Here is a 72,089-nt window from a genome sequence, read left to right as displayed (position 1 = left end):
AAGCTCTTCCTATAAAAAGTTACTTCCCACATTTCATGAGAAGTGAAAATCCATGGGGGAGGTGGGTTTTGGCACTTCCTATAGGAAGAAAAGTGACGGTAATTTTTGTTTCCCAAAATATCCTTTTAAGATCAACAGTTAAGATTTTGCAAAATATCAATGGATGATTAGGTTGAAATACTAAATAGTAATATAATATTATATTAGTATTATCTCAATATTTATATGAATATAACATTAATATTATAATATTTTTATATTTTAATATTATTTTAATATTAATATTAATATTATATTATATTTAAATATATATTAATAAATTTATTATACTAAATATTAATATTATATTAATATAATATTAATATATAAGTATTATATTAACATATTAAATTATTATGATCTAACGTTATATTATAATATATTAATATTATATTTATATTAATATAAATATAAATTAATATTTATATAAAGTTTAGAAGCAACAAGGTATGATTTTATATCTTCTAAGGGTATAATAGATATATTATATAGTTTTCTCAAGAAAATGGATGCACAACCAAACATAAGCTCCTCTGCAATAAGTCACTTTTCGATGGTCAATCAAACATGCCAAAATCCTATTCTCAGGAGGTTACTTTCTAAGAAAAAAATTCTTCCTGCGAATCAAACGAGTCCATAGGGTTCATGCATAAAGTCATGCAAGTGGAGATCACTTGACGTTCACGCAATTGCTATGTGACAGTGAATGATTTTAAGAAAAAATCAAACAATATTTACATCAATTAAAAGTATGCAAGAAAAACTCTAGGGAAGTTGCATCACACTTGCATGCCATTATTGACAGCAGACATCTACTTCCTGATGCACATAGTAAAGATGAACTGAGCATTTCATTGCCATCAAAAAGATAAGAAACAGAACATGGAACCAATGCCTTCACCTGAGCATGGCATTCAAACCAACATGCCCTCACGGAGCCATTCTATGGTATATATAACACATACCATCCCTGTACTTTTGTTATTTTTCAGTCCACTCAATCCAAAATTAGACCTTTTCATGCAAAGGTAAGATAAAAGGAGAAGACTGTCACATGTGCAAAGCGATTCATCTGAAGCAGTCATTCTAGTACATAAATATGCACACTAAACCACAAAGAAGAGGAAGTAGAACCTGGAGAGAAAGCAGCCACATTCCACTAGCTCCAGAGCTCTAAAACCCCGCACTCTTTTTTCTTCTCCTCCTTCTATCTTCTATCTCCAATCATACGTGTACTACAGCGAATCCAATCCCCTGTCCTCAATGTTGCGCCCACTGGATGCTCTTGAGATCAATCCCTTCCTTTACCATCTCATATAGCGGGCTCATCTCTCTCAGCTTCTCTACTTGCTTCACAGTGAGCTCTATCGCCCGGTCGATCTCGGCCTCGGTGGTGAACCTCCCAATACCGAACCGGATCGAGGTGTGAGCCATGTCCTCGTCCACCCCGAGCGCCCTTAGCACATAGGACGGCTCGAGGCTGGCGCTGGTGCACGCGCTCCCGCTCGACACCGCCACCTCCTTCAGCCCCATCAGCAAACTCTCCCCCTCCACGTACGCGAACGAGAGGTTCAAATTCCCCGGATACCGATGCTCGACGCTCCCGTTGATCACCACGCCATCGAGCCGCGACCGGATTCCGTTGAGGAGCCGCTCCTGGAGGGCGGCAATGCGGCGGCCATCGTAGTCCATTTCCTTCGTGGCGATCTCGCAGGCAGCACCCATCCCGACGACAAGCGGCGTGGGGACGGTGCCGCTGCGAATGCCGCGCTCCTGGCCGCCACCGCTCATCTGGGGCTCCACCCGGATCCGGGGGCGGCGGCGGAGGTAGAGGGCGCCAACGCCCTTGGGCCCGTAGATCTTGTGCCCGCTGAGGGACATGAGACCGATCCCCATCTTCTCGACATCAATAGGAATTTTGCCGAGCGCCTGGGCGGCATCGGTGTGAAAGGGGACGCCTTTTTCCTTACATATGCGGCCGATCTCCTCGAGGGGCTGGACGACGCCAATCTCGTTGTTGACGGCCATGACGGAGACGAGGCCTGTGCCCGGGCGGATGGCGGCGGCGAGGCGGTCGAGGTCGACAAGGCCGTCGGGGCCGACGGGGAGGTAGGTAACCTCGAAGCCCTCTTGCTGAAGGTGGCGGCAGGAGTCGAGGACGCACTTATGCTCGGTCTGGGTGGTGACGACATGGCGCTTCTTGTCGCGATAGAAGTGCATGACGCCCTTGACGGAGATGTTGTTGGACTCCGTGGCGCCAGAAGTGAAGAAAATCTCCTTGGGGTTGGCGCCGACGAGGGCGGCGACCTGGGAGCGGGCGGCCTCGACAGCGGCGTCGGACTCCCAGCCGTACAAGTGGGTGCGGGAATGGGGATTGCCGAAGCGGGAGAGGTAGAAGGGGAGCATGGCGTCGAGGACGCGGGGGTCGACGGGGGTGGTGGCCTGCATGTCGAGGTAGAGGGGGCGGCCGGAGATGCGGACTCCCTTCATGGAGATGACGTCCTCCGCCGCGTCCTCCACCGGAAGAGGAGCTGCGGAGGCCGCGGCGGTGGAGAGGAGGCGACCGGCGGGGAGGGCGCGGCGGAGGACGGAGAGGTGCTTCGCGCTGGCCATGGCGGCGGTCGCTGGAGCCGACGTCCCGTTCAAGTGGAAGTGAGAATAATTTTAAAATACACTGGAGTTCCGTTTTAGGAAAAGGGGAGAACTGAGAGAAAGGAACCGAGTGGAACGAGAAACCAGTAGAGGGGCAAGCGGCGAAGCGGTACGAACGCGGCCACAAGGCCTTTATCATGCGGGGTATTGGTAACCTGATCTTTCTAGACCGTTGGATTAATGGATAGGATAAGGCGAGGCTCCCGAGGACAGCATTTGGGTCCACGGGGTGAGACCCGAACCCGTTAACAAAACCTTGTTTGGAAGCAGATGGAACGTGGGCTTTAGGACTGATATGTTTACATTATAGATATTTGAAAAAAATAATAATAATAATGACCTTGGAACTGCATTTGTTTCCATTGAATTGTATGGATGCTGCCTGTCCAGTCCAGCTGAAATCTTGACCTAAATTTTGAGAAAAAAATTGCAATCAACAACAACCAACAAGCATCATAGAATATAAATTATAGACCAATGCTAAATTAAGTAGGAAATAGTTTTCTTCAGGTAAATTTAGTAGGAAATTGTTACTTAGACAAGACACAACTTGCATAGCTTGCAAAGCAGTGAAAAATCATAATGGAATGCAATAGTGGAATGCTGTGAGATCAGCTCTCATATGGTCATATTAGAAAATTTGGGATGCAATTGACATGTCAAAATACATAAGAGTGTTGGCTCAAAATGTAGGAAAGCTTAATTAACTTCTTGCCTACATTTTAAGGCTTGATATTACAAAGAGGTTTGTTACCTTTGTTGTTACAGTCCTACTATTAGTAGGTACTTCCAAATAGGGCCCCACAAGGTCCTGGAAAACCAGCTAGGCAAGAAAGAACCCTCAATGGAGGGTTTTTTTCTCTCTATCAGATTGGGAAGGAAACACAATTTCAAATTATTTAAGGGAAGCATAAAGATCGTTGCAGAAAATCTTTCCCAAGCACTCCATTGCTGCTTGCTTTCTTCATCTCCATCTTCTGATTTCTTAGTATCTTTGATCTCTTCAGTAATTTCTTCTTCTCCGATATCAAAAAGGAACAAAAATTTGATATTCATTGTGGGTAACCACTAAAAACCTAATCCACTTTAATCTTATATAAGAAGACATGAAAAAAATCCTACATATGAGCCCTTGTCTTAATCAAGAAGATCAAAAAAAATCCAGCAATTGCATCACTTGAGGCTAATCTCCAATTAAAAATCAAAGCTAAAAGATTAAAACATGGATTAAGAGTGAATATATATATATATATATATATATATATATATATATATTCTCTCCTCCTTCTATCTATAGCAGCTACCTCACCTTCTATTTCTTGTACTCTATTAAAAATAAGTAAACTTACTTTCCAACAATTTGTGCTATGATAATTTACATTATTTTATTTAAGTTACATATAATATTGATGTTAACTTGTGATTTATAATACAATAGGCATGTATCCTATGACTTCACTTATCACTCATAGGGTGCTAAGTCTACCCTTACTGTTTACTTGTATGAAACTAATAACATATATACATATATGAAGTATACATGCTTTTATCTTTATATATATGTATATAGGTGCATGTGCTCGTGTCACGTTACATTGGGATGTTACGTTCTTTCCTAAGTTCACCAATAAATATATTGGGGAATTAAATATTTATTATGACATATATAGTTTGTTTTTCCCTAGTTCCCTAAGTATCATTAAATTATATACATAGCTTACATCCCTATATTAGATAACTGTACACACTAAGTATATATATATGATGTATATAAAGCTATGTGTTTGCAAACTAAATATTTACTATAACTCATTTAGCCTTATACTAAGTGATGCAACTATCATCAAACTATATATAGCATCCACCCACATGTTTGATATCTATCCATGTTGTTAAGTTATTCATATATTGGTCTATGAGTTTGCTTTATCAAATAAAATACTTTTCTTACCCATTTATCATTGATTTTATTCATTTAAGTGTATATTAGCAACATGTACAATCTAGAAAATGAGACAGTTGAACCGAAACAAATAACAATCATAGAATGGATTCCAAAAGTTGGCCTAAAATTTGAAGCAGAGGTTTTTTTTTTTTTTTGAGATTAAATTCTACATTGAATGTGCATATGAAGTCTACGATAAATATGCCTATGAGATGGGATTTGGTGTACGAAGGAATCTAACACATAATTTGAAAATAATTATCGAAATAAAAGATAGAATTTCTATTATACTCATCAATCTATCTTGGGAAGAAAAAACAAGATGAAAATATATGGAATCCTCATTCTGATATAAGGTCTAATTATTTTTTCCGCACAATTGGAGCGATTATGCAAGTCTTATATGAAAACATCCAATAAAATCAAAAAATAAAATATCATGAAAAGTAATAAGAGTAGTTGATGTATCAGTTCGTAAAACATCTCTTAAATGCAAAGCCACAAAAGAGGCATCCCATTCCACAGTATTGTTTGCCTCATAATAAATATGCCTAATAACTAAGGTGGCATGTCCCCTTACAATCCTTCAGATATCATATAAAAGGGGATGGGAGTGTGTTGCCTCCACTTAGCCCTGAATCCCCATAACCATTGTAGTAGAGTCACCTTCAATGATCAACTAGTCTGCCCTAAGGACTCGCTTCGCATAAGTGATGCCAATTTAGATTGTAGCACCCCACTCCTGATACCGAGCACAGATACCACAAAACAATAGCTAAGAAAAACTTTGTTAACATTCTAGGCTGATCAATTTAATCAATCTTTCAATCTGTTAACACAAACATCTCAATTTAACTCAACATTATTCAAAGATCAAACATAAGATATCATTCATCATATCTTACTTTGTACATATAATTCTTAAACAAAAATATGTTCAATATTTTTTGATTTGCAACACAACATATAATACATTACAAAAAGTATTTTTCTCACATTCAGACCTAACCAGCTCAAACTTATAAAATATCTCTAAATATATATACATATTCCCATCATTAGTTAACATAGCTAACCCTTTTCCAATATAAGTACTGAAGAAAATGCTGCTACTTTATCTTTATTTCTGACTATCATGCTCCAAAACTACAATGAAATAAAGTGAGGGAGAGTGAGACCTAAATCTCAATGAGTGAATAGACCATCTAACAATGAAAAAATAGAAATGCTTAACTTATATATTTAATATAACACATAGAGCTAAGTATAACATATAAAGCTGGATATAGCATATAGAGCTGAAACTACTGATACACTTTCAAATTTTAATATACTGAATAAGAGTAAATCAGATAATAAATTATGCTATTGCTGAAACTTTGAAACTTCTAATACACTTTCAAACTTTAATGTACCAAATAAGAATAAACCAAATAATGAGTTATACTGTTGTTGGGCTACCGTCAACTATCTCACAGTACACCCCTATCATGGACAGTTGATATGGAGTATCTGATACTACTGAACCTCCATGAGCATACTGTTTCACAAAGAGGTGCCAGTTGTTTATATGCTGTATAAAATGCTAATGCTGATGCTGATGCTAAAGTATATCCGATAGATTGATTACTCCCATGGATAACCTTTTTACTTAATGCTGAATAAAGTTTCAAATACTGAAAAGTTGAATTTCAAATAATGAAAAACTATTTCAAATCATTATCAAATCAAAATATTATGTTGTTTAAACTGGTTACACATAAACATGTATATATATTCGAAATAATTTTGTTATATAAGATCATTTTTTGTTTCCATACTTGTATATACATATATAAGCTAAAGAACAATAAAAATTAAATTTACTCTTTTTAAAATTAGCTGCTTTCATAGCAAATACCAAAAGAAAAACATCAAGTTTAGATAGGATCACCCACTCACCTCTTAATAGCTATTGAACTCCTTTGATGCTTGACTTTTCCTAAGCTCTCCTTAAGCTCTCTTTCTTATCCTATAAGGTCGATACATACTGATTAACACAACACCTACATAGTACACGAATATAGAATTGATTGTTTTACTCCTTAGGTTTATTCTTTAGCTCTCCTAATTCTTACTTTCATTCCATCTTGTTTTGCCCTGCTTAGGATTAGCTAAACTTCACTATAAATTCAAATATTTCTAGTAATTTGTCTGCATTTCAATTTCCTAACTTATCTTAAATTCAGCAGACACAATCATATCATCTAATTGCTAAAATTGCTTATACAGTTTCAATAAAACCAGCAACCACATAAATTTTTCAATTTAAGTTCACAAACTATATATTTCAATTCACTTAGAACATCAGGTCTCCTAATTATCATTCAGTATTTCATTTAAGTTCAGTCTAGAGTTTGAAACTCTTATCTTAATTAGCTGGAATTCTACAACTACTAATACAACTTCAACTAATTACTAAGATCGTTTAAGCAATTTCTAGCAAATTAACCATAATTCACCCTCAAACTCAAGTTTAAATGTATACTTTAATTTTTCAAGATATCAAGCATGATAGTAATGACTCAAGATTCAGTTTGTATCCACTTTAGAGATTAAAATTCTTACCTCAAATGATTAAAATCTTGCTGCCATCAAAATAGATTTAGCAACCTTTCCGTCATCAAACTGGTCTTCCACTAATTCATCTTTTTTCAGCTAAATTCTTCTTGATTTCTAGTTGAGCATATCACCTTTTCCAACCCTCCTCTCCTCTATCCTTTTCATTTAACTAAAGAACCCAAATAATATAAAAAATAAATAAATAAATGATGGATAGCCCTTTGAAATTGAATAAACTAAGAAAGTTGTTTGCCAGGTATCAATCCATAAAAGTCCCATAACATTTAGATATGCTGAGGTGTTGCCCAACTGAATTTTTAGTTCTTTCTTTATTTAATCAAGCTGCTAGGTCACCTCATTGAAATTACTTTTTAGATCTCAACTTAAAACATCTAGGTTCAAATTTGTCTCTTTGCTGTTCTCGCAGCTTAGCTGACTTACCTAAGACTGAGCCGGTTCAGTCCAAAACTTAGCCGACCCACTATGAAACTGGATCGACTAACCTGCATGTCGTCATAGTTTTTTCTGATATGCATATGATTTTCTATGACTAAGTCGATCTTTCTTAAAACTAAATTGATTCAGTCCTCTAGATTTTAGAACTTACCACTGATCATTGATTTATACTTCAAAATTACCACTCACATATATATTACCTCAATTATCCTTCAAAATATCACTCATTTTATGCTCAATAACCATCAAAATTAAACTCTAGTACCACTATCATTGATCTCATTCTTCAATCATTTTTTTTCTTGATTAACAACTAAATTTATACTTCATTACCATTGCCTAATTAGCATTTAAATGCTCAAATATATAGTGAAGTGCTATACTACATATACATGAATACTAAATGCAATTGTAAATCTCTTACATTACCACTTTGCTGATTTGGGGTGTTACATAGATAGACCTCAAATCAACTCCAGGAATCAAGATGTCAAATACATGACTCCTACTAGCCACCAGCAGGTTTGAATCTAGACCTCAAATCACAAACCTGGCATCACCACTATTACTGATTACACTACCATCAAAATTAATCTTAACTCAGGGGTAGGCTCTCTCAGGTAATGAAAACCAATAGGTTCGCTCCATAAGCAGAAGAGGAGTTCCAGGTATCTCGAGCTATTGAGGTTGCCCCATTGAAAGAAAGATTAGTGACCTCGGTTGCCTAAATTAAAACTCTCTATAGAATAAACTTCATTGGTTGCCTGCTACCTTGAATACATGGCTACACTTAGCGAGCTAGATCTTATAGGCAATGTAAGTAAGCTGCTCTAATGCCTCATGATCTAAAGGACTCATTCTCCATATTCCTATGCAAGGCCTTAATGAAGAACTAGGCTGGAGTCAACCCTTGAGTAATCACCAAAAAAAAATTAGTGAGATGCCACACCTGCACCACCCTCAAATACTAGAACAAAACATGCCCAACAGTCTCAATGTCACTATTACAGTATGGGCAAGTTGAGGGATGTCTATTGCCCGGTCCTTCAACAATTCTTTAGTTGGCAAGTAGCCCTATGCCACCTTCCAAAGAAAGAGACTCACTTTGGGATGAACCCTAATTTTCCAAATCTGAGTATCATCTAATATCCCCATAGGCTCCCCTTTATACAAGTCATATGGATCCCTGGCAATCACCCTAGTACAACAAGAGGATTGGATTTGATTAAAAATATTGAGAAGTTGGAACCAAAATACTTGCTTAGGTTTAGCAAAGAATCGAGAAAGATTGGACTTCATAGAGCTGATGTTGGTTTTAGAGAAAAATTATAAACTTGAACTTAATCTCCTTATTAATAGGTCAAAAATTTGAACATGATGCATTTGATAAGTTATTCGACTTGATTGTATAATTTGTTTAAGAAAACATGTCAAGTCAGGACAAGTGTACTGTGACTTATGAGCCCATTTTAATGAAGTTAGATAGATTCCAAAGGAGCCACAAATAGGTCATAAATTAGTCAAACTAATCAAGTTCAATTATTAAACAAATCTAATTAGGTTAAACAAATAATTTTAAGTTTGAACTGGATTTGTTAAATTATAGATCTAGTTGGAATGATTTGGTTTCAATCAAAGATAATTATGTCAGACCTATCTTGGCTTTATTTGGATTGCTAGCAAGGATTAAAAATCCTTAGTTATCCATTGGTATCCTATTTAGTATTCTATATCTAAGAACTAAGATCACTGACCTTATAATATCAAAACTATCTATAATATATTTCATATATTTTATAATTACTAAATAGAATTCTCAAATAAATCATTAAAAAAAATACACAAATGGCTAACGGCAAGTCCATGTAATGTATATGTAGAACTATTTGAGCAGACTAGTTATGATAGCCAAATTATTAATTCTATAGAAATATAGTAATGATTATATAATTAATATTTTTCATTTGCAATTATATTATATTATTATTTTAGTACAAATATTTATTTTGATTAGAAAAATAAGGCAAATATAAGTGATATATCAAATAATTTTATAAATAAATATAAAGTATAATAACATATTTCTATTTATTAGTGCTCTTTTTGTCACATCTGGATGTATTGTGGGATCTGTTAGTAGAGTTCCATTTGAGTATTCCTGAAAAGAATAGTGACTAGTCAAATGGCATGGATAGATGTATGTGAGCATGTGCCACCAATGTTAGATCAGTCGACAAGGTGATGATGATCGAAGGGAGGATAGAGAATAATGTGGGTCTAGATACTTTGACTTCAAGAACATTCACCATAATCACACCACTATTCAAAGAAGATATAGACAGGGGATAAAAGATATAGCATTCGATCATGGTAAAGAGATGTAGTGTTGGTCTATGACCGTGAAAACTAAGTTATAGTTACTCTTTGGATAAAAATTACTAACCGTTAAAAATAAGATAAGATAAAATTCATTGATTAATCGTCAAAAGGTTCCAACAAAGTATAATTTTACTTATGCATGCTAAAATGTAATAACTGCCCTAAAACATGATAGCTGCTCACTCTAATGGTGGTTATCTACGTCTAGCTTCCACTCTTCGCTCATGTTGGCTATCACTTTTGCCTTAGCCTAAAATACACTCTTATACACTTGAGATTGATTCACATGCTTTGTTGTTAATCACAGTCAAGAGCTGATCTTCTGGCCTATTTATCCATGTTATGTTTTGATTGAACTATGCTTGTTTTGTTTGCATCTCCATCATTTATAATTTATAACACCCAAACTCTATCCAGTCTAGCAAGGGTCAAACGATTCTTGCCTGCTCTAGTTTCATCAAACCTGATACATAAAATGCTTACCCTCAATCGGAAGCTAGATTATTGAGATGGGAGATAAAAACTATGATAATTATAAAAATATAATTGATTAATAATATATATAATATAATATATATCATGATATTATATATATAATATCAATATAATATAATATATTATAATATTGATATAATATATTAATTATATACTGATATATCAATTTTTTAAAATATTTTTTTCTCCAAATTTTAGTCTAAAATCACTTCTTTGGGGTCAGCTTGGAAACTTGTTGGGAAACCAATCGCCATCACGGGTTTAAGATCATAAGATTCGAAGGTGATTTTAGGAGTGGGAGGATGTGAGGTCATTGTCCTGCAAGATCATCTGGTACAACCAAATACACTAATTTTGTCACCTTCATTCGCATCACCGTTAATCTTAAACCATCACCCCGTACCGCACTCCCCCTAGCTGTACGGTGGCAAAACCCGACAGCAGTGGCAGTGTTCTCATGCTACCGTGTTAGCGGTAGCCACTAAATAAAGCAGGCCATTTCAGCGTGGACCGTCGACGCGCAGATCTCTCCATCCGATAAACGTACCGCCTCCTTTTCTCCGCTCGCAACTTGTTTGCGAAATTGCCTTTGAGAGAAAGCGAGAGATGAGGGCGCTGGGTTTGTGGCTGATGCTGGTGGGATCGCTCCGTGTCGCCTCCGTCTGGTTCGGCTTCTTCGACATCTGGGCTCTCCGCCTCGCCGTCTTCTCCCAAACCCAAAGTGTGTATTATCTCCATCTTCTTGCCCCTTCTCTCTAATGCAGCTCTTGTTGTGTATCTGTTACATCCATGGCTTGCTCAAATGACTTCTTAGATCTCCCAGATCTCACTTCGATTCGCTACATTTGTCCCGTATGCTGTATATTTTGTGTGCTCAGCTTCGTGCTACACTCGCACTTCTTTACTTCGAGCTTTTAGAGATCAATCTTTGCACAGTCTGGTGACATTGCCGAATTTCTTGCAATTATGTGCAGCACTTACTATTTTGTAGTTATCTACCGTTCACCAAATTTTTATACTATTGAGTTATAATCACGGACGTCATTTTGTTACTATGTGTTCTTATTTTGTGACACAATGTGTCGGTAAATACCGGAAGGCACAATGGGGCAAGCTACTCTAGATGAAGGATTTTAAGGTCTGAGCAAGGAGATTGTCAAGTGAAATAAGATATATTTGAGGCAGGAGCAGCATGGGTTGGATGCTTTGGTATAGCTCAACCAACAAGTTTGTATGAATTTTGGAATGGGAATGATCAAATGGGATGAATAAATTGAAATCCTTGTGAAGGTTCATAAATCATAATAAATAGTACTTTGCTTCAATTGCCTCAAACAACATGTTCCTTCTGTGAAGTGCACTTTTGGATATGAACTATATGATGCTTTTCCTTTGCAGTTTAACACAAATTTCAAGGGAGGTCTCTTTGCAAGCAAGGTCATATCAGAACTTTGCAGGTGAAGTCTGTCTGGAGGAGTTGGTTGAGACCGTGGATACAACCATGTTCTCTTTGTTTAGGCTTTGGAAAGCCACAGAGGAAGATCTTAATTAATAAAAAAAATGTTATAGAGGTTTCGTTCAAAGGGTTAATAAGATTCTTATTACATTTATGATCCTGGGACAAGACTGACAGAATTATATCAGTTGTCAAAGTTGCTTAAAGTATGCAATATTGTTTTGTGTGGAGCTACAAGTGTCTGTGGTCCTTGGGAGTAGTCCTTTTTAATTAAGCTTCAAAAGTATTTGTTTAATTATTTGGCTACAGATGATAAGAGCAAGGAATCCTTTATTGTGGTAGATTAGAAAAAGGAGAATTAATAGTAGAATGAAGGTTTAGGTAGTTAGCCTAAAAGAACAAGAAATGGATGAAACTTGTTGCTCTTTCTAAGATGACCCCATAAAATGCAGGATGTGTCCTTGGTTACTTGAAGGTAGTTTGGAATGACAAATCACTGGATTCAGTGATCAGATCACTACTGCATATGCTTTACCTGTGACATATGGACTAACTTCCAAATGTTCGAGTTCCTTGGGTTTAAATTATTGCTTCCATCTGGCATATCCTTTTACCTCACCTGGTTGCCTTATTTATTTAATAAATGAGTGCAAAATGAGATATACAACATAATGGATGAAATAAGTTGCCCTTGGAATTTATTCACTAGTACTGTAAAACAAATTTGCACCCAGATGCCTGAACTGTTGTTGTTGTTTTTTTTTTTTTTTTTCCTTTTTTTTAAAATTATTTTAAAATCATGGATCAAGCAATGATTAGAATGTGAAGCTCTAGGTGGAAGCTGTTATGCTAATAAAATTTATCCCACTTTAAAGAAAGCTAATCATCTTCTGTTTTGTGAGGTTAATATTGATAATGTTGCTAGTCTTTAACTATAACCACATGAACTTGCCTTGTTGTCTGCTAGCAGTTCAAGATAAATGTAATGCTGAAAATCTTATAGCTATTTCTGTATTTCATGAAAAAATTTCTCAGGGTGTGAAGAATATCTGGACAAATGGTTGTGCATTAGTGTTTTTATGTAAACATAATTAAAACCTCCCTTCTACTTGGATTGGGATTTTGAGTCTTATTTTACTTCAAATACATTAAAAGCCACACCTTCAGCATATCAAATTCCACTTTTATTTGTACTATTACGGTATATGAGATATGGACCAAGAAAAGTCAAATTCCACCTTTATTTGCATTACTGTAGTATATGAGATATGGACCAGGAAAAGGCTAAAATGCTATCAAACGGGAATCCTTATGAACACAAGGATAAGGAGTTGTTCAAGGCATCCTGGTGCTTACATTTTCCTCTGATAAAAAAAAAAAAGAAAAAGAAAGAAAAACTGCCATATGATTAATGTGGTTTCAATCCTCTTGAAAATACAGTTTTAGGGCCAGCAATAGATATAACTTCACTAGGATGACAACAATCTCCACGGTTTTCTTGCATTTCTCATCCAGTAAGTCATTCAAGCAACAATAGAGCTTTTTGACCATTTTCAAGGATGAGGAATGGTCATCTTCCTTGCTTCTTCTTTTGAAGCTTTCCCACAGGGATGATTTAATAACAACAAGAAGGCTTCATTTATTTGTTTCTCTAATAGGTGTTAATAGGTCTTCTGGGATCTTCTAGGGCTAGACTTGAAATATTACGGTATTCCATGATACCTTTTGACACTTTATATGGTCAAACCATTATGATGTAATCTTTTCATTTGATTTCTTTATGATTTTACATCTATTGGAAGTCCACTATTATTTTGTCTAGGAGAATTCTTGACTTTATTGTATTGTGGGACAGTTGGTGAAACTGAATATGCATAAGTTTGATGCATTGATTTGTGAGGTTTTTGAATGCATTGGTCTAAGTTGAGAAGGCTCACCAAGGAATTGGGCAAATTTTTATGACCAGACATCATGTTGAACAATTTCATAACTTTTTTATACATGGCACCATGACATTTAGGTATCAATTAATTGTAAAGAATAGCATGCTTCATGATACCATCTTCTTGATAATATTAAATGATAAAGCACCTTTAAATCTTTCGTATGCCATGTTCCTTGTTCTTTGGACTTCCTATAATAGCTTTTTTGCTAATATAATTACGCTAACAAACTGATCAAAAGGGCTGGTAAGCAGTACAACTGTCACTGGTTGGTGCTACATTGGGAAATCAGTCATTAAGCTTGCTTTTTTCTGAGTGCATGACTAAATTTTCATGAAATATTTTCTCCTTGGTTCAGCAAATAGTGTGCATCTGCCATATAACTCTGTACCTGTTTTATTTCTTTTGTTTGATGAATGATAATTATAGTCTTTTCTAACGGGCATTTTGTTTTAATTTGTAGTGACTGATGTCCATGGGCGGACATTTGGAATTTGGACCCTTCTGACCTGCACTCTCTGTTTTCTTTGTGCATTCAACCTTGAGAATAAGCCTCTTTATTTGGCTACTTTTCTATCATTCATTTATGCCTTTGGTCATTTTCTCACTGAATATTTGATATACCATACAATGGCTGCATCAAACCTTATAACTGTTGGAATATTTGCAGGTACCTCACTATCATCTTTCCATCACATTAGCTATCAATTCTGTGTTGAAATCTATAAATCCATTTCAAACACGTTTTACCTTTTTTTCTCTTTCCATGAAATGATAAAATTTTGTGTTTCGTGATGCTTAAAAGCAAACCAACTTATAGACTTTTATGTTTTAAGCAAACTATGGAACTTCATGTTGAATTCATGATATAAACATATACTCACGGAGATATGTTTTAATCTATGTTTTAATCCATTTTATGTTTTAAGCAAACCAACTTTATGTTTTTTATCCTATGAAATTCTTATTAAGATATGCTAAAAACACCTAATATCATCTTAAAATTTTACACCTTTAAGTTGCCCAACTATGTCTGTCGAGAACCATGACAGATTCTATTTTCCTTTCTTTAAAATTTTAATTATTGTTTCTTAAGCCTAAAAAGATATTAAATCAGAAATATGCACAATTCCTTGCATATACTTCAATTCTCTAAGCTAAACATTCTCAATTGACCTGCAGTATTTAATCATCTGTTGGAAACATCTAACCTAGAAATGTAAGATGAATAAGTGTTTTCTCTTTTAAAAAAAAAAAATAGTCTTTGGTTAATCTAGTTGCAGCAAGTTCAGCTTTTGTAGATCTTAAAATCCATCTATATTTTTCTTATTGATTCTTTAGTTCTTCCTGAAATGTTTCCAGATGGGCTAATCTGTCATAAATGATATACTAACTTGGCATGAACTTAACATCACCAAATGGTGCCGACAGGCATCAGCTGCTCATACTGGCCTAGCATGAATTGCCAGCTGGTATTTGGATACTCAGTTTTGTTTGAATCAATGTATATGATAGAAGCTAAATGATATGAGGCAAAAGGAATTATGAGGGTATGTTTGCAATTTTTCATAAGCATGGAGATTTTTGAAACCAGGAATTCTTTGATCTTATTTGTGACCTATTTGAGAAAGGATTTCTGCTTCATCTTAATGCTTGTCCAGCATCTTGGACATTTAACTCACCCTGTAACTCTTATAAAATTTTAGTGGATAAAGAGGATGTCTTTCTTAATTGAATACTTCTTAGGAGACATTCTTAATCACATCAATATCAAATTTTGACATTGATTTGCAGAAAGTGCACACTTCATGTTAGTTTTTTATGGTTACATAATCATGTTAGATATATCTGTACATCCACATGCATGTGAATGAGTTTGCCAATTACTAGCAATCTCAGTACATGTTCTGCATGCACAAATGCATTAGTTACAGGCGTAGATAGGTCCTCTACTTGTGTTAGTTACAAGACTAGGTAGATACTTTATGGTTGATTTTGTGCAAAGGATGGAGTCATTTTCCTCATGGTTGCAATTAACAAGCTGGCTATGCTGTTGTTAATGTTGCTATACCCATTTGAGCTTCTTTTCCTAGATTACTAATAGATAAAATGTGAAACATATCTCTTAACTTTTGGGTCATCAAATCCTCTCTGACAGCTAAAAAAAAAGAAAAGAAGAAGGATATTTAATGTCAGGTGTATTTTCAGTATAGGTTCTACATATGGATATGGTTCTAGAAACTTTCTGAGGGCACCTGAAAAGCACATATATCAATTCACTGCAGAATGAGTTTAGGGTATGCTTAGCCATTTGCCACAATAATATGCCATGATATGTTCCAAATATCACTGTTGAATGCTAGTTGTTTCATTTCTCCTTTCACAAGGATGTAATTAAAATTGATTTGCTAGTTTGTCTTTCTTTCATTCTTATGAGTTTTTATTAGCCATGAGGTCCATGACATCACTACATCTTGATTTAGCCTTGATTAATATTGACCTTCAGTAAAGTCTTTTTTTTTCCCCCTTCAAAACCATGATCCGTTGGTGACTAGTCAAAGTGCTGAACCATCCAAAGGCTAGCTTCTCAATAAGTACCAAATGTGAAGCAAATCCCCAACTCAGTTTGATATCACCATTATGCTTAGGGGTGAGGAAAGATAGTGTCCAAAAGAATGCTATGAAATGTAGGCCCCATTTGGCATTTGTTTTAGAGGGTCAAAAAGTAAAGGGCTATAATCTCTTTTGGTGATTTTAGGTGTTTAGTAGAAATTTTGAAACAGCTTTCTAGCTCTTCTAGAAGCTGAAAAACATCTTCTAGATAAAAGCTCTAATTTGTAGCTTTTGGGCAAAAGCTTTACTTAAGATGCATTGAGAAGTTGTTTTCTCTTGAGAGACCCAGGTTCGGTTACCAAAGGCACTTTCTGAGTTTGATTACCAAATGGATGTTAAAGTCTTAAAGCACTTCAAAAATGTAGTTACTAAACTTAAAAACTTTTTATTAAAAGCTCTACTAGCGAAGCTTTACAGAAAAAAGCTCTACTCTCTACAGTAATACCAATAGGTCATGGTGTCTTACATGCCCCTTTCCCTCATAAAGAATCGAAACAATCTTATCATGGCCTCTTTTCATCCTTTAGTATTATTGTACTGACTCAACTCTCCACACTTCATCCCATATCAAGCACTTGTCAGCTAAGACATTGTACAAATATATTTTGAAACTGCATTATGGAGCACATTAGAGTCTTCACTGTTTGGGCATAAACTAAAAAATGCATATGTATGTATGCATAAAATGCCTAACAAGCCATTTACTGACTTGTTATTTATTCAGTTTCCCGTTGTTTTATATTTACTGCTATGGTATGGACGAGGCAGAAAATATTAAGAAGCCATAACCAAATTGTACTAGAGGTGAATCTCCAGTGGTGAGTTTTGCAGCAGAAGGCATTGTGGCCTAGACCCAGGAAAGAAGATTAGACTCCATTCCTCTGAATGTCTGAAATTTTGTCCACAATAATCCAAGAACAATCAACTAAGCTTAACTCATGAGAAAAGAATACAAGCTTGTGTAATGTGAAGTGCCAATATCCTCTCCTCGATCCCACTATTGATGGGTGCTTCCTCTTAACCATCTTGCTTAGGCTTTCTGTTAGTGTAAGAGGTAAAATGCCTGCACACTAAATGTTAATTTAATTAGTATCTTGTCTTTACTAAACATGCCATTAATGGTGTGGCTATGTGACATAAATTTAATCAGAACTAATATGTTGTATTGAATGCTAAACCAACTCAGTTTGGCATGTAATATGAATTAAAAATTGAAAAACTATTTTCCTATAAAAGTACCATATTTAATGATATCAGAATTGGATCTTTAATAATTGACTCAACTCAGATTATCTTCTTTTTTTTTTTTCCTTTCCCACTTTCTTCTCTCCACTTGAGTAGAGGTTTCTTGTCCTGAACTAGCTGCCGTTAAGATCCCCTATTTGTATGGGTGTCGTCTGAAAAGTTGCAACGATTTGTGGCCTATGGTTTCCTCCATAGGTTTGCTGTGATCATTTCCAGTGAAGATCTCTTGCAAGAAATCATTAGACCTGAATCATTTGTGAGATGCATCTTTTTCAAGAACATACAAAATCAGAGGAAACCTTTACAGACAATCATGTATTATGTAAACTCAGATGAAGATGTATAATTATGATTCATGTTGGAGCCAGAACGCCTAGAAAAAAACTACAATTTGAGGATTCATTCAATGAAGTTTTTTCATACATAGAGTTACACAAACATATGATCTCTGATTTTTATTTTTGTACTCTGGTGTCTTTAACATCGTAGGTTAGCCTTTTGCATTGCTTATGAAGTTAATATCATACACACCGATGACTCCATGCATTTCCAATGTTCAAGTTAATATTATAGGCTCGTCCTATTTGAGTTGATTTGGAAATTCATTTAACATTGGTTATCTTTGAGTTCTCATCCACAAGCAACCTACTTCCAGATATGTCGACAACTATTTTATAAAATTAAACTAGAAATTGAGATGACCGATTCAGCAACAAACAGTGGGCTGGACAGGAGACTCTGTATTCTCTGCTGTTCTTGCATAACAGTTCATTATATGTACTCAGTTCTGTTGGATATTCTCTCAAATCAGTATCTATGCCTCCATGATGATTTTATTTGTTGTTTTAGCTTGTTACATTGTCCTTCTCATCTTTTTTATCTAGTGACATTGTCTTTCTTATTCATTTAGGTACATCAATTGTGTGGATGTTGTTACAGTGGAATGCGCATCAACCTCGGACAACTTCAAAGCTGGAATGAACCATTTTCATATGATGCAAATGTACTCAGATACCAATTAATGTTATTCTCTCTGTTAGGCAGCAAACTCGCATTTGCCAAGAAGATTATCATCATGAACTCTTCCTTGACATGGGTTTCAGATATGTATTCCCGTAGAATTTTCCTAAAAGGTCCATAAGACCTTTTTGATTGATGCTGGCATAAATTTTTGCATTCATTTTAAAAATTAGTATATGACATCCAGAATATAAGAGGCAAAGGACACATGAATCAACAAAAGTAATTTTGAATCAAGAGCAGCATATTCGATTAAAACTGATCTTTATTTTTAAAAGACACTTTTAATCTTAATCCTGCTGTTGATTCAAATTTAGTTTTGTTATTTGGTGCACCGTGGCCCTCTTGTAGTGTGGATGTGAGCTTGTCTTACTTGAATCAGATAGCTTGCAAGTCTCTCACATCATACTTAGCTATAGCATCCATATTTTCTTTATATAGTCATGCAATTAGCAACTTATTATCTTTAACATAATCTTATAATCATCAAATACGTTGGCAACCTGTGAAACGCTTCTCAAGTCCTCTGTTTTTTTTTTTTTTTTTCTGTAGAGCCTTCTTGTTTATGTTTGTGCCATGTAACCGATCCATCTTCATGGGATGTGATTTGGTTATTGTCATTATCACCAGTATTAATGATTATGAAGGTTCTCATATATGACAAAATTCAAAGCATGCGATGATGGTCGATCATGTCATGAAACTAGGTGTTGCTTAGATCAAAGGTATTTATATCTTACACATGATGTGATTTTTTTTGATTGAGGTAAGTAGTCCTTTCCATCTTATCGCTGTTTTTGATTTGGTAAAGAGAAAATGGATGTTTAACTCATGCTGAATGCGTGAGAGGTGTCATTACCCATTATTTTTTGTGGTAAGGAGGCATTCTTTGTAATTCTGGAGAATCTCCCACTGATATGGTTTTGCTTTTGTCTCATCGACTGAATTATCTAATCTTTAAACTTCATAAACAGCATTCCAAGCTTTTGATCGATAGTAATTTCTGGAATTATGTCGGTACTGAACCAAAGCTTGATACACTCATTAGTATGGTCTTTTTTTTTGGAAAACACCACTTATTTAGTTTCTCAGAGACTTTCTATTTAGTTTTTTTGGTCTCTGGTCCAAGTGTAATCAACATCATCTTTCTTTGGATAGCTTGCATTCTCTCAAACATTATCCTTCGCATTTCTGTTTAGTTATCTGTTGTCCCAGTATAATCAACATCATCTTTCCTTGGAATAGTCTGCCCTCTCAAATGTTATCCTTCACACCTTGCAAGCGTAAAATGATGCACCGTTCTGTCCAATTCAAGTTGATCAGCTTGTACTGTTCTCATGCTTTATTTTATTCCTTTGAAATGTTCAACTGTAATTTCTTTTAATATTTATTGGAGGAGGTGTGCAAGTCCATCGAACATTTCATAGAGTAAATGAAGCGCCAAAAGGTATAAGATGCAGAGACCACCTCATAACCGATTTCTTTTCCAATTTAAACATACCAATCTACTCTATTGTAACCAAAACTTTAAGACGCAAGGGACTGATTGGATGTTAGGCCAAAAATTCCATGAGATTCATGGGTTGGACCAGTATAACCATTAAAAGTATTGGATTTTATAGATTAGGATAGATTTATATTTACAAGTACTTGAGATTATCTTTTCAGTGAACTAGTTTGAATCCCATAGGGATTAAAAAATGACCTCAAAAGATTGTTCTAGATACTTATAAATATTGGCATAATCCAACCTATAATTCAATGCTTTGGTGGTTGAACTGGTCTAACTCATGAATTTCGTAGAATCTTGAGCCCAACCATCTATATAGACCCCAAGAGATAATACCTCCGTAATCCTGATCATATTGCTTTGGATTTGAACATATAGCATAATATGCTTTCCAAATCCTCCACCAAACTGCTGTGGCTCTTATGCCGGGATTGCATTGTGATCTAGCTTATACCATTTTTTTTTTTTTTTTGGTAAAAGGATAAGCCTTTTATTTAAAGCAAGAACTGTGGCAATACAGGTACAAAAGAGGCCTGCAAAACATGAACAACGAGCAGACCGAAGAAAGCAATGATGTATTACAAGATAGAATGTAAAAAGGAGGTGCTAAGAAACAGTTTTGGCTAAAAGCTATCCAGAACAATAAGTATATCACTAAAATAAAGAAGAGAAGCTGTGTAGATGCATGAACAGAAAAAATCTCCACCCCAAATGGAAAACACAACTGAAATGAAGCAATCTCATCTCCAAGGGACTTAAAAATCTGTTGCTGTGTAGAGCAAGAGTTACTCAATTTTTGGACCAGCATTATAGGAAGCAGATTGAGACACCCGAATATATGAAGTTGATGCCCGAAAGAAGGTAAAAAAGTGAATGATGATGATGATGTAACGTAGGAGTAGAAAAAAACAACACCCATGGCAGGACTCTGCCTTCTTACTTGAAGCTTTGTATTGCAATAGAGCATCCATTGCAAAGCATGAAGTAGCATATTAAATCAGGCAAACAAACCCACTGAGTGAAAAACCAAATGGTCTTAAAAGTTGTCAGTAGGCCGTTGGAGAAATAAATGGAACCCCTCATTGATAATGGCAGAAGAAAAAACAACCAATCCAGAGATACTGACAAATGGATTGAGCACAATAACTTTAAAATGATAACTCTTGATGTGCTAGAAAGATCACAAGAACCGCTCTGCATCATAACACCAGTAGTTGAATTGCCACCGATAATACTAGAAGCCAACTGCTGATATAAGTATCCAAAAGAAGGCATACATAAGTACAGCAATTGATTCCCCAAGGGCCAACAGCCTGTGGATGAAGAAATGAATAGCATAGTATTGTCGCTGAGAGAATAAAATTTGGCCAAGTATAGATCAGTTTATGACCATGCTGTGGAAGTAACAAGATAGATGATATTTTAACCGGAGAAAGCACGGAAGAGTGTGAGCCCGGAACCTGCAACCATGAACAAATAGGGTTACTAGCAAACTTCCTTTTTTTCATTTTTTCCTTTTGATTTTTTTTTTCTTTTTTTCTTTTATTTTCCTCCATATATAACAAAATTCTTTCATATCCTCATAATGTGCAGCAAAGTGCATCTGTAAAAATATTATTCGCCGACAATTATATGAAGATAGCTTTATGACTTTGGTGCAAGACAATAGCTGAGATGCAGATTTATAGAAGCAATAGAAAGCATCTATCGATGGATCACACGCTATAGAATCAAGACCATGTTGAGGCACAATCGTTATATAGAAACCATGAAATTTAACAACATAGAGTTGAAGCATGACCATCATTCTATAGACATCCTCCTCAAGAAAAGAACAACAACTAGAGTTAAAATATGAAAAGAGTGTTAACAGGTCACCATGATTTCTCAAATGCCTACACAAGTCAGTGTTTATGAAATAAGCTAAGTGATAGTCCGCAGCGCCCAACAGATACGGTGGTTGAGCAAAAAAAATCTTTCTTTTACTTTCTGTACATGGATACTGCCTACCTTCCTGCTCATACCCTTCAATTTTAAACACTCTTCCTATCTGCTTTTTATATTTTATGATCATCTCACCCTCGCTATTTTTTCCTTCTCTCTTTCCGCTTTTATTTTTCTCCCTTCACCACCTTGATATGCAATCTCCCTCACACTACCCATTCTTATTTTCCTTTGCCTCCACCCTATTTTTTTCTTATACAAGCACCTATTATCCATACCTTGCCTGTTTTGAGAGTAATGAGTGGGATAACAAGGAAAGGTGGACCAGTCATGTGACATGGCACAACAATCCCATTGGCACCTATGACAGCAAAAATCAAGCATATAGCCGATCATCTCTCTTTCACCAAAATCTAGGGTTAGATCAACTCCCGTAATAGTACAACAAACCTGCAGATACAAAGTTATAGAAAAAGTTAGAATTTGATTGCTGAAAATAATATGTTTGTTGAAACATCTCCTTGTATAAATATGCCTTTCTTGTAGTATGCCGTGCCAAGTCTTTTTTCTGTTCTTCTGCCATGTTTTGTACCTCATTTGATCCTGTATCTACGTCATTACATGCTGCATTAGAATGAGTTTAGAATTATCTGAATTAATAATTAAAGTATCCATGAGGAGGAGAAATAAATGCCAGTCTGATTGAAAGAAATGCAGCAGTATATTCTGCAGTGGGGTGTTATGAAAAGAACTATGACGAAAACCCATCTCTAAAAAAGATAGTGATAGATATGTAGTTTCAATCCTCTAAACTTCTCTTGTATATTGAATACCATACGCATCAGTTTGAATTAGATATCTGTACCTAAAATGTTCAATGGACTCAGAGGGCCCAAGAAAATCTCCATGCAATGCTTTATTAGCCAAAAAAATCTGCAACTTGATTGGCTTCTCTAAAAGTATATGAGATTTTACGAAATAACCTCGAGCTTTTCCACTAATATAAATCTTTTACTTGAGGGACATGATAAATCTTTCCACATGTGTGACTATTTAACCAAGATATCACTGTAGCCGAATCCCCCTCCAACCAAATTTTAGATGCATGTAATTCTGATATTGCAATCTTAACTCCATACCATGCCGTTTGAAGCTCCACCATGGGAACTGAGCAAGGAGAGATAAGCTTACCTCCAACACATAGTATGATTGCCTCATGATTTCGAATGACAAACCTGGCCGCCGTGTTGTTTGCATTAACTGATGCATCAAAATTTATTTTTATGACTCCTTCGGGATGGGGTAGCCAAGATATCAGTTGGGAGTGATAGAAGGATGACTCCTGCAATTAGCTACTCCAATATCAACACGGAGCCTGCAAGCTATTTGCGAGTAAACTTATATTTGTTTTAGAGAAAGTCCAGAGCTTATGTAAAAGCTGTGATATAGACATATAAGAATTGTTAAAGATCCATTCATTTCGGACCCACCACAGCAACCAAGTTGCATACATCATGAGTGATTTTTGTTCATTCTCTACCCTAGCATTGGAAAGCTATTTGCTCCATACCGGCAAAAAATTAAAACATAGATTCACTTGGTAGATGCAACTTATCTGTTGTCAAAAAGTTCACGCAAAGTCACATTGTATGATCACATGCACACAATCCTCAATTTGATCCAGTCATAGATCGCAAAACTGGGTGTTTGCAGCAATAATATTATAGTGTACCAGCAAAGCTTTGCACTAAAATCTATCCCACACAAGCTTTCAGAAAAATATTTTAACTTTTGGAGGCACCTTCAATGCCCAAATCCACCCGGTGTCCACCTGCACTGGATGACAATAGTTAGGAATGGTCAGACCTTTTATATCTTGTAGAGATACTTGCAAGTGTTTAGATGAAGCCCAGACAAGTTTATCTGGCCATGCACCCCGGGCTAAAGGAATAGTACCAATTAGATTGACTAGATCAATTGAAAAAAATAAAGAGAGATATTGCAAATCCCAACATTTATTAGCCTTAATAAAATGCAACACTTGTAAGTTGAGATTTAAGTTGTCTATGTTTATGTAAGTTGGCCAGAACATGATGAGAATATTTGTAATCCAAGGCTCTTTGTAAACATTAATTAAATCACCTGATCCAACCAATCATTGGAACTGAAATTTAATGTGAGACTTAGCCTCCAAGATTTTCCTCCAAATAATGGAAGAACCTCTATAACACTTATAATCAAACCAGGTTCCATAAAAATGATATTTTGCACTAACAAGTTGAGTCCACAAGAAAGAAGGTTGCAAAGTCACCTGGGTAGCAAGCTTACATAAACACAGCAGCTTATGGCGAGTTAATGGCTAGAATCCAAAACCTCCTTTAGCTTTAAGCATGCAGACTTTCTCCCAAGTAACAGGATAAAAAGCTTGCCTATCAATGGAATGTCCCTAAAAAAAGGCTCTAATCTCCTTCTTAATTTGTCGAAGAATTGATAAAGGAATATGTGTTGAGGAAAGAGCATAAAAAAGAATAGCATACAAAACTGATTGTATCAAACATATCCTTCCCATGAGAGATAGCACCCATCATTTCCATGCGGCCATCCTATTTGAGATTTTTATAAGAAAAAATTAATAATCAGTAGTAGATGTCTTACCCAATAATGGAACTCCTAAATATAGCCAGTTCATTCTTTTTTTCATAATATAGAGTAGTTCCCTTATCTGATATCTGACCACACGATCCGTACCCAACGAAAACATAATATGAGATTTAGTACTATTAATAGACTGGCCAAAATAAGTAGTATAAGTATTTAATAGATATAGCTAACAGTGAAATCACATCTCTTAAGGAGCTAAGCATGGGCCACCAATAAACAATTATCCGCATAAAAAATGTAAAATATTTCAGGACCTCCTCAAACATTGTACCCACGAAGAAGATGCATTTGTATCACCATGTGAAGAAAATTTGACAAAATTTGAGAATAAATAATAAAAAGGTACAGTGATAGCGGACATCCTTGTCTAAGACCTCTAGTAGCCGTAAAAGGAGTGATCTCGGATCCATTAATAAGTAAGATGAATTAGAGATTGTAAATGCAGTTCTGAATCCAAAAAACAAACTGCTCAAAGAAATCCATCTAGTTTAAGATTTTGAAGAGAAACGGCCAGTGAATTCTATCATAGGCTTTTTTTATATCTAATTTGATCATCATAAGCTTCTTAGAGCGAGCAGCCATAGTGAAAGAATGCATAATTTTCTCTCCTAGCAAAAGATTTTTCACAATATTTCGATTAGAAATAAAGGCTCTCTATTCCTTTGAAATGATGTCAAGTAAAACAAGTTTTAGCATTTCAACCAGCATTTTTTGTAATAATCCTGTACACCGTGTCACAAAGGCTGATAGTATGATAATCATTAGGAACTTGAGGATTATCTTTTTTTGAAATTAGAGTGATATAAGTTTTTGTCCAAGAGACAGGCAAAGTGGCAGAAGCGAAGAAAAAATAAACAATATTCACAATATCAACTTTGATAGTAGTCCAAAATTTGTGAAAGAAATAAGTAGGAAAACCATCAGGGCCCGAGGCTTTGTCCGGATCAATGCTTATTATGGCAGATTCAATTTCTTCTTCAGTGATGGACTGGATTAAAGAAAAGCTTTGAATAGGAGATAGGGTCAGTGTAGCACAATAGGAAGGTCCATCTAAGGGACCTCATCATCCACCTTCCACCGATCACAAAAGTGATCAAGCAACATCTCTTGAATGATCGAGAGATCGCTAATAATTTCTCCTTGAGGAGAATATAAAATATGCACATTATTTTTCCTTCCGCAGAGAATGGTGGAATAATAGAAAAATTTCGTATTAGAATCACCCTCCTTAAGCTAGATGATCCGAGATTTTTGGCGCCACATGAGCTTAATGCAATGTAAAATCTGGTTATAGTCCCAAAGATTGGATAATAGGATAGGATGAAGATTAGAAGGTAGGCATCCAATTTGAGATTCCGTAAGTTGTAAGTCATAGATACTATTGTATAACCGTTGGGCATGGGTGTTCAGTTTGTAGATAGAAAATTTTGAAGAATTTAAAGCATGATGAATTTTATTTAAGAGCAAGAAAATCCTTTCAGTAGGAGAATGATTGTCAAAACCAGTCCAAGCATGATGGATCACCTCCACCATTTTTGGGTAAGTGAACCAGAATTTTTCAAAGCAAAAAATGTGAGGTCCCCTATTGATTTTCTCAGTAATATAAAGAAGAAGGGGGCAATGACCTGAAGCAAATCGATCCAAATGAGTAATAGAGGATTTCGGATATAAATTTAACCAAGAGTTAGACGCAAAGACTCAATCAATCCGCTCTCAAATCCTAATAGCAGCTAAACGATTATTACACTAGGTATAGGATGGGCCAGAAAAATCAAGATCAATAAGACCAGTGGACCGAAAAAAAGTACGAAACCTTTAACATCTTGATTAACAAGAAAAGTTTTTTCATCTTTTTTTATCAGAAGCATTAATAATACAGTTAAAATCTCTCACTAGAACTAAAGGAACATGAAGTGTTAGTATATTCTGAACCAGAGACAAATGATCTGTCTTTGGAAGATATTAGTGCTGGCATAAACCACTCCTAAAATCCATGAAGGGCCATGATTTAGAGAGATAACTCCAAAAGCAACTTGCCTATCAAGATGGTAAAAGTCTATAAATTCTAAAACCTTCTTCCAAACAATAACAATACCCCTTAATAACCCAATCACAGAAACCATAAAAATGTTCCATGCATGACCAGAAAACCTATGAATCCGATTGACAGTAAATTCTTCTAAATGAGATTCCAAAAAATACATCATATCTATATTATGTTGTCTTAATAGAGTTTTAACATAAAGTTACTTGCTATAATCATTGCTTACTAGAACATCAACTATTACCCACACAATACAATAACAAACAAGCCCATTGGCAACAATACCGTTAGCAGCTGCTTGCCTCATAATATAGGCACCACTCCAATTGACCTTAGTGGGAACCTTGCAAAAAAAAAAAAAAAAAGGCACCACCATCATGGATAGGGGTGAGTAAAAACCAAACTTGGACCAATCAAACCGATGAAACCGAACCAAATCATAAGTTTGATTTGGTTTAAAATTTTATTTGGTTTGGTTTGGTTGATTTTTGACATATAAAAAATAGGTTTAGATTGGTTCAGATTTGTCAGTAAATAAAATCGTTCTCAAATCGAACTAGATCGGCATTAATAAAATGACGTCATTTTGATTAGAAAGTTGTTTATGTTGGAGTATTAATGTATTAGAAAATAATTTTGGATTTATAGTATTGTTTATCAATTTGATTTTGTATTGATTAGCCTTAAACTCTAAGTGACTTACTTATTGGATTGTTTATTTCTTTTTGTATTGTGTTAGAGGTCTTTATCTTATCTTTAATGATAGTGTTTATTTAAAAATTTTATTTTTTAAGTGACAATATCTTATGTCAATTTAAATTATTTTACTTGATAAATTCTCTTGATGGTATTCTTATGTGAAAAAAATAAGTCTTCATGAATCACAATAATAATAATAATAATAATAATAATAATAATAATAATAATAATAATAATAATAATAATAATAATAATAATAATAATAATAATATAAATCGATAAATCAAACCGTTTAAATCATGTTGGTTTGATTTGATTTCAATCTTCTATTGGTCCGATTTGATTTTTAGAAATGTCAAACCATTTAGAGCTGATTTGATTTAGGTTTGAACATGAAATTGATTCAAACCGGATTATGCTCATCCCTAATCATGGGCTCCCCAGTCACCATAAGAATCAATGATGTTCTTATGGCCAATTAGCCCTTCATCCATCAACGACAAAACGGGCAGATGGGTTGAGGTAGAAGATGGTCTTCTACTCTTCTTCATGATGATGGCTTACTGTTGACAAGCACCTTGCATTGATCGGTGTTGTCTCCGTCATAGAATCTACAGGGCCGCTGATTGTGGGCAAAACCAGTAGGAGAAACCTCAAGAGGCTCCATTATTTCTAAGTTCCCACCAAACCCTTGAGACACATGAGACTACAATTGATTCAACTCGTTCGTCAATGCTTGAAGGGGCAACTCTAGAATTTTCTTTCCGTTTACCATCATTAAGGTCCAAATTATAAGCCTCCAAGTTATTTGACATCATGAACGACTCCTCGTTTCGAGAATAAGTAACTTTTTTGAACACCAGGAGGGGCATTGGCTTTATCACAAGAAATAATGGGATAGAACTATTCTACTACGTATATCTTGGATCATCCGATAAAAAATTATCACATCATTTATTATTTAAAATGGAGATATTGTTATCTAAGCTTGGTTGAAATTGTTGAATGAAACAAGTTCACTTTAACCACTAGCTGACAATTTTGCTGGTTTGAATGAAAAATTTTCACTTTTTTTTTTTAGATGATATGATAACTTTGTTCAAGATATATATAGTAGAATAGTTCTAATCCATAATTTCACTTTCATCACCACTTAAATCTAAAGCCTCTATATGACCTTCCGTAGCTAAAGGTTGCTTTTAGTCTGTCAAGATGGCCCCACAAGGAAGTTCTGAGAAGGATGACATGGACATACCTCAACTACCCGCTTCTCAAACTTTCTACATTTCGTACTCTTTTCAAACTCATAAGCATCAGCCAAGGAGCCGCAAACAAACAGCAAAAGTATACATACTGTTGTCTCCAATTTTTTCATGAGCGCAGTCAATGAGTTTGCTCTCATCCAATGATGGGCTTTTACTTAGACTTCCCGTGTTCTAGATTTTCTTTTAAACTTGATTTATCCTTGAATTACTTAAACTTACCATCGTTTGAGTTTTCAAAATTTGATCTTGTCCCTATCCGATTAAACTCATCCTATTTCAAATCTTTATCTCTAGACCATTTCTGCTCTTCTTTTAGATTTTTAGGGAAGTCTAAAACTAGAATTTAATCTTTAGATAATTTTTATTAATGATAGCTTATCTTACTAGAATTTGAGTGGACATACATGAGAATACCTTATGCTTTCTTTGGCTTTTATATATTCTAGATATGGAGATAAGTTTCACCATGGATTGAAACCAGAATGATTCATACTAACTTCTTAGACTTTAGATTCCACTTCCTTCTTTTATTCTCATTATTGAAAATATCTGTTGGTATTGTTTCTAATTCATCCAAGATATCCTATAAATAGTCTTATCAAATAAGATTTGACAATAGACTTTTATACTAGTAATATAAAAGAGTCTACATGTTTTTACTTCTCCATAATGGATTTCTGAAAACTCTTCAACTATTGCAAGTTATGAATGCAGAAACTATAAATCTCAAAATTTATAGTTTAATACCATATAAAATGACACGCTATCTAAAATAGGTCGATCATGCTGACCCAAGATCTAGAACAAACACCAATTAAATCAAGAAATAAAAGTGAAAGAAAAAAATTTTGAGAAAAAAATATTCAATTCAAAACAAAAACTTAAATAAATAATTGCTCCCCTTTTAAAACAAGCCTCATCTCACCAAAAATAATTCTTTCTAATCTCTTCACGTAACTCTCTTCCTCTATTTATAAAACCAAATTCTCTCTCCCACTATAAAATAAAAGTATCATCATATCCTACTAAAAAACAAAATTATCAATATCCCACTCTAACTAAAAAATAAACTCAAATATATTAACCCTTAGTCTCAATCTAATTAAAGCGGACTAGCATTAAAAAATAAATTATTCCAACTAATATTAGAATAGGAAATAAAGATGAACTAAAAATAGAATTTCAGTATAAAAAGAATAGAATCTCAGTATAAAAAGGATGAGCAATGGACTTCCAATAAAATCATGGCCAATCTGACTTGTGACTTCTAATTCTCTTAATTCTTTATTTTTTTTCGTATGATCTAAGCAATCCTTTTCATCATCCTGTACATTGAATTTATAAATAAAGCATGTACAATTTCACCAATTTCTCCTCCATGCAATTTTTATGGTCATGACATTGTTATTGTACTCACCTTAGCAGTTTTAAGAAAACTTAGATGCATTTATCCATCACAACACATGCTTGTACCACTATATAATAGATTACTAGAAGCTCTTCAATTATTACGAGTTATGAATATAGAAATTATCAACGTTAAAACATATTGTTCTGATATCATATAAAATAACACGCTACTCAGAATAGGTCGATCATGCTAGCCCAAAATCCAGAACAAACACCAATTAAATCAAGCTATAAAAGTAGAAAAAAAATTGAGAGAAAAAATAAATTTATTCAAAATAAAATAAAAATTTAAATAAATAATTTGTCTCTCTCTTTAAAAGAAGCCTTACCTCATGAAAAACAATTCTTTTTAATCACTTTACATAGCTCTCTTCCTCTGTTTATAAAACCAAATTCTCTCTCCCACTATAAAATAAAAGTATCATCATATCCTACTAAAAACAAAGTCATCAATATCCCACTCTAACTAAAAAATAAACTCAAATATATTAAGTCTAAGTCTCAATCTAATTAAAGTCGACTAGCACCAAAAAATAAATTATTCCAAATAATATTGAATACGAAATAAAAATAAACTAGGAATAGAATTTTAGTATAAAAACACTGAGATGGACTTCCAATAAAATCATGGCCAATCTGACTTACGACTTTTAATTCTCTTAATTCTTCATTTCTTTTTCGAATGATCCAAGCATTCTTTTTTCTCATCCTATACATTGAATTTGTAAATAAAGCATGCACAATTTCACCAATTTCTCCTTAATGCAAGTTTTATGGTCATGACATTGTTATTGTACTCACTTTAGCAGTCTTAAGAAACCCTAGATGCATTCATCCGCCACAAGTAGGTCATTCTATGAATTGGTAATTTTATTTAGATAAATTTAAATTTTACACAATCGATTAATACAATCTGCCCAAGGATCCTCAACTTCCCTATGTGAGGAACTTTCAGATCAAGTTCGGAAGAAGGAGAAGAATTTTCCAAGAATACAATCAAGGTTCCTCAACTTTTCTATTTGATCAGCTTCCAGGATAAGGTTCGTAAGGTGAAGAATTTTCTAAGAAGGCATATGGCATCTTGCGTGGGTCTTGAGAAGGACCATTTCTAACATTTTTATAGTTACAGATGACTTGACTATACCAAACTTCAAGTCACATTCCTACAGTGGTCTTTTTGCGAGTCAACTTAGAAGCTTCAGCCCTTTCTCCTGCCTAATAAGCGATGTAGTTGTTAGCTATAACTATATAATTGCATGTACTAGCACTCGATGATGCAAGCCAAACAGCAGCAAGAGTTGGTCTGATGCATGGTTTGGATCAATTATTGTGTTACCATTACTTCTAGATATTGTGACTTCTCAAGTTCATCCTCATCAAGAAAAATGCTTTGGAGGCATTTGTCAATGCACGCTTGAGATTCTCTGGCCCACCATATATTGCACTAGATCTTATAATCACTGATTTTTTTTCTAATTAACATCATTAATCCCCTCATTACATTATTGGGAGGAACTTTTTTTCTTTAATGTGCATTAAACAGACACACCTATTAGAATGTGCCATGCATGTAACTTAGCAAGAAAGAGAGAACTAGCTTAGGATATAACAAAACTAGGAAAGGAGAGACGTAGTTTGGAGATTGAGCCATCAAATATAACATAGAAGGTACATCAAAAATTTTTTTCTGAAGTGGAGTAACGTGGAATGGAGCCCTATATATCCTGGGAAGTTCTCACTGGAATAATTCATGTGATTTGATGTTTTTATGGTTCATCATGACAAATAATTTCATAGTAAAATTTAAATAAGGGAACGATAACATGATCAAATAGTTTTTTAAAATTTTAATTGCCGATAATATTTGTTTTATCAAATCCTGTTAATTGAACAAATTATAATCCGAAAGTTTAGTGGGCATAATAATAATGATAAAACTAGTAAAGAGGAGTCGCCTGTGCCATCCAACCCGAAAAATAATTAATAATAACGAGGAGATGTGAGGCTTCGCAGACAAGGAAGTCACGTCACATCGGGCCGGAGCCCGGGGGGAGAAATTATTGCACGGACCGGGTCGAAATGGACCCGGGCAAATCTCGGAGCATCTGCACGGCCAATAACGTGCAATCAGGAATTGGTGAAATACAAATGTAGGGTTCCATTCCATGATGAAAATAATATATAAATAATAAAAAAATAAAATTTTATATTAAAAATTTAATATAAATTAATATTAAATATATATTATCTAATCATATATTTTATATTGGTAAAATTTATAATATATATAATAATAAAAGATTTGAAGAAAAATTTATGGACAGAAGATACGATGAAGAGGGGAAAGAGATTCGGGAGGAAGATTTTATGGATAGAAAAAATGATGTGCTCTTGGATCAGGCTACGTCCTGGATTGCAATTTTGCTTTTGTTTGGAAACTTGATAGCTATTTGGACGTAGACATCTGTTCTTTGTCATTCAGTGCACTTATGCCGTGAGGTTGTGGTTTTCCCCTCGGGATTAGGATAACATGCACAGCTTTTACTTTTGGATGGATGCAGATTGGTCTGTTTCCAGTTGCTTTCAACTTCATGGTTGGGTAAAGAAATTATGTAGGTGGTAGGCACACCAATGCTTTTTTATTTTTTTGGATGAATAGAAACACCGATCACAGTTGTTGCAATATGTGTGAACAGCTTAATGAAGTCCCCCGTTATGGCTCCACACCTTCCATGATGCCTTGTGAAGACGGGATTCAATTTCAGGTCACTTGCTATACCTGTGAGAGATGTAATAACCTAGTAAGCTAGCACCTTCCTATGTCACAACTCATTTCTCAAGCTTAAGAAGAGATTGTAAGATCCACTTCAAGCTAAGTTATTTTTTGAATTAATGAGGTTTAAATTTTTGGCTTCCTAGAAGAATTATATTTGTCTTAGTTGTTTGTTTTAGCTAAATCCAATGAGCTCTAGTCAGTTTTTCAGAAATATAATGCATAAGTAAGATAGAGGGTTGATCAAATCGGCTCAAAGGATGCTAGTGAAAAATTTCGAGTGGTGTTGCAGCTTTCTAGCCATTACAAAAAACAACTAGGGTTCAAACCTTGGATCTCTCTAAGTGAAGATGGATGCCAACCAAATAAAATATGGCGACCGGCTTCACCAAGCCTCTTGTTAACTTGGATTATTTCATATTGAGATTGAAAGGAGACCTCTATGCTTGACTCACAAGACTAAATTTCATATCTTCATTGGGTTTGTCCAAGAAGGCTTGGCCAAAGGACTTGCTGGTGCTGCTGCTTGTTGGCAGACATATGGCTGGAGAGAAAAAGAATGGGTGTTTACGAGGGTCTTTCTGGGAAATTTTGCTGGTGGAAACTATTAACCAGTTGCTCAAAAGGATTTTGAAGCTGTGAGAGTTCTTCAGAAAAACCAGAGTAAAGTTCCTTCTTTTGGAACTAGGTTTTCTTTCTTTTCATTGTAAAGCAACTTAAACTTTATCAATAAAAAACCTTTAGGCACTCAGTGCCTATTGTTTGTTCCCTTGAAAAAAAGAAAAAAAAAAAAAAAGGAAAAGACTAGGTTTGGACTTCTTCTCTTTTAATACTGTACAGCTTATATATTTTTGATATGATACTTCAAGGCAACCCACTGGTAGTTTTAGCAACCATTCAAACAACCACAAAACAACGAAAATTGTCTTGCACAAAATTCTAATCTGATGGTTTTGGTTGCTACCTAATATGTTGGACTTTTTCGCAACTTGGGACAAGGGAAGTGAGTTAGATTTCCAACTGCAGTTAACACATTCAACCCAATCACCTAATCTGATCAAATCTGAACCATATGAGCCCAAAATGACTTGCTTTCAGGGGATGTGACCGCGCCTCCTTGGTTTCCATTTGAATTGATTGCCAGAAAACTAGATCAAAACAAGTGTATTCCAAGTACAGATCTTCTCCAAGTTTGTCAAAACAGGTGTTCACCTATTTTCCTCCCTCCACCAAGCTTGGGCACCTCTTTCTAAGGATTTGAACATAGGGAATGTCCAGAGTTCAAACCCTGGTGGTGGCGGTCTCTATTGCTGAAAAAGAAATGTTCTTCCCCTTCTCAGCTGTTCATGTACTAATTAGGTGTAGCTGGTTAAACAGAAGATGTAATAGTATATGACCAAGTTGCACTAATGGGTTCAGACACATCCTTTTCACCACCGAGAGAATTGCCCAAAGTCATTAAATATTGGAAAGTTCTAAGATCCCACCATGTTATCATCATCCATCAACAAGGTTTCACACTGACCCATTGACACCACCAAAAACAGAAGTCCTTGAAAAGATCTGCTAATAAATAGCACCAAAATCTCAAACTGCTCATGCCTTGGGAGTTTGCTTCCAATCTTGAGGTACTGAAAAGCTCAACAATGTCCTGCAAGACTTTAGTCTGCCTCCTCTTCCTTCTCCTCCTAAAACTTGCAGTCTCCACCAGTGATGATGACCTCACCTTCAATGGATTCAGTGGTGCCAACCTCACCCTTGATGGCATCGCATCGATCACATCCAATGGCCTCCTGATGCTAACCAACAAGACAAAGCAGATGAAGGGCCATGGCTTCCATCCATCCCCTCTTCACTTCAGAAAGCCTCCAGATGGTAAAATCTTCTCCTTCTCCACTACTTTTGTATTTGCAATACTCTCAGAGTACGTCGGGCTTAGTGGCCATGGAATTGTCTTCTTAGTCTCTCCCACTACGGACCTCTCCAACGCTTTACCAAGCCAGTACTTGGGGCTCTTCAATTCAAACAATAACGGTAATTCCACCAATCACGTCTTTGCAGTTGAGCTAGACACAATTCTTAGCTCTGAGTTCAAAGACATCGATGATAACCATGTTGGAATTGATATCAATAGCTTAAAATCCAACAGCTCTCATACTGCTGGTTATTATGCTGATGATACTGGTTCGTTCAAGAACCTAACCCTTATTAGTGGCCAACCCATGCAAGTATGGGTAGACTACGATGGCAGAGTGATGCAACTCAATGTCACCATGGCTCCCATTAGGATGTCCAAACCCCGCCGGCCTCTCTTGTCTTCCACCATCGATCTTTCGAGCGTGCTGGTGGATCCGATGTATGTTGGATTCTCTTCATCAACAGGCTCTGTTCTGACATCTCACTATGTCCTTGGATGGAGCTTTAAGATGAATGGAATAGCTCAAGCAATCGATTACTCGAAGCTACCTTCGCTCCCTCGTATAAAACCGAAGGCCAGATCGAAGGCTTTGGATATTTCATTGCCTTTAGCTTCAGCTGCGTTTGTGCTAATGGTTGTTGGAGCCGCAATGTTTCTTGTTAGGCGGAGAACCAAGTATGCAGAGCTACTTGAAGATTGGGAGCAAGAGTATGGGCCTCATCGATTCTCTTACAAGGATTTGTTCAGAGCTACTAAAGGCTTCAAAGACAAGGAGCTACTTGGCATAGGAGGCTTCGGGAGGGTCTATAAAGGTGTGCTACCCACTTCTAAGATGGAGGTTGCAGTCAAAAGAGTTTCCCATGAATCAAGACAGGGGATGAGGGAGTTTGTAGCTGAGATTGTGAGCATTGGCAACCTCCGACATCGAAACCTGGTCCAATTATTGGGTTACTGCCGGCGCAAAGGAGAGCTCCTCTTGGTCTATGATTACATGCCAAATGGCAGCCTAGACAGGTTCCTCTATGATCAAGAGAAGACTACTCTTGATTGGAATCAGAGGTTTCGAGTCATCAAAGGAGTGGCATCAGGTCTCTTATATCTGCATGAGGACTGGGAGAAGGTGGTCATCCACAGAGACATCAAGGCAAGCAATATTTTGCTGGACAATGAAATGAACGGGAGATTAGGTGACTTTGGCCTTGCTAGACTGTATGACCATGGAACCGATCCCCAGACCACTCATATTGTTGGAACCATGGGCTATCTTGCTCCAGAGCTTGCAAGGACTGGAAAAGCAACCACAATCACTGATGTGTTTGCTTTTGGAGCCTTCATTCTAGAGGTAGCCTGTGGGAAGAGGCCAATAGAGGTGAATGCGGAGAGGGAGCATATTGTTTTGGTGGACTGGGTGCTGGAGAACTGGAGGAGGGGAACAATTCGTGAGACAAGGGACCCAAGATTGGGAGAAGACTATGTGGTGGAGGAGATGGAGCTGGTGTTGAAGCTTGGATTACTTTGTTCGCATCCGCTGCCAGCAGCTCGGCCAACCATGCGGCAGGTGATGCAGTACTTGGATGGTGATGCGCCACTTCCGGAACTGTCGCCGACTTGCATGAGCTTCAGCTCTATGGCAATGGTTCAGAATGAAGGATTTGATGATTATATCATGTCATATCCCTCTTCAGTGTATCCATCCTCAACTCTCTCAGGAGGTAGATGACAGTAGACAACACTACTCTATGGCATTAATTAAGTCTCCTCTTTTCTTTCCCTTGTTTCTTAGGTGAATATAATGTAATCTTTTGTGTAAGACTTGTACCAAGCAGTGTGCATCTCCCTAATAGTTAGTAATCTGACAGTGATGGAACTTCTTGCTCATATTTCCTTCTGCGCCATTGACTTTTAGATTTTGTAATCAGACATTACCATCTACCTGTGTATCTAATTGTCTCAAAATGAATAAAGAACTGCATCATGGATTAAAGAACAAAGCCTATTAAGGAGGACAATAAGCGCAACAGTGAAGCATACTTAGCGTCTAAGAGATGACAATATGATTCAGCTTCTGATCCCTTTCTATTTCTGAGATTATATTTTAGATTCTAGAGTGAAATATATGATCAATAGAAGCCAGTGAATTTACTGTGCTTCATTGATGAAAAAAAATGCTCTCTATTTATAGGGGATTACTGGTTCAGAATATTTTACGAGACCCATTAGATGTATATGGAAGGATATATATATGGTATATACGGTGGTCCATAAAGTTACAAAAGGTAGTGGACATAACGTTACAAATTTACCAAATAAATTACATCTAAATTACTGAGATTATGTCGAGATGTACAAAAGCTGGTATCCTAAAGATCGATATTTCAAAGAAAAGGAACTGACTAATTAAAAGTGAAAGAAGGAAACCTTTTCATTTACTGAGGGTTAAGTTTGAAGTCTAGAATAAACTCATTGCCCACTGCAAGTCAATGAAGGTGTCAGTTGAGTAGCTAATAAAATATTGATGATAATTTCCAAAGATTTCAATTCAAGTCCCTACCTTTATCAGGGTTCGGAGTGGTAGGAGTATTTTGTTATAGTTTATTGTCTATAGACCACTTGTAGCCCTCCTCTCAGTCAAATTGGATTTGATCCATCGACTTGCTAAAATACATGAGCGACTATCTTACTTACCAAGAAATAAGATTAAGAGTTATTTCATAAACACCTAATTGACTTTAACCAAAGGATTGTTAAGTAATTGGGTTTGGGTCGAACCCAAATATATTGTGGTACAAAGATTGTTGTCAAGGTAGAAGTTGTTGTGGCATTTTATTTTTGAAAGGAAAATGGAGGAAGTGAAATGCTTCCCCCAGCTTTATTATCGGAAAGTTTTTGCAGCAATATAGATTACAGAGAATGGAGAAAAAACAGAGTTAGGAACAGATTCGGATGGGCAATTATAAGACAACTAGCAAGGGCAAAAACAGCAAACTTGTGCCGGCTACAGATTGGTTGTTTCAGCAGAGAACACCAAATTAATGTCATGGGTGCTAGGAGGTTTGTTTTGGCAGCAACAGACCAAGACACTATAGGATAGCTTGGTGGCTCTGAAGACATTCACCACTGCATATGATCCCCTAATTGCCAAATGTTAGCAGGGCCTGGTGGAGAACAATGTTGATTGAAGAATTCTTGTGAAGCAATATACCAGAGTTTCTTTCCGGCCACATATGCCAACAAATTGCCACTGAAAGCTGGTTCCATCCCTTTCTTAGATCACCTTTGGTTCTCTTCAAGTTGTCCAAAGATCCAAGACATCTCTCTTGGCCAGCCCTTTATGTTAAGCTGAGCTTTCAATGCAAAATATAAGCTTCTTGCAAAAGGACATTTTACAATGAGGTGAGAGATAGTTTTAGTGGGCAGAACAAATAAAAATTAATGCTTCACTAATTTGTTTCTGATGACAATAAGTGCTCTGGTTGTAGGTTGTTTTGCCTTCTTACTGTCTCAACTATCAACAAAAATTGGTTTAACTCGAGTTTTTTCAGACCTGCTGGCTAGTGGGTCAACTAGGCCAACTCAAAGAGAACATGAAAAGATAAAGGGGGGAGAAAAGGGAAGGAGAGATAAACAAGTGAAGGAGAGCGGGAGACAATAGGATAAGGGGCACTTAGCAACAGTAAGGTAATGGGCCTAGGACTAACCCAACTATATTTGGACTTCGAGGTTTGAGCCTGGATAAGGCGCAACAACAAAACTTTTTGACTGGCCCTCTTTTTTTCCATTGACAATGGACCTTGAGATCCATCAGGGACAAAATTGGCCACCCAAAGGAGGACATGGAGGGATAGGCCTAATTATTCCAACCAAACCAAGCGTACCCGATATCAGGTCAACCTTCGTTTATTTGAACCTAACTCATCCAACATATAGATCAAGAGGGTTGAAATCAGGTCGAGTTGGGCCAGATTGGCAACTTGGATTTTTTGTGCACCTCCCGCGGTGTAGAAAATCTGATGTGGAGCATACCGCTTGGTCCTATTGGACGACGTAGCTACCACTTTCTAATATACATTTAATGTCCGTAATTCTATTTTTTTATTTAAAATTTTAAATGATGAAAATATTCTTCTTAAAAATTATGATATCTCTTTTTAAAAATTAGGATAAATTATATTCGTAGTCTCTAAACTAAGTTGGATTTTTTTAAGTGATTCCTAAACTATAAAATCTTAAACTTAAGTCTTCCAACTATCTGAACCCCTTTAATATTACCCCCGAGGTGGATTCCGGCCATTTTCTCTCATCGAAAATCTGACATGGTAAAATCCATTGCTGACGTGAACAAAATCTAATGTTGACTTGACAAAAAATAATATTTTATTATTTTTTTTATTTTTTTCATTCTTCTTCTCTCTGTCCTCGCACGAATCGCAGAGCACAAAAAAAAATGAAGAAGACTCTTGTAAAGAGTCTTTTCCTTCCTCTCGATCGACCCCTCTGGCCGCACTCCTGCTTGCCATGGCGCCGGTGGGTTGCATGCTAGTGCCCCCCCGACCCCACCCTCGCATGCCCCTGTGGTTCTGCTCCCCGGTGCACCCCGCCCCGCATCCTTACCCCATCCCCCATCACCGTCGGTGGGTTTGCGTCCCCCCTCCCCCCCCCCCCCAACATTGGCTCAATAGGGTGGGAGGCTTGGAGCGATGAACAAGGAAGCTTAGACGGATCGCTGGGGTTTTATGTTGGATATTTTTTTTTTCTATTTCATTTTCATTTTCAGAGATCCATGGAGGAAAAGCACCTAAGAGAGATCGAAGGAGAAGGCCGATGTCGGTGATGATGGGAAGGAGGGCGATAGCACAGACTGGTGGGAGCTGATGGCGAAAAGAGTAGGGATGGACAGTGGGGGATGGGGAAAGGAGGTATACGGCCGAGGGGACGAGGGCCGGTGGGTCTTTGCTGATCAGAGATGTTGGTGGCGGTGGGAAGGAGGCTTGGCGAGAGGCGAGGGAGGAGAAATGGGGGCAATGGTGGAGGATGAGGGGCGGCCAATTTGGAGGCGAGGTGAGACGGGGCTGATGGGGCACCAGCGCACAACCCACAGGCACTCGAAGCAAGCAGGGTGTGCTGGGGTGGGGCAGAAGCCCCGAGCGCCAGAGAGGGGGACCGAAGGGGCGGGTCGGTGAGGGGGGGTGCGTGCGGGTGGCGAGCCGGTGGGGAGGGAGTGGGGGGTCGAGAGCAGAGAGAAGAAGAATGAAAAATAAAAATAAAAAATTATTTTTTACCACATTTGCATCGAATTTTACCACATCAGCATCGAATTTTGCCACATCAGATTTTTGGTGAGAGAAAACGGTCGGAATCCACCTCAGGGGTAACATTAAAGGGGTTCAAATTGTTGGAAGATTTAAGTTTAGAATTTTATACTTTAAGAACTATTTAAAAAAATTTAACTTAATTTAGGAACTATAAACATAATTTATCCTAAAAATTATGATACCCTTTTACAAAAATTATGATATCCCTTTCTTTTCAAAAAAATTATGACATCCTGTGCTGATATTATGATATCCTGCGTTGAAATTATGACTTTCTGCATAAGATATCATAATTTTTTTATAGAGTGTCATAATTTTTATGAAAAAATATCATAATTTTTGTAAAAAAATATCATAATTCTGTGAAAGGGTGTCATAATTTTTTCAGAAGAGAAGGGATATCATAATTTTTGTGAAGAGATATTATAATTTTTAAGAAAAGATGTCATAATTTTTAAGGAGGATATTTTCGTTATTCAAAATTTTAAACTGTATAGGTTTTTTTTTTTTCGAGAAATTGACCACTAGGCATGTCCAATGCATGTTTGGAGAAAAAAATAAAAATAGCAATTCTAGTTTCCCTAAGTAGATATTTTTAAATAAAAATAATATTATCTTAGAAATAATTATTAATGAATATAATTTGATTAGAAAAAAATATCATATGGCATTTTCAGAAGCATTTGAAATTTTTTTTATAATTTTTTTAAAAAAAATTTATTAGGGAAAGAATCAAGATCCGCCATGCTGTGCATGACTAGTTTATATTATGAGGGAAATTAACCTACTCCTGGCATATATTTATAAGATTGCCTTTTTATTTTGCGGAAAGGAAATTATGCTAAAATGTACAATGCACGATGATGAACGTGGCCTATAAAGAGTTACATAGAGCTGGGACTCGAGAGAGTCCAAAGGGAAACGGAGAGAAGGGATCATCGAATCGAAATTGAAAGGGATCGGGAAGGAGCGGTCAGCGATGGCGACGTCAATGGCGAGATCGGGGCTCCGAGCAGCGGCGGCGGCCGCCTTTCGCGGAGGTGCGAAGAGTGGCTCCCGTCCCGTTATTCCCAACAAGCGAAGCTTCTCCGCCTCCGCTCACCACGACGACGCCTGTATGTTTCCCCGATCCTGATCTCTTCTTCTTCTTCTTCTTCTTCTTTTCTTCTTCTGCTTCTGGATTATAGGATTAAGGTTTAGGTTTGGGTTCTTCGATTTCATGGCTTTTTGATCCGTTTCTTCAGATGAGACCGCGAAATGGGAGAAGATTACGTACGCTGGAATCGTGACCTGCACCATTTTGTCCATCTATAACCTCTCCAAGGGCCATCCTCACCATCCCGACCCCCCGGTAGTTATTTTTCTGATCGTTTTTATCCTAATTTATTTGCTATGTGAAAGTTTTTCTTTTTTCTTTTTTCCTGTAATTGTATGTGATGAATAATAAAAATTGGATTTTTTTTATTTCGCAGGCTTACGCATATCTGCACATCCGGAGCAAGGAATTCCCCTGGGGTATGTCTGCAAACATATTTAATAATGTTTTGTGCTTGTTTTCGTTTTGATTCCAGGGTATAGCAACAATTTGAAACTCATCAATTTGGGTGATTTTTGGCATTTTGGTTTGTTGGAATGTTACTAATGGGATTAGAAAGAATCAAAGATATGAACTTAAACCTTTTTGTATCATGTCTAACTATTTGGACGGGTTAGCACCATTTTTATTTTTACAGGTGTTAATTTAAACCCAAACAGAAACGTTTGTTCCAATTGTTAGTAGTTGTTGGGAGGGGAGAGTAATTCCCTTGGGTATCTTAATTGAGGTGTTTGAATGTTTGCCATGACCTATGTTATCTCACTTTCAATTGCTGTAGTAAAGGCGGGGAGATGGGAGCCACGAGCTTTCATTTCTTATGTACAATTTTCATCAGTCAACATGGAACAACCTTCAAGGATGAAGAGACTCGGACCAATAAATTCTGAAAGTAGCTTCAAATACATAAGAATATTTAACTATATAAGTTTTCTGCAACGATAGGGCTTTCATTAGGTCATATAGACTGAGAATGAGGTTGTACCCGATTTAGACCCAAAAATTTATGTGTTGGGAGTGGATTCAAGAGAGATTCATAAGATATTCTGGGTTTGGTCCTGGTAATGGTGAGAATATACCTGTTGAAACCTGACCCACCCAACCATACAATTTATTGGGTATGGGTCTGAATTTTCTGATTCCAACTCAATCCAGGCCTGGTTGAAACTCAACATTTTGTGCCCAATGTAATTTTTCATAACATATCATACAGTTACTTTATGCCCTTATCTATTCTAATATGTATTCTTCTTTTTTTGAGAATTCTTATATTTAATTTCTGTATGGATATTGTTTTATGGGTACCAATGGTACTAGCGAAATTATCAATGATGATGAATGCCCTCTGTCCTTTGCCACTAGGTTCTTGCCTCTTATGTGGAAACATTTCTGGCCATTGATCCCTGGTCCTCTTGAACAATTGAGCTGCCTCCTATTTTTAAGGCTTCTAGATCCATAGGACCCGTACCAATTGGTAACTTAGCCGGTGGGTCAATCTCAAATGTTGCTAATATTGGGATTGGATCATAAATTGTAGAGGGTATGGGGTCAGATTGGATTGTGGATTATACGATTTTTCAGAAATCTTGAAAATATATCCAAGAAATGAAAAAAGTGAAAAGTAAGTAACAACGCACAAGAAAGAGGAGAAATCTGACCATCAGTGGGGGGAATATGTTTTCTAACACATATATTTAGCATAGTGAAGAAATAAAACAGTGTTGAGTTGGCTCAAAAAAAAAAAAAAAGAGTTGAGGAGAGTAAAAGAACGGGAGACTAATAGTAAATTAGAAGAATCAGGAAGAGAAGGGAAGAAGGGTCCTGTGGCTAGTTATTCTATTAATCATTGTCACAAAAATCTCAATCCAATGATGTCACTGTTTTATACACAGGAAGAAGGGAAGAAAGTTGTTTCTGTTGCTAACTTTTAGATCTGGCTGCAGATAGAGCTTCCAACCAGTCTTTTATACTTTGGACATATGAACTTATGGAAAACATGATTCAACTCAAAGGCCAATCACCAACACCAATCACCAACCATTCTCACCAACTTAGCAAGCAATAGTTTACCTAATTAGTCTTGTACAGAAACATTCTCTTTGCACAAATAAATCAGGCCATAATGAAGATTGGCAGTGTAACTTGCTATACTAAGAGTTCCCACTTCCACAACATGTAGTGCATTGAGAATTCAGACCATTGTACACCAGAAACATAACTTTTGGCAATGAAATTACAGAACATTTTGCACAAAAATATTAATTTACAATATTAATGTAGCTCTAAGTTTTGAAATAAGATAACTTTGTCAAATTGTAAACCTTTAAGAAAAACGTTAAAATCATGTTTTTTAAAACAAAAATAAGCCAAGGCAGCAATAGATATCAATAACTACTGCAACAACCACTGTGTAAGCAGCAGCAAAAACCACAGATGACCTCTAGAGGGGAAAGTACCCAACTTGGATGTGGTCAGATAACTAGTCACCTAAATAGGATGCCCAAAAACTAACATTTATGAGGTACTTGGATAGTCTTAGATGTGTCCAAATTCAGAAATATGTATATAGATCATTGTCTGAGTGCAACTTGTCATACACCAAACTGTATTGGTTAAAGGAGAAAAGGAGAAGAGGGTCCCCTGCCTTCCTACTTGGATTTATCAAGTCTTCAATGCCATGTGCTATTTTTGGCTTGTAATATGACTTTTTGAAGCCAACTATCTATTGGCAGTGTAAGGCTGGCAAACTCGTATGTCTATGAAAATTTAATTTGAATTGAAAGAAAAAAGAATAAAGCCACTGCTATTTTATGTGTATATTAGTAAGTCTATTGGAACTTGTAAATTCCTTTTTAACCTTTTTCCTTTGAATAAGATGGAGATGGTTCTTTCTCTATGTGTAGATATTACTTCATATTTTATAGGTACCTGAAAAGACCTTTTTATTAAAAAATTATAATCTATAACTTTTCATATGGGAATCCAACTATACATACATGATACACCAATCTGTTGCTCTAGCAGAAAACTTATGGAAAACATGATTCAACTCAGCAAAAGGCCAATCACCAACACCAATCACCAATATTCTCACCGACTTAGCAAGCAATAGTTTACCTAATTAGTCTAGTACAGAAACATTCTCTTTGCACAAATAAATCAGGCCATAACGAAGATTGGCTGTGTAACTTGCTATACCAAGAGTTCCCATTTCCACAACATGTAGTGCATTGAGAATTCAGACCATTGTACGCCAGAAACATAACTTTTGGCAATAAAATTACAGAACATCATGCAGAAAAATACGTAATATTAATGTAGCTCTAAATTTTGAAATAAGATAACTTTTTCAAATTGTAAACCTCTAAGAAAATAGTTAAGATCATGTTTTTTAAACAAAAATATGCCAAGGCAGCAATACGTACCAATAACTACTGCAACAACCACTGTGTAAGCCGCAGCAACAACCACAGATGACCTCTAGAGGGGAAAGTACCCAACTTGGATGTGTTCAGATAACTAGTCACCAAAATAGGCTGCCGAAAAACTAACATTTATGAGGTACCTGGATAGTCTTAGATGTGTCCATATTCAGAAAAATATGTATATAGGTCATTGTCTGAGTGCAACTTGTCATACACCAAACTGTATTGGTTAAAGGAGAAAAGGAGAATAGGGTCCCCTCCCTTCCTACTTGGATTTATCAAGTCCTCAATGCCATGTGCTATTTATGGCTTGTAATATGATTTTTTGAAGCCAACTATATATTGGCAGTGTATGGCTGGCAAACTCGTATTTCTATGAAAATTTAATTTGAATTGAAAAAAATAATAAATAAAGCCAATGCTATTTTATGAGTATATTAGTAAGTCTATTTAAACTTGTAAATTCCTTTTTAACCTTTTTTCTTTGAATAAGATGGAGATGGTTCTTTCCCTATGTGTAGATATTACTTCATATTTTATAGGTGCCTGAAAAGACCTCTTTATTAAAAAATTATACTTTATAATTTTTCATGTGGGAATCCAACTATACATACACCAAGCTGTTGCTCTAGCAGAAAACTTGTAATCCCCATATATTGTATTGGCAACACGAACATAATTTTCCTCCCTTCTTCAGGGTTGCATGGCGTACGGAGACTCCGGTCATCAATCGCACAATTTCCAAGCTTTAGATCTCTTGCATTTGGAAATTGTGAATGATTGTTGAAAAGGAAATACTTTTCTTGTGAAAGTGGTGATTTCTTACATCTTATTGATATCAATAGCATACTATCAGCTCATCATGTTTTCAATTGTCCGGCTATTAAAAAAAATTCAAACATCTTTGTATAAGTGTTGATCTTGGTCTTCAAAAGCTGAATGAGTCCTCATGGGATTACATTTCTATGCCTTTGCTCTTCAATGTAAGATATATGTACCGTATATTCAGTAAAAGATCTGCTTGTTCATGCATAATTAGTAGTTCTTAAGCAAATGATGCTCACTAAGGTTCTTTCCCCAGTTTGATTTTTTGGTAATAATTTGGTGTCTCTATTTGTTAGGGTTGAACCATTTGAGTCTAGTTTTCTTTCTTTCCTTTTTTTTTTTTTTTTTTTTTTAAATCTCCATCGGAAGAAACCAATGGTTGAAAGAGAGGCTTGTGTCAATAATTGTGTGTGCAGTATAGTGCTTGTTTTTGTTATTTATATCTCAGACTTTAGTACCTATCAAAAGAATTATAAATATAAAATTTTGCTTGTGGAACTTTGTTTTGAATTTGATTGTTTGATAATGCTGTGCATACCTCTTCTTGATTCATTATACAGGTCTAACACATTTCATGGCACATCATGTACAGGTCCCGATGGCCTTTTTGAGAAGAAGCAGCACTCTGAGCACTAGGATATACCTTTGTTCAGAGAATTACTTTCTGTTCAAGAATCTCTGGTGGTTGATGAAATGATATTTGGGAAGACATATTTGAATCTATCTTCCAGTTTTTTCTTTCTTGAAAATCCAATTAGTTTTTTGAACCTTCTTCTAGCATTCAAGATACTGCAGGTTGACACTAATTGTAATAATATGTAGATTCTCTCAACAAATAAAATAGTCTTTGCTTGGGTTGGGCTTCCTTGAACTTTAAGTATGCTTGTACTTAGTTATTTGCAAGTAGAACTGCTTGAATGAATGCTGATGACTAACCAGTACACATTTTATGGAGTTGTGGTTCTCCCCTTTGCTCAATTCTTTGCAGCTCGTCTGTTGTGGTAGTGCCTGGTGAAGTGAATCACTGTAAACGTGTACATTCCAACCCACAGCCGTTGCTGGTAATGTGAAATCTTTTATCAATTTGGCCAACAGTTTTTTTTGGTGCCTCCACCATATATGCTACCAGCGACTGCAGGAATTAAATGTTTTAGCAAGCCTTGGGATGCTCACGTTATAGTAATGTTATCTTACAGCATCCTTCCTCCAAGGTTCAGTATGTTTATAATTTTCTCAAGATTATAACGTAAATCTGCTTAAAATTGGTTCCAATTATCCTGATGTGGAAAAAGCTTCACTTGACCGGTACCACCCCTGCCCCACTGCCGAGCATGGTGACCGGTTTGCTGGTCCACGAGGCTCACCCATCCACTCAGGTATTGCAAGTTAAAGAACATTATTACTTTGATGTAGAAATTTAAAAAAAAAAATTATTACTTTGAACTGTTTGGCACCGTTAACCATCGTTTCCCCATCTTAAAAAAACATATATATATATTTGATTTTATTATTTTGATTTTTTTTTTAAAAATCACTTCCATTGTTTCTAGGAGAACAAAAATAAAAAACTATTTCAAATATTAAAAAAAAAACTCCTGCTTTTTTATTGTGACCAACACATCCTCTTTATCTCTACCAGCATCATTGATGCCATCTTAACTACTACCCTCGTTGCCTCCGCCAACATCATTATTATCACCATCAATGCCATCCTTGCTATCACAACGACCATATCAATCTGTCAATACCACCCTTGCTACTACCCTCCTTACCTCCGCCACCACCGCAGATATTCGCATCGTCTCCACCACAATGTTGTCATCGTATCCATCGTATCATTATTAGCCCTATCCATCGCCAATATGGTCACTATCACCACCGTCACAAATTTTTACGTCCGCTTTACAACTGTAGCAGCAGTGGCGTACCATCATCAATTTTGCGACCTACACCACAACCACCGCCGCGGTAACTACCTAAGTCTTAAACATCATTGCAATGTTTATTTTAAAATAGACCAAACATGTTTAAATTTATCAAAAAGAGAATAAAAAGAAATAGAATTCCTATTTTTATTTATCTCTGAAAATAGAAAATTTTGAAAGTGATGCAAGGCACACTTTTGCCTCTTGTGTTTTTTTTTTCAGTGTGCGCCCCCCCCCCCCCACCCCCCATTTTTGGTAAGCTATGATTTATTCTGTTTGCAGCTCTTGTACCAGTGCCAAACACAAGGTGCTTCATTTAAATACGGGGAATCAAAGCTGTGACAGATACACATCAATCTCTTTGTGGATAGCAGATCCGATAGAAGTACCCTGTCTCAATGCCAGAATGGGCAAAAAAGAGCGTAGCTGAGCCTTTGGACGCCTGAAACCTGGAGAAACCAAATGGAACAGTAAAGTCGAGCAAATTTAGCACTAATGATGTTTTTGTATCAGATGCCACCTAGATGGCAAGCAAAATAATTTCCAAATACTCAGAGACTGAAGCATCCATAGGTAATCAGCCTCCCTCTTCTCAGGAGGATATTGTTCAACAATCAAACTTACTCCCAACTTGCACAGTGTATGACTCCATGTATCATAGTAGAATTGAAGAAACACAAACCAGTGTTTTTAATGCAAAACGAAAGGACCGCAAAGCACAGATCCTAGATTTTTCTTTACAAAGCTAAGCAAACTGAAGCTTGGAAATAAGAATCTCCAGTCTCTCAATTCTCCAGCCAACATTAGTCCTGAATACTTGTCAGCAACAGTTGTAGGCATATGGATAAACTAATGCTCTGTAAGCTAATGGTACCACCATTGACACCCAACAAGCTCACTAGTTACTAAAACATGAAAATTTTCCAGCAAAAATAAACAAGCTGTCTATTAGGGCTTGAAATTTAGCTATTAATCTGACCAAGAAAATATGAATATTCAACAAAATAGTTTATGAAATTAGTAGGGTAAGCAGTTCGGCTCTTCTCATCCAAACCCTATTAAGCTCACATTCCCAGAAGAAAGGAGTTCAAATCTACACTTGAGCCACCCCTCCACCCCACACCACCAAAAGAAAGTTAGAGAGAGAGAGAGAGAGAGAGAGAGAGAGAACAAAAGAGGAGATGAAATAAGCACCCCAAAAAAAGTCAGCCCTTAGTTCTTTATGTATGTAAAGCAACTCTTTCATTAACATTTCAGATCCTACCATCTATGCTTCTCGGTAATGGGTATGCTTTGCATGTATCCAAACCTTTCACATCCTGAGATCATCATCACTCTGCAGCTTCATCTCCCATGCTCTTTGCTTCATTTCGCATGTCAGGTAAGGTCTGTAGACCTATATGAGCATCTCTCCCTTCTTTCATGACCATTTTATGTGACGAATCAGTGGATTCACCCTGAATTGCATCTACATTGGCATTTGCACCCAAGGATACAGAGGAGCGCTCTCCAGCATTCTCTTGCCCAACAGTTGTGTTAAACCTCTCAGCCTGCCCTTCTGTCACCACATTTTTCAAGTTGATCTTATCTTCCTTGGAAGCTTCCATCTCAACTGTAATGTTGTGACTTTGAACTGAGTCCCTGCTAATGGTTTCATTCTGGAGAGGCACACTGTTAGCTACAGCATCAACCATTGTTGAGTTAGTCTGCGTTTCTATTTTCTGATAGATTGATGCAGCTGTTGTTGAATTGGCCTGCGCTTCAACATGATTGTTAGTTACAGATGCCGTCGTAGAGTTGACCCACGATTCTATCTGATTGCTGGTGAGAAACCCCTCTGAATTATTTAATCCAACCTCTGATCCTTTTTTCTCAATAACTGCATCATTGATGGATGGATGATCATTCCACCTGGTCTCATTCCCCACCAAAACAGTACCTGTAACATTATCCTTGGAAACATCTGCTGCACCAACACTCGAGTGACTGTTACCCTTGGAACCATCATCTGCACCATCAGCCATATCATCTGCATCCACATCTTTCCCCTCCGTGGTTTCCATTATTTTCTCAGCTACATCGCCATCTTCATCTTCAGAATTTTTTGCTCGACTTTCTCGGCGTACAGCACTGGATACATCATCTCTTCTATAACTTTCTTCACGTGCCTTGTGAGAAGAATCCTCTTCAGGGTCTTGTTCATCCAACTGTTCTGTTTCCTCACCCTGACCATCCTTGTCTTCTTCATTGGTTAATTCTTCTCCAATCTCAGTCTCCTCATCAGCTCTCTCTTGATCCTCTTGCTCATCACTTCTCTCTCGATCTTGCTCATCTATCTCATCATCTCCATCTCCTCTGGCTTCGTCATCTTCCAAAGCTTGTCTGGTTTCCTGATCTTGTTCTTCTTCTTCAACTTCTTCATTTTCTTCGTCCTTGTCATGGTTCTCATTCCTAGAAACGTTCTCCTCACCATGAGGGGGATCCTTCCTGCCTAATTTGAACTCCGACTGGTTCTCGACTAACTTGTCCCAAGTGTCTAAGTTCTTATCCTCTAATGCCCTTTTCTTATCATAAGAATGCTTCAACTGGTAGAGCAACCAGAAACAAACAGCAGCCAAGAGGCACAACTGAAGAGCATTTTTTACCCTGAATCCCTTGCTCCTCTGGTTCCTACTGGATACCTGCCTCATCATTGTGACTCTCTCCTATGAAGTTGCTCCAACCTATTTCCCAAACACGATTTCGTTAAATTGCTCCCTTTTTTTTTTTGAACTATCTCCTCCACACAATATCAGAATCAATCAGACCACAAGGACACAAACCTTCAATCACTAGGGCAACCCTTTTATCTGAGTCAATATGACAAGAAATATTCTTTAAAAAAATCAGGTTCTAAATTTTTTTGTCATATTTAGAATTGATCAAGAGAAGACATGAACAACTGATATTCCTTTAAGGAACATGAATGGAAATTCTCAGAAAAAGCACACCATGCGAAACAAACTAAAATCAAAATACAGAACTTTCTGCACAACTAAGACCTCCAAATAGTGGGATTAAATTTCAACTAGTTAATGCAATACCCATAAAAACCCTAACTATCCAAAAGTTGTTCTGAGTCCAGGTTGTGAACTACATCAAACCAGTTCTAAACTTAAAATCCCCCCCAAAAAAAGAAAAAAAAAAGCAAAGTGCACAGTACTCTTCCTTCAAAGAAATAAAAGGAACCAGAAAAGGTAAAAGGGGAAAAAAAGAAACCCCATCCCATTCCCCCAAAACCCATCTAAACCCCACCCCGAATCCAACTAAAAAACACATCCAAAAAATCCAATCTTTCTAACTCAGCTCACATCCCAAAATCCGATTTGAAGCAAAGAACAGCAAAAGAACCAAACCGACCATAAATAAAAAAACACCAATGGAAAAACCCCAAATAATCCAACTCCGAACAACCCAAAACCCCCGAAAAATAGAGAGAAATCATCAAATCCCTGAAGAAAACGTAGAAATAGGGAGATACCTCGAGGAAAGCGGCTCCTTTCCCTTATTAGGGTTTGACGACAGAGAGGCCAAAAAGGAATTTCTCCACTCATCGAGAAAGATAGAGAGAGGGAGAGAGAGAGAGAGAGAGGGCTTTAAGGATGTGAAATTTATAGGAAGTAGGGATGAAGTATTTGAGAGTTCGGGGTGGGGGGAGAACAGCACTCTTTTGAGTTTAGAAGAGCCACAAAATAATAAAATAAATAATAATGATTTCCATTTGGGGTAGCGGGATGGGTCATAAATGTTTTGCTGATATGGAGGGCTCATGCCATCCGGACCCTCCAGGTGGTGCAACCGTCGGGGCGTCATGCTCCGTGACGGTGCCATGCCTGCTCCCTGGGAACAACTGTGTGAATTATGTACCGCCAAGGTGGATTCCTGCGTGAGCTACCTACTCCATGATGGTCAAGTACCATCAGTATTAACCACTAGAAATTTGTCACCTATCTTGATCATGGGAACTTTCTATGACTTAAAGTTAGAAGGATTTGTATATTCTTAATTTATTCTTCAGTGCATCAAACAATAGATTTATGTCCGATCAAGAAGGAATTTATACACGAACAAAATATTCTTCCTCTTATTCTTAACAGAATCTCTCCTATGGGAAGAAAAATCTGTATAGAAACAGAAGGAATTATTTTTTTTATTTTTACTGTAAATTGATATACAAACAGAAGAAATCCCATAATTATCGGAATGATCCCTTTTCTAATACTGTCATTATTATGACTAAAAACTTATAGCTCAATGCGTAGAATATTATCTGCTCTATCTTATTGATCTCACAGTTTTATCCTTCACAAAATATTGTCCATAAAAAGAATGATCCCTTCCTAAATAAATTAGAATCTTTCTTGACTCCCAACCAATTTGAGATTAATAATATTCTCTCTTCTACGTCATAATACATGCTAATTAATATGGATTAATCTTGATGATTAGCAAGAGTACGAAGTTTTGTAGATATCTCGCGATATGCTCTAAAATCAACCTATCTATTATGGATTAGTAAGGCAAATTTTAAATATATTTACATTCTAGAAGCATTTAAGCGTATAACTGTTGCTCTCCAGGCCTTTATCTTCATCAGATAGGATTTTGCATCGGCACCTTGTAACCTAACTTGATATATATGTTAAGGGTTGTCAGTCCCGAGATACAGTATGATTCTTAAGTCCAAGAATACATCTGAAACTATCTCAAGAATATGTTGAGATGGACTGGGACCGCAGATGCGGCTACTGGAGTTTAGTGGAACCAATGTGTTGGCAGTGGATCGAGCTAGCCTTTGGTTTCAGCAATAAATACCTTGTTGGAAGTGATGGTTCTTAGGAAACAAAGTTGGTAAAGTAAAGAAGCTAAATTGAAGGAGAAATTGGGTGGATTGGAGATAGGCAATTGATCTCCCAATCTCTATATTTTGAGGCAAGAAAATCTAATGAAGGATTTAGATGTAGATCTCTACATCCTAAAAATTGATGGATTACGAAGTCCAGCACCCCTAGGGAGATCTATGATTTCTCAATTATTGAACTCATCTCTTCATCCTTTCATATTTTATTGATATTATAAATATGCAAATGTGATGCACACGAGCCAAGTAGTTTTAATGATGCTACTTTTTCTTCCAACGAGGAACGTGGAATGATGCAATTTTTTCTTCTTTTTTTTTGCCTGATAGTGGGGATAGGGTGGCAAACGAGCTTGATCAAATCCGGTATGGACCAGGTCAGAGATAAAAAAAAAATTTATTAATTTAAATTTAATATATTTATTAAATAGATCAAAAATTTATATAAAAATTTAATCTATTTATTAAATAAATAGTCCAATCCAATTCATATAGTTGATTTATTAAATAAAATAAATTAGATTAAACAAATCAAATAGATTGAACAGATTAAGCTAGTTAAATTTAAATAGATCTAAAATGAGTTAAATAGGTTTTAAATAGATTTAATTAGTTAAATTATGATTTCATCTAATTATTAAATAGGTCAATAATAGAATCATGAACTCAAACTATTTAATAATAGATCTAGATGGATTAGTTCGTTTATGATCTAAATTTATCTCAAATTCAAACCTATTTAAAGTAAGTCATTCCTGGGTAAAGCTGCAATGGATTAGGTTGAATTGTGACTTGATCTGGCCCAATCTGCTTAGATCCAATCCGATCTATTTTTAAGAACTTGTAAGGCCACATCGGATTCTAAAATTAGATCCATCCTTTTTTGAGATCAGATTTGGATTTACTAAACTTAGATTCGACCCATACCATTAGGATTATTTGAGCCTTAAAGTTGTGGCCAAAGACTTGTATAAGTAATATGTTTAATATAAAGATAGATTTAAATTATTTTTATATTTTAATTTGCTTTAAGAGTAATATTATTTATTATTATTTTGTATGGTTAATAATAGTTGGCTATATGGTAGTCAGCAATTTTTTGGATCGGGGTCAGATTATCTAAAGATCCAATACGACTCAAATAATTCGTTGGGTCAAAAATTTTGGCCATGCAATTGATCCGATCCAATCTTCTATTAGATTGGATCTGAATCCAATATTAGAATCCGATCAAAGAATTTAGTTGGATCGGGATCACTCATTGTAGGACCGACCTACGATCCTCTTTGGATGGCTTCTATCCTCGGTAGGGAGGACTTGGAGATCATCCACCTCTAGTTCCAAGTCCCTCTAGAGTTCTGATTGGAGCTTGCTGATCGAGATGACAGGATAGCCGAGCCCCCTTCAAGTTGGATAAGACTTTATGAGGAATCTCTTAGGGCCAGCCTACGGTTGTCCTTCTATACTTTTGTCATAGATTTGTTAAGGCTTTTTGAGATCATCCCGTGTTTGATGGTGCTGAAGTCATGGTGACTAATTATTGCTTTTCTTTTCCACTATTTCTTCTCAGTGTCAAGCCCACTATCTACCTCTTTAGGGCATGCTTTACTCTTAAGGAGGACTCTTGGGAGAGTAGGTGGTAGTATATTTCGCCTCAGACAAAGCATCAGCTTATTCGAGGTGCTCATTCCTTTATTCATAGGTGGAAGGGGCATTTTTTTTTTATTTCGATTGAGCAGCTATGGAGGTTCGACACCTCATAGGGTCGGTCAAAGAGATCATTGAATCGAGCTCCAAGGTTGTCCAACACCAAAGAGAAGGCCTTGGAGCTTATCCTTAAGCATGCTGGTCCGGATATTTAAGATCTCTTTTTCGAACAAATACTCTTCAGAGTCGGTTTGAGCCTCGCTGATCCCAGTGGTAAGCTTGGGTCATGATTTTTTTTAATTTTGTCACATCCTTGGACTCTAATTCTTCTTCGTTAGTCTTCAGAGATGAAGCCCGAGGAGCTAGAAGCAGTTTGGTATGTGATCCAAAAGAGAAGGAAAGTGGTGGCCGAGCATTCGACATCAAAGCAAAGATAAGCAAAGGCTATCATGACACAATCGACAGTGGATAGCTCCCACACTTTGGATCAGCATTCGGCATCGAGGAAGGGGACCTCCTCATCTAAGGTCCAAGTCGTCAACCCCTTATGGATGGTGGCACTAAGGATGTGGCCCCAGATACATGTGGCTTCATCTTCCACTCCTCGAGATGAGACGGGGCCTTAGAGCTCGTCGCATCATTCTCCCTATTAGGCCAGTTTGTCCAGACCTGCTCCTCAACCGACCCTGGTCAAGACTGGGCAAGGATCTCAGGGCCCAAGGTCAGGCCTTAAATACTACAAGGTTGCTCGGGATTTGCTTCGAGGGGTGATCTTTTCAGTTGATGTGGAGCTCGTAAAGACTAAGCACCCCAAATTTTGCATCCAGGATTCTTACGACTCGATTCTTCGAGTAAGCTCTCTTGCGTACTAATTTTTTTTATTCAACAAATTCAACACCTCGAGTACTTCATCAAAACGTTGAAGATATTTGGGCAGATGGCTGATGATGCCAAGGCGAGGGCTGAAGCCATGGAGAAGAAGGCGACTGAGGTGCTGGAGGTTGAGGGGAAGGCTTGAAACACTTTGGGTGAGGCTAGCTAGGAGATCGGCACCCTAAAGTCTATAATGGGAGCGATCTAGGAGGCAGCTGCCCAAGCTAAGGCCCGACCCAAGGCTAGAGTGACCAAGGCCCTTTGCACTCCTAAGTCCTAGTGGAAGGTGGAGCTCGAGGTGGCAAAGAAGAAGGTGGTCGAGGAATACCATACCTCAGCCAAGCACTGAGAGGATTTGGCCGCATTCACCACAGAATCCTTTCTGAAGGGGATGGCAGAATGCTGACCTAAGATTCAAGGCCTATTCTCCGAGCTTGATCTTGGGTGCCTGGATGCCAACGAGAAGGACCCGATAGCCAAGGAGAAAGTTAACGAAGAGGGAGCCGAGGCCAAGGAGACTATTGAAGTTGTCGCTTAGGTCCCTGCTATGATAGCCACCAACGAGAAACTTGCCCCAGTCTCGAGCTCCACCACTGAGGAGCTAGTCTTGGCTGCCAAAGCCTAAACCTCTAAAGGCCTTGTTTTTTGGGTTTAATTTTGTAAATCCTACATGGGGTCAGTTCAAGTAGATTTTTGGGGTCGGAAAACCCATCTTTTATAATCAAACTAGTTAATGAAAGGTCTATTTTGCTTCCTTCTCATGATGTCTTCTTATTTCTCATCATTGTTGTATTTTTGGGTAGGTTGATTCTCTCCTCATATGCGGACGAGGAGGTGTTTAGCCCCAACACCTCCTATGAATCTAGATCAGCCTGCTCTCTCCTCATACATAGATGAGGAGAGCATTGACTTCGATTCAATTCGTGTTTTGTACGAGGAGCTTGCTAATCCCTGTCGCAGGCCGTGAGGGGGAGCTTGCTAATTCGGAGGCTGAATCAAAGCTTGGTACAATACGTCGAGGGGTAGTTGAGCAGGAGCCGCATGTTGCATCCCCTGTGTCTCGACGGTCAGAGTTTATACTTGCTGAATAAGTATGTTAAATTATTTTTGAGTTACTTCTGATGTCTACCAGGATGGAGGTGGTACTTCAATATTGTCAGTGCCATGGGTTCTAGTAGAGTGCCATTGGATAGGTGAAGCATTTGATGCTTCTCTTCTTGATCTCATGGTGATCAGGATAAATCTCTCTCCCCAGTTGGGCTACAATAGCAAGCTTCTCCTCTAGCACCAATTTGTTACTGCCAAAATCTAAATTTAGATTGAAGTCGGCTTGGTAGCTGGTGGCAGAAGTGAAAGATTTGTTGGATAACTGAGGTTGGTCTTGTAAAGAAAAATCCTGACTGGAAGTGTTGTCAATAGGGATCCTACGATGCTCAACTCAGTGAGTTATCGAAGAATAGAGAGTGAGAGAGAGAAGAAGAGAGATTTCTGGATGTGGACTTAGGACTTATTTGGGGTCCCATGCCTCCCTCTATTTATAGAGGGGGAATAGTGGCCTCTTCCGAGGGGAAGATGATCATTATCGGAAGGATTGCGCAAATCGCATGGCCGGATATTGCGCTTTATATCTTGAATGCATAGAGGTGAGCTGTTGCTTAACCATCATACCATTTCCTCCTTATGTGGTTATGAATATCTTATTTGGCCCACCACCCACCCCAATCGGGGAAAATATGATTGTCTTTCAAAATCAGCAATTATCTAATTTGGTCAAAAATCCTCTTCGACGTCAGTGGAGGAGGTAAGGTCGGCCGTTCATTAGATCAATCAGGACTGAGGGATTCAGATTGGTCAGACTGAGGAGTTTGGATCGACCGAATAGGCCAAACTGGCCGAGGACGTCACCTCGGCTTGGTCGAGGTTGAGCCTGCACACGTCCAAGATCCTAGTGGAGAACTTCTCCGACCGAGGTTAGGATGATGCAGCGATATTTAAAAGGAGTCAAGGAAGCCCGATAAAAAGAGAAAATAGAAGAATATAGACAACATGATGGTCATTCAATTGCTTGTTTCTTCTCTCCCCACCATAACTTGAGGAGGGGAGAAATAGTTTAAAAAATTTGTCAACAGATTTTTGATATCTCTGGTCCGTATGACGATGGATGGCAAGATGGAGTCCTTGACCATGCCGGAGATTGCGCCAATGATAAATGAATGTTGGTACCTGGCAAAGAAAAAGTAATATATATATATATATATATATATGATGGGAAAAAATTTGCTTTCTTCACGGCTCCCTGGTGCCGGTGTTGAATCGGATGAGGGTACATGGTGATGCAGGAGCCCAAGTAGGTTTTTTTCCTTTTTGTTTTAACAACTTCTTTCCATGGATTGGCTTCACCATGTCTACAATTTTTATTTTATTTTTATTTCTCTATTTCTCTCACTTTTCATGCTTTTTTTTAAAATTTTGAGCATATTAAATGATTTGAAAAAAATGGTTGGAAGTGTAGCAAAATAACTTATTAAGTATCCGATGCATCAAAAAGTTGGACCGGCATCCAATCTTTTTTGAGTCTAATATTGGGCATAGCTATAAAGTTTCTATTGAATTAGAGTTCAAATTTAAATCTAATATATATATATATATATATATATATATATATATATATATATTTTAAAATATTATTAGCATCCGAAGCTATTTAAATCTGATTTAAGATTTGTATGAATATTATTTTTTAACATAAAAATAAATTTAAAATTATTTTTATATCTTAATTTATTTTGAGAATAATATTTAGTTGATTATGTAGTAATTAAAATATAATTGGTTGCTTGTAATTCAGATTCGATTTAGATTTGAATTTTTTTAATTGGGACCAAATTATATATCGATGTAACTCAACTCGAATTATCCGTTATACTGAAAATTTCGATCTGATCCAACCTGATAATTTATTGGGTTGGATCTAGATCTAATATTAAGACTCAATCAAAAAATTAGATTGGATCAAGATTATTTATGACCCAGTCTGATATAATCTATTTGCATCTTTATTCATGGGTTTGATTGAAGGATCAAACTACAAATTATCATCTCTAGACGTGGATGTATATGATTGCTTAAAATTTTATTTGGGACAACTTAATGAGGATGTTATTGATTTTGGTAAATATATTTTTTTTAAAAACAAAACAACGGCTTCACAGCCACTCATTTTCATCATTGAATTAGTGTATATTTGGATATATCAAGGGAGGAGTTCATGGATTTTTTTTGTCCTTCCGATGAGCTGTGGCAGTGGCCGATTAGGGGCTGCATGTTTCTCTTTCCCAACTTTATATATTTTTTTGCCTGATCCCTTGGTAATGGTGTTGAACTCAAAAAAAAAAAAAAAACAAAAGCAAAACAAAACCAAACATAAACGGACACGGATCCTTTACTGTACATATGATGTATCGTATGATACAATACATCATATGCACCGTCCATCACATGATGAATGTGATGGACTGTTGCACGCACAAAATACGATGTGTATTGCACAGCCTGCAGCTCAATATGATGATGTACACTGTACATCATATCATACTAAGATTCATAGTCAATATAAATTATTTTAGAATAAATTATTTTTTATAACTTTTTGAAAAAAAATTAAAATACTTCTCACGAGCCAAATAAGTCTTTTATAAATTATTTTTTTTTAAAATAATGGTTGGGCAGACCAAGGATACTGTAGTTACAACAACTCGACGCAGCCTTCCACGGGTCCAATGGCATGCACTCGAAACAGGCTGAACTAAACCCGTTGGGGCTCCAGCCGGCCATTTGATTGGTTGATTAGTACCCGAACGATTAAGTGATTAAAAGTGTCTTGGCACGTGGACAAGGAGTTTGGGAGTTGGGACCATCCTGCTTAATCTTTGGTTATGCCTAACCGTTTATTTGTACGATAGTTAGGAAAACGTGGATCTCATAGCCATATTAAACTCATTTAAATCACATTTAAAAAAATAAAAAAAATATGAATAATATTTTAAAGGAGTCATGGAAGCCGGATAAAAAGAGAGAACAAAAGAATATAAACAACACTGGTGGTCATGTAATTGCGTCTTCCTTCTCTTCTCACCGTGACAACAAAATAATATTTAAAAAATTTGTCACCAGGATTTCCTGATCTTTGGTACGTATGGCATTGGATAACAAGATGAAGTCTTGGACGATACCGGCGATAGCGCCAATGACAAATGGATGTTGATACTTGACAGAAAAAAAAAAAAAAAATGTGGAGAAAAAAATTTGCTTTCTACATCGCTCGCTCTGGTGCCGGCGTTGAATTCGGCAAGGGTAGATGGTGATGTAGGAGCCCAAGTGGGCGTCTCTTTCTTTTCTTTTTTTTTTTTTTTAACTTCTTTCCATGGGTTGGCTTCGTCGCTTTCATCATCTTTATTTTATTTTTGTTTCTCTATTCCTCTTACTTTTGAAGCTTTTCTAAAAAGTTTTGAGCATATTAAATGATTTGAAAATAATAGTTCAAAGTATAGCAAAATAACTTGTTAAATATTCTGATGCATAAAAAAATCGGATTGGTTATATATATATATATATATATATATATATATATATATAGAGGTAGGGAACATGACCAATCCAACAAAGTGACACCTTGGCTAGGACAAATAGATGGTGTCAGGAAGACAGTGCTACACATTGGGTCAACCATGCATGGCTATGCACCGATAATGCTCCAAGTGTGTTGTTGTTGTTTTTTTATTTTTTATTTTTTTATTTTTTTATTTTTTTTTTGGTGGCGATGAGCATTGGACTTCATTCATGTAGAGCAGCAAAAATATACGGAAGATAAAGTTTAGGGCCTATGCGATACACACAAACTAGAGGCCCAAGTCCGTAGAACAAAATAATGGTGCAACGAAAGCCCCAAATAAGAAAACCATGAGGAGCATAAGACTGAAAGAAAGCTGGAACCCTTTGAAACTATCTGAGGGCATAAAGAACATCGGCAGTCACATCTCGAATTAGAATATAAGGTACATATCCCTCGAATGCCATGAGAATAGAAGAGGTGTAACACTGAAGAAGTCCATGTTAACAAGAAGCAGCAACCATAAGCAAGAACACCGTCCGATGTACGTAAGCAGTCCATGTAATGGTCCTCAGAAAAACATAAGATAATAACATAGCAGACCCCCAAAAGCAGCAATACTGAAACAAAGCCCCAACAACATCCCTATAAGAATATGCATATGATTGTTAGAATGAGCAACATGAAACTCTAAAATTGCGGCCCGCACATCCAACCGGGCCACAAGAACTTCTGCAGAAGGAATAGATGATGATAATATCAATTAGCCTCCTGCTTTCTTGAGTTCAGCATTGCGATCCCTTATGATATACTCAGTTGGAGCTTTATCAGCCAACATTAATACATCAAAATTAATCCAATATGCCAAAGGAAGGAGATAGCCAATACACCATCGAAGAAGAAGATGCAAGTGATGTGAACATGGAAAAAGGCATACCCCAATGCCTGGACGGCATGCTAGTAGATGCATTAGTAGAACACATATAAGTAGATAAAACACAAGCCTTACAAATTAACAAGCCGCATTGGATTGAGTTGGAGCTCATTAAATATGGGGTTAATTACTTTTTTGATCACTGATCTATAAAAAATTATAACAAAATGATAACTGACCTATAACATGTAACAAAGTGATCATCGATCAATTTCAATTTTATAACAAAATGATCACTGATTTATAACGTGTAACCAAATGGTCATCAATAAATTTTAATTTTATAACAAAATGGTCATTCTGTTATATTCTTAGCCTAATGGACAGAATTAGCTAGAGTGATTATTTTGTTATAAATTTGAAATTGATCGATGATCATTTTGTTACATGTGATACGTTAGTGACCATTTTGTTACAATTTTTTATAGATCAGTGATCAAAAATATAATTAATCCTTAAATGTGCTATCGCAACAAGCCTACAACAGAAGCCACGAAACATATGCCACAAGCAGTTTATTTCCCATCTTTACCTAGGAATTAGATATAATACACCTCCAGCAAACAATTGGATAGAAAAGTAGCTTGGTACATGTGGCACAACCACTACCAGCAGCAGCAATAAGCAAAAGAATAAGTAACAATGACATGATTGCAATGTTCAGGTTGCCCTAGACAATGTTCAGGTAAATTTAACCGAGCTATATCTTTGTGTGAGATATGAGATAGTTTAGTGGATCCCAAAACAAACTCATCAGATCACATACCATTAGCAGTTAGCAATAGCAGTAGATTGGATCTGTGTCATCATCTCAGAGAAAATTAAAGATTGTAACTGATCAATCTACCATGTTCTTGAAGAAGAGATGAGTTCAAATATTGCACCCTCGCTAGAATTTGGAGAAGAAGGGCTCATTTTCGTTACAGAAAAAATTTAAAATTTGGTTGTCACATTTTAAAATTCATTTTAATAATACAATATTTTATATTATCAAGTATGTAGTTGATTTTATAAGATAAATTGATAGGTGATTGCCTGACATCCATGATATTTGCTTTAAAACTTGAGCCTTGCATTCTGAACCAGACCCATATGCCTGTGTATAATGAGGTCATGTGGATGGTGGATGATGTACATATAGGTGAACTTGTAGATGTAACATTGAGAAAACACCCGACAATACATAAGTTTTACTCTTTTTTTTTTCATGATCAGATGGTTCATGTACATTCGAGATGGCCAAAAAAACAAGAGTTAATTATCTAAAAAAAATTATATTTTTTAAAAAATTTTAATTATAATATATTTTTTTAATTTTTTTCAATCAAATATGTGTAGTATCTAATTTATTGTAATATTAGTCTGTCGTCAACCGATGTTAAAATTTACTGTTAAGATACTGATGTATCATTCACAGCGTCACTTGATGTTTCATGTTATATGAATGATGTGTCATCCACGTCGTTAAGCTCGGGAGAATGGCATGTGAATTTTGTTAGGATTGAAGCCCATGTGAGAAGATTCGACCTGGACCCAGCAGGCAGGCCAGGCCCGGCCCAGAACCACATGCGAGTGCAGCCCAGTGCATGGCGTATGCGGTCTACCACATTTTTGCAGTCCATGATGGGACGTGTGGACCGAGTGTCCGTTTTCAGGGTATTTCTCGCGGTCCACGATGGACCGATATCGTTTTTCCGGACGTTTCTCGCGGTCTATGTGATATTCGGTGGATTGGAGGAGCAATCGAATGATAGATCTCACTCCCGATCTTGATTGGATGGCAGAGGGTTTTTTCCGATTGATTTGGGTTTGATCCGGATGATTTTAAGCACTGATCTGGGCCGTGCGATGCAGATTCGACGGTTGAGCTTCTTTCTTCGATTCTACAGTGAATAGGAGTTCAATTTTGATGCGGTTTGGATCTAGATTCATCTGGTGATGAGCTCTATTTAAAAGGAGGACTTGTGAGAAGGTTTTGTAGCCTGAGAGCAGTAAAAACAGCAATCAAAAGGGAGGATTCAAGAGAGAAAAAATAAGAGATGTGAGATTCCTTTTTGAGAGAAAAATAAGAGTGTTTTTCTTTTGTAAAAGAGACTCTGTGCGAGCCTTTTTATTTTTCTTCTCTAATTTTATACTTGGTTGTGCCGTAGATTATTAATAGAAGAATGTTGAGGAGGTCTTGCCCATGGACGTAGGCCAACAATCAGATCGAACCATGTAAATTTGATGTGTTTTCTTTTCTCTTGCTTTTATTGCTTCATTATCTCTCCTATTTTACATTCTACGTTTGTTCTAGTTATCTTTTCTCTATAAAACGATCTTGTTTCTGCTGTATTTATGTGCTGTGTGGATCGAGATGTACTCGATTATCCCACGGCCTATTCTTTCAATTTGGTATCAGAGCGCATAAGATTCTTTTATAGTTAGTTTGATCTGAAACAATGGCGGACAAGGTGACGACAACCAAATACGAGATATCGAGATTTGATGGATCAAACTTTGCATATTGAAAGATGAAGATGCAAGTGATATTGATCAAGGATAGTTGTGAAATTGCTTTGCAAGAAAAAGAACACAAACCACAAGAGATGACGGATGCACAATATGAAGAGAAAGACAAGCTGGCAATGGCGAACCTCTATTTGGCATTAGATGATTTGGTATTGTTCAATATCGAGATCGAGACTACTGCAAAAGGAGTTTGAGAAAAATTAAAAAACCTCTATGAAGGTAAGTCTTTGGTAAATAAAATTTATTTAAGGCGGCAATTATACAATCTGAAGATGAAGGACGGGGGCATCAGTTCAAGAGCACTTGGGTGTATTCAATTCCATTGTAAGCAAGCTTGCGGTCCTAGATATCAAAATTGATGATGAAGAGAAGGCTAGTATTTTACTTTATTCTATGCTGGAGTCTTGGGATAATCTTATCATAAACTTGAGTCATGTTGAAATTCTTAAGATAGAGTCAGTTATTGCATCATTGCTTAAAGAAGAGATGAGGCAGAAATCTAGCCAAAGAAGCTCTTTGGGAGAGGCCATGGTAGCACGGGATAGACTTTTTGAAAGAAAATGTGGTGATCGAGGGAAGACAAGATCTAAATCCAAGGGCAAAAAGAATGTGAAATGCTAGAATTATGGAAAAACAGGATATGTAAAGAAAGATTGTCGGGCTAAAGGAGTTGATACAAAATTTGAATTGAAAAACTTTCAAGGCAATGTAGCAGACAGTGAAACTGGTTCAGCTACTTTAGATGAGGGGGATGCATTGACGGCATTGGAAAGATCTGAGCTTGCACGTTATTGGATTTTGGATTCGGAGACATCTTTCCATATGACTCCTTTTAGGGAGTGGTTTCATACATATAAATCATTGGATGGAGGAGTTATCTATTTAGATAACAATACAACTTATCCTATGATTGGAGTGAGAGATGTTCGAATCAAGATGTTTGATGGCATAGTTCGGATGATTTTCAATGTACGGTATGTTCCTGCACTGTGCAAGAGTCTACTGTCACTTGAAAAATTTTGTAAGCAAAGCTTAAAGTTTATCAGAGAGAAAGATCAATTGAAGGTGTTCAAAGGGTGTTTGGTGGTGATAAAGGGAGTACAAATAGATGGTCTTTATAAATTGATGGACGAGACTTAGGTGGGAGAGGCAGCAGTAGTAAGTTCAAAGATGGTGTCTTCGATGATTTACCATCAATGTCTGGGATATATGAGCGAGTGTGGGCTACAATTATTATCAAATAAAGAGCTTCTTCTGGGATTCAAGTCAGCACCATTGAAATTTTGTGAAGATCGCATCTATGGTAAACAAAGAAGGATCTTTTTCTCTTTATCATAGCAGCGGAGTAAGAAATTTTTTGAGCTAATTCACTTAGATATTTGAGAGTCGTCTGATGGATCATTAGATAGATGTTCCAACTTTGTCTCCTTCATTGATGACTATTCTCGAAAGGCTTGGATATATATCTTGAAGCGAAAATTTGATGTTTTTGAAATCTTTAAGAAATTCAAAGCCCTGATGGAAAATAAAAAAGATTTAAAAATTAAATATCTACATTCTGATAATGGAGAGAAATATTGCCTCATGAGTTTTGTAGTGAGCATGAAATTCGGTAACAGCTTACGGTTCCCGAGACACCACAACAAAATAATGTGACGGAGAGGTTTAATAGAACACTCATGGAAAGAGTCTGTAGTATGATGAGCACTGTAAAATTTGACAAGAGATTTTGGACAGAGGCTGCATGTACAGCTTGTTACTTGATCAATCGAGCACCGACAAAATCTCTTGGATTGAAAATTCTAGAAGAACTTTGGAGCGGCAAGTCAGTAAATTATTTCCATCTCCGTGCCTTTGGTTGGGATGCATATATGTGGATTCCAAAAGAAAAGAGGACAAAATTGGATAGAAACTCTCGAAAGTGCATCTTTCTTGGCTATGCTAAAGGAGTAAAGGGGTATCGGTTGTGGGACCCTACTATCATTATTAGCCGAGATATTATTTTCAATGAAAAATCTTTTCAAGGCACCAAGAAAAAGTAAGATGATGAAGCCATTACTTTTGTTAAGTTTTTTTATGCAGGTGATGAAGTGTAAGCAGAGCAAGCACAGGAGATCGATGAGGTAGTTGATGATGGACCAGGTGCAGAGTCTCCATAATCCTTTGAGGATGCTATCTCACTGGAAGAGCCACCAACGGAGTCTGAGCGGCCTAGGAGGGTCATTAGACCTCCTGTCAGGTATGATGACTATGTCATTTCTTTCATTCCTTCTACTAACCATATTTGTGCTTATGTTGCTTTGACGGAGGAGGACGAGCCAATTTCATACAAGGAGGCATGTAAGTCCACCAATGCTGAAAAGTGGTATTGTGCTATGGAGGAGGAAATTGAGTCACTTCGGAAGAACAAGACAAGGGAGCTTGTAATTCTACCGGAGGAGAGGAGTCCGATCGGATGTCGGTGGGTTTATAAAATGAAGAAAGATACAGATAGAAATGTAGAGAGGTTTAAAGCATGTTTGGTGGTGAAGAGTTATGCTCAAAAGTCAGAAATTGATTTTGATGAGATCTTCTCACCAGTGGTTCGTCTTACTACTATTCGGGTTGTCTTAGCGATTGCGGAAGTCATGGATTTGGAGCTTGAGCAGATAGATGTAAAAACAGCTTTCTTGCATGGTGACTTAGAAGAGAAGATCTATATGGCGCAACCTAAAATTTTGTTAACAAAGGCAAGAAGGAATTGGTTTGTCGGCTGAACAAATTGTTGTACGGTCTCAAACAGGCACCGAGATATTGGTACAAGCGATTTGATTTCTTCATTATGAGTTTGAGATTTGATCGACTGGAGGCAGATCATTGTGCATATTTTTATGGTTATGATGACAAAAACTTTTGTATCTTACTGTTATATGTCGACGATATAGTGGTCACCGGGAATAGCAAGAGTCGAATATCAGATTTGAAAGCTTAATTGGCTGAAAAGTTCGAGATGAAAGACTTTGGAGCTGTGAACCAAATACTTGGGATGGAGGTGCTACCGTAGAGAAAGGATAGGAAGATCTGGCTTTCACAAAAGGAATATGTGGAGAAAGTTCTGCGGTGTTTTAATATGCAGAATGCAAAGCTGGTGTCCATCCCATTTTCTATTCAGTTGAAACTGTCAGCAGAGCAATCACGCAGTATGGAAGCAGAAAAGGCTGACATGGCTCGGGTACCATATTCATCAGTAGTAGAGAGCTTTATGTTTGCCATGGTATTTACAAGACTAGACATTGCAAAAGCAGTGGGAGTTGTGAGCCGGTATATGGCAAATCCAGATAGCGACCATTGGACAGCAATAAAGTGGATCCTCTAGTATCTGAGGGAGACTACTGATCATTCACTCTGTTATGGTTCAGCAGGTTTGGAGTGCATTGGGTATGTTGATTCTGATTTTGCAGATGATCGAGATAAAAGAAGATCTACCACAGGCTATGTGTTCTCCATGGATGGCGGTGCTATTAGCTGGGAGTCTAAGCTTCAGTCAGTGGGTGGCATTATCAACGACAGAGACAGAGTATATTGCAGTGGCACACGCATGCAAAGAAGCTATCTGGCTCAAGAAGCTTCTTGGAGACTTCAAGGTGAAGCAAGATATGATGAAGGTGAATTATGATAGTCAAAGCGCGTTGCACTTAACGAAAAATCTGATGTTTCACTCTCAGACGAAGCATATTGATATTCGCTATCACTTTGTGAGAGATATGGTCGATGATGGTCTAGTCTCATTGCTAAAAATACATATAGATGCAAATCCAACAGATATATTGACAAAGCCAGTAGCTCAGGAGAAGTTTAATTGGAGCAAGGCTTCTCTTGATCTTGAAGCTACGTGAAGAGTGGGAAGTTGGCAAGGCCTCCAGGGACGACGTTCTCGTGAGTTCGGCACATGTTTTCAGGTGGGAGAATTGTTTGGATTGAAGCCCATGTGAGAAGACTCGACCTGGACCCAGCAAGCAGGCCAGGCCCGGCCTAGAACCACGTGTGAGCGCGGCCCAGCGCTCGCGCGACCCAGCACGCGGCGTATGCGGTCTGCCGCATTTTTGTGGTCCATGATGGGGCGTGTGGACTGAGCATCCGTTTTCAGGGTGTTTCTCGCGGTCCACGATGGACTGACGCCATTTTTTCGGGCATTTCTCGCAGTCTACGCGATATTCGGTGGATCAGAGATGCAATCGAATGGTAGATCTCGCTCCTGATCTTGATTGGACGGCTGACGATTTTTTCCGATTGATTTGGGCTTGATCCGGATGATTGTAAGCACTAATCTGGACCGTGAGATGCAGATCCGATGGTTGAGCTTCTTTCTTCGATTCTACAGCGAATAGGAGTCCGATTTTGATGCGATTTGGACCTGAATTCACCTGGTGACGAGCTCTATTTAAAGGGAGGACTTGTGAAAAGATTCTGTAGTCTGAGAGTAGTGAAAACAATAATCAAAAGGGAGGGCTCAAGAGAGAAAAAATAAGAGACGTGAAATTTTTTTTAAGAAAAAAATAAGAGTTTTTTTTTTATAAAAGAGAGTCTGTGTGAGCTTTTTTATTTTACTTCTTCTTCTTCAATTTTATACTTGATTATGCTGTAGATTATTAATAGAACAATATTGAAGAGGTCTTATCCGTGGATATAGATCAACAATCAGGCCGAACCACATAAATCTGATATGCTTTCTTTTCTCTTTGTTTTATTGTTTGATTATCTCTCCTATTTTATGTTCTACGTTTGTTCTAATTTTTTTTTTGTAAAATAATTTTATTTTTATTATATTTATATATTATATAGATCGAGATATTATCCTACGATCTGTTCTTCCAAATTTAAGATATATACGAGAGAGAGCCGGAGATGGAGAGAAAAGTTTCGAGGAGAAGGGTTGAAGAGGGTGACCATTTGGTGGTACTCGCGGGCACAGGAGCCGTCATTTCTCCTCCTGCCTCAATGATGGCCTCCCAAAGCAAGAAGAAGGGTATGCTCCACTTCCAACCTCACAGCATCGACAACGAGGATCCCTTGATCAACATGCCAGAACTCGGTTTCCCGAAACCCATCCAGCATCCCAAGAGGCATAGCATCAAGCTTCTTGAATGCTGAGAGATTCATATAGAGATCGCTTCAGGGGAAGCGGACCATCACCTCGAAGGTCCCGTCGTCGGGAAATTCTTGGAGAGAAGGTCCCCAAATACGGTAGATGTACCAAAAATAGAAAACCAAAAAAAATCAACAAAAAATAAAAAAAAAAAAGTAAAACAAAAGTCCAGAGAAGAGCGGTATATCTCTCTAGAGAGATTTGTGATGGCATTTTAGATCGCAAGCACCATTCAAACAGCTTTTCCGCTGCCGGACATGTCTTCGCCGAGCAGTAGCTTCGCGAATCGCTCCTTCATCATCTCCACCTCTGTAATTGGCAGCTAATTAATAACTCAAAAGATAAGAAAAAAAAGCAAAAGAGCAGTGGATCTTCTTTGGTATCTCATACTAGAAGCATTTATTTTGTTTGTTTTATGCCCTCCCCTGGCATATTATTTAGATTGGGGGTATACGAGGGTTCGCAAGGAGAAGAAAAAAGAGGATAAAGAATAAATTTTTATTTGATAAAATTTTTTAAGAGATGAAAAAAAAAAAAAAAAAAAAAAAAAAAAAAAAGATAAAGAAGAGTTCTCTCAACCCCTCCGTATCTCTCGTTTACTCAATTTTTTGTACCCGCAATTTGGAGTGTAATAGAGGGAAAGGTTCATGCTTAATTTTTATTTTTCTAACTTATCCTTAATAAAATTTTAAAATTACAACTAGACCATTATATACTTTATTTTTCTAACCGTCCTTTTGCTATTCGCACAACTCAGAAATCCTATGGCCGTCCCTTCGTCCGCAGATCGCTCTTCACGCAAATCCAGATATGACGATCTTTGGAACACAGATTTCAGTGACAGATTCATGACCTTTGTCAAAATATTACAAATATTAAATAGTATATCTATTAACGAGAAAGGACATATTTATCAAAATATATATAAAAATTCTTCTACCCCTCCCTTAATCCCTCTATCCAAACAAGAATAAGGTACGTACCTTTCTTTACCCTTCTCCTCTCTTTCCAAACAAGGGTTCGTTAATTCTCTTACTCTCCCCTCCCTTCCCCTCCATTACTCTTCTCTTCCCTCCCCTTATGAACTCTCGTGTACCCCCAATCCGAATAAAGCATAAAGAAAAAAAAAATTAGAAAAAAATAGACAATGATTGAACTAGAAAAATCTATCTTCCGATTCTCCAGCTTCACATCCCAGAACACCAACTCTCCTTTAGGCAATAGCGACTGAGCCACCTTTGTTGCCGTGGCAGCCAGTGGCGATGATGTGAATGGGCAGGATGCCCCACTGGCACCATCACCGATGTCGTACCTCCGTCTGAAGAAATTGCTCGAGCTTTCTGACTCACTCACATTAGTGCTCGAGCTGAGCTCCCCATCGATCGTTCGGCGCCCCCTCCGACGACATGCTCCCCATTTTCCAAGTCAAAAACCCTAACCCTAGCAACCCGATCCAGTTCACCGATGTCACCCAGATCAGCGATCCTTGCCGCTCGTTTCCTCTATGGGCAGCCCGGATCGCATCTAGTCCAAGCTCAGGCTAATGAATTAGTTAGCTTCTTAACATAATCTATATAACACAACACATTAGTTAGCAGGTAAACACCATACATGACATGTCAACATCTTCATGATAAATTTTAACATCGATTGACGATAGGCTGTCATTGTAATAGATTGGATAATATATATACTTGATTGAAAAAATTTAAAAATTATGCTTAAATTAAAAATCTCCAAAAAACATAGAATTTTTTTAGTAATTAATCCAAAAACCAAAACATCCTAGAAGTGAAGCTTCCCAATTAATATCTCCTAAATGTTCAATCATATAAGAAGCTATCCAATCAATTGCACTATTTAAGTTCCTAATCATACTCTAAATATCTTCTTGATCACGTAGGATTTTTATAATTAATGCTGTCAAAAATAAAGGAAATGTAATATACTCTATTATTTTTACATGCATGACTTGCTGCAGTAATTTTTTCTTTTCCTTTTTCTCTTGTGCACTCTGACATCAAGTGAGTACCATTGTTCAACTTCGGTCCAGATGCTGGAGCCTAAGTAAGCTGAGAGTAACTTGAGTTGGCCTTGATGTGATAAAACAAACTTGCCTTAAGCTTGGCTTGTTTTTGTATGTAAAATCATAAGGCCCAAGCAAAAATATATAAGTAATTCTTTATGCACCGTATGCAGTATAATAGGAGCACATCATCCAATAATATTAAAATACATATTGCATCTAGATGAAACAGATATTTAATGTCACTTAACTTTTTTTTTCTCTAATTTTTAGTAATGAAAATATTCTTCTCTCCATAAAATAAACAAAGAATAATATTATAACTTCCTGATGTTTGTATGACTTTCTATAAATATATATATGACATCCTAAATGAGATAAATAACTTTCTATATCTTTATAACATCCTAAACAATATACATAACTTCTTAATGGCTTGTATGACTTCTTACGAATATATATGTCATCCCAAACAATATATATGACTTCCTAATACCTTATATGACTTTCCGTCAATATATAAGATATCCTAAATAATATATATGACTTTCTATCAATATATAAATTTTAATAGGATTAGAAATATAACTCTAAAGTTATTAAAATTAATGACTAACTAAATATAAATTTTAATAGGATTAGGACTTGATAATAAATCTCAACAAAGTGATCTTAAAACAATTAAGTTAGCTCGTACTTAATTCAATTTGCCCAATGAACTTTGGATTGCGGAGATAAAGGAGAAAATGATAGACCTGGATGATGAGGAAATGGACCGATGAGGGATCCCATGAACTTTTTTGGTGGCGTTTGATATATTATATAGTAATATTGCTATGGTAACATGATTATAGAGGAAATATGATTACCTAATAAAATTATAGAAAATTCTATATTGCAGCATTTGGTATGTACAGTAATGTTGTTGTAAAATTACAGAGAATCCTATATTACAGTATTTGATATACAATTTAGATTATATAAAATATAAGCTAATTTTTTTAAAGTATCCACATCCTTGCTTATTAATTATTATCTATTTTCTAGAGGGACAATTTAATTTTAAGACCTACTATTTTTCGTGACATCACCCATTATGTTTTCTTTTCTATTTTCACCAACCGAGACTATTCATAATTTATTTTGATTTATTTTGATGGAGGTATTTTGGTCTTGAAGTTATTCTGTTGTAAGATTATAGGATTGTAAGATTACATATAATCATATAGCCACCTCTTCTTAGATAATTAGATTATCTCTTTTTGATGTAATACTGCATTACATATAATAAAATATTATCTATGAAAATAATAAAAATGATATAATCTGATTATTTATTATAAAATTATATGCTATCAAACGACTTTGGATTTTATCACCACAAAGCTAGTGAAGGGAGCAGTTGCAAAGAAATTACAAAGAATAAAGCTGAAGACACAGAATTTTTTGCTCGGTCACAATGTCGCTAATAGATAATAATTTAAATTAAAATATAATATAATATAGTATAATATTATAAGTATTTTAATCATTAGTTTATATTAAGAGCATAAACAGGCATAAGCCAAGCTCAGTTAATTTTATGCGCCGTGCTCGAGAGTGGCCTCCAGCTCATGTTATTTAATTGTGAAGCGACTTGTCGAGCCAAATTTCAGGCTGCCCATGAGCTCACTGGGGACTTATTCACAGAGCTCTGTCAACAAGATCATAGACAATTTTGATCCTCACCTACGTTGTGCATTCGGCTCGTGGTTGAAATCAAAATAAATTAAAAAAATATTAAAATAATCAAATTTTTCAATATATTTGATTTGTGATC

The 72,089-nt window shown here is 36.7% G+C and overlaps 5 protein-coding genes across 7 annotated transcripts in view; 3 read left to right on the top strand and 2 right to left on the bottom strand.

Annotated features, from left to right (window-relative positions):
- The window catches only part of LOC105061105 (cysteine desulfurase, mitochondrial), an 11,132-nt gene extending 8,326 nt beyond the window's left edge, over positions 1-2,806 (bottom strand). The window contains exon 1 of the mRNA XM_010945066.4: positions 1,174-2,806. Coding sequence (XP_010943368.1) covers positions 1,300-2,652 — 1,353 coding nt within the window. The 5' untranslated portion in view covers positions 2,653-2,806 and the 3' untranslated portion in view covers positions 1,174-1,299. The remainder of the gene's footprint in view (positions 1-1,173) is intronic.
- An 8,020-nt stretch (positions 2,807-10,826) lies between these two features.
- LOC105061097 (ergosterol biosynthetic protein 28) lies at positions 10,827-18,978 on the top strand. Of its 2 annotated transcripts, XM_010945058.2 has the most exons (3): positions 10,827-11,288; positions 14,430-14,636; positions 18,735-18,978. In XM_010945058.2, exons 1-3 carry the CDS (start codon positions 11,174-11,176, stop codon positions 18,803-18,805), a joined length of 393 nt encoding a protein of 130 aa, XP_010943360.1. In that variant the 5' UTR covers positions 10,827-11,173; the 3' UTR covers positions 18,806-18,978. The 2 variants fall into 2 exon arrangements, with proteins under 2 accessions (XP_010943360.1, XP_073107656.1); XM_073251555.1 differs by lacking the exon at positions 18,735-18,978 and having other exon boundaries at positions 14,430-18,728.
- Positions 18,979-34,033: 15,055 nt separating this feature from the next.
- Positions 34,034-36,946, top strand: LOC105061089 (L-type lectin-domain containing receptor kinase SIT2-like). 2 transcript variants are annotated; one of them, XM_073251553.1, is made up of 2 exons: positions 34,041-34,778; positions 34,862-36,946. In XM_073251553.1, the coding sequence occupies exon 2, from the start codon at positions 34,947-34,949 to the stop codon at positions 36,786-36,788; it is 1,842 nt and encodes a 613-aa protein (XP_073107654.1). In that variant the 5' UTR covers positions 34,041-34,778; positions 34,862-34,946; the 3' UTR covers positions 36,789-36,946. The 2 variants fall into 2 exon arrangements, with proteins under 2 accessions (XP_010943349.1, XP_073107654.1); XM_010945047.3 differs by having other exon boundaries at positions 34,034-36,946.
- Positions 36,947-41,232: 4,286 nt separating this feature from the next.
- Positions 41,233-46,600, top strand: LOC105061081 (cytochrome c oxidase subunit 6a, mitochondrial). The gene is made up of 4 exons (XM_010945035.3): positions 41,233-41,495; positions 41,625-41,731; positions 41,853-41,895; positions 46,316-46,600. The coding sequence occupies exons 1-4, from the start codon at positions 41,360-41,362 to the stop codon at positions 46,357-46,359; spliced, it is 330 nt and encodes a 109-aa protein (XP_010943337.1). The 5' UTR covers positions 41,233-41,359; the 3' UTR covers positions 46,360-46,600.
- A 1,967-nt stretch (positions 46,601-48,567) lies between these two features.
- On the bottom strand, positions 48,568-51,355 carry LOC105061070 (uncharacterized). Its single transcript, XM_029260593.2, has 2 exons — positions 51,169-51,355; positions 48,568-50,497 (listed from the first exon to the last, which is right to left on the bottom strand). The coding sequence occupies exon 2, from the start codon at positions 50,339-50,341 to the stop codon at positions 48,980-48,982; it is 1,362 nt and encodes a 453-aa protein (XP_029116426.1). The 5' UTR covers positions 50,342-50,497; positions 51,169-51,355; the 3' UTR covers positions 48,568-48,979.
- Positions 51,356-72,089: the final 20,734 nt, after the last annotated feature.

The sequence above is a fragment of the Elaeis guineensis genome, chromosome 2, assembly GCF_000442705.2.
Source record: "Elaeis guineensis isolate ETL-2024a chromosome 2, EG11, whole genome shotgun sequence".
Lineage (NCBI taxonomy): Eukaryota > Viridiplantae > Streptophyta > Magnoliopsida > Arecales > Arecaceae > Elaeis > Elaeis guineensis.
The sequence above is the reverse complement of the archived record's forward strand: the minus strand, read 5'-3'. Positions and strand labels throughout refer to the sequence as shown.

Excerpts from the sequence above, each read along its gene's own strand:
- LOC105061097 (XM_073251555.1), top strand. The coding sequence starts at position 11,174 with ATGAGGGCGCTGGGTTTGTGGCTGATGCTGGTGGGATCGCTCCGTGTC. Across the intron at positions 11,289-14,429 it reads CGTCTTCTCCCAAACCCAAA|TGACTGATGTCCATGGGCGG; the intron begins GTGTGTATTATC and ends TTTAATTTGTAG.
- LOC105061089 (XM_010945047.3), top strand. The coding sequence starts at position 34,749 with ATGCCTTGGGAGTTTGCTTCCAATCTTGAGGTACTGAAAAGCTCAACA.
- LOC105061081 (XM_010945035.3), top strand. The coding sequence starts at position 41,360 with ATGGCGACGTCAATGGCGAGATCGGGGCTCCGAGCAGCGGCGGCGGCC. Across the intron at positions 41,496-41,624 it reads CGCTCACCACGACGACGCCT|ATGAGACCGCGAAATGGGAG; the intron begins GTATGTTTCCCC and ends CCGTTTCTTCAG. Across the intron at positions 41,732-41,852 it reads CTCACCATCCCGACCCCCCG|GCTTACGCATATCTGCACAT; the intron begins GTAGTTATTTTT and ends TTTATTTCGCAG.
- LOC105061070 (XM_029260593.2), bottom strand. The coding sequence starts at position 50,341 with ATGATGAGGCAGGTATCCAGTAGGAACCAGAGGAGCAAGGGATTCAGG.